This window comes from Neolamprologus multifasciatus, chromosome 15, assembly GCF_963576455.1.
Source record: "Neolamprologus multifasciatus chromosome 15, fNeoMul1.2, whole genome shotgun sequence".
In the NCBI taxonomy this organism is placed as follows: domain Eukaryota; kingdom Metazoa; phylum Chordata; class Actinopteri; order Cichliformes; family Cichlidae; genus Neolamprologus; species Neolamprologus multifasciatus.
This window is the reverse complement of record NC_140453.1, coordinates 18111244-18170982: the sequence shown is the minus strand read 5'-3', so window position 1 is coordinate 18170982 and position 59739 is coordinate 18111244. Positions and strand designations below refer to the sequence as shown.

The following is a 59739-nucleotide window of genomic DNA, read 5'->3' as shown; positions in this document are numbered from 1 at the left end:
TCGCTCGCGGACATGCGGGTGCTGAACTCTGCACCTGCGTCACGCAGCGTTCCACTCTACGGGTCACAGTGAGCCCGCGGGCTCCCTCTCTTCCCTTTCTCTTGCCTTATTTTCTTCCTTCCACTGTCTCTTTTTCTCATTAGCTTTCTTTCTGTGGCCCTCTCTGCTTTTCGCTGCGCGTCTCGCGCTCACTCGTCATTAGCACACCGGCGGTAGATCCTCACCGCAGAAGAGAAGCGAGCCCGCGAGGCACGATTCTGTTCCCCATGTGCGCGTGTGAGAGAGAAGCCTTTCTCTGAAAAAAAGGGCCTCACTGGCTGGAAAATACAGCCAATTATCTCCCTGGAATAAGACAGTATCCATCATGGTGCGTGCATGTGCGTGCGCGCGGGCGTGTTTTCAGACCTTGTTGCAATATATGGACATTTTAAACCTCGCAAGGCTATTACTTATAGAATAATAAAACAGCAATAACAGCATGAATAATAATAATAAGAATGTTACTGTAAGGGTATATAATATTCATGACCACAAAACAATCAATAATCAGCAGTTTCTGGGAGTATATGTAGTTCATTAAAGAAATAAAACCTGCCCTCCTCAATTAGCATTACAACTCCAGATGGTGTAACCAAACAGCAAACAATTAACTTGCAGTTATGCACTCACAGGCCGATTTAATGCCTGGTTAATTAGGATTAAAGTGGCTCCATCCCTCTTTTTGAATTTATATGCTGACTTTTTTATTTGTAGTTGCAAAAGTTGTGCCTTTAAATATCCGTAAGTCCAGCAGTTTTCTCGTTTTATTCCTGGCAGAAAGATAAAGATACTAAGAGAAATACATGTAGTGTCATACCCCTTTGCAATTTAAATCCGTAATATTTAAATGGGAGAAAATATAGTTTACCAGAAATGTGGTCAGGGGACCTTTAGGGCCTAACACACCTTAACCTTAACTGCTTATCTTGGCCCTAGAGTAAGGGCTTTTCTGTTCTGGAATCTACTTGAAGCTCTTAAATCACCTCACAACTGCAACAATAATGCTGGTCTTTTAGCGTTTTGCTCTTGTAAAAAGTTGTGTTTATTTCTCCTCTGAAGATGGGGAAAGCTGTGAATTGATTTGTCTCTAATTTTTGAGGGAATTGCATTGTAAAGTTCCTTTGTCTCCTTTGTTGGCCCAGATTTCTATATTTTCAGTTTAATCCTATAGTAAAAAAAAAAGAAGTTAAAAACAGATGTTAGCAGAGTCGTGTGCCATTCAACTGTTTTTAAGGAATGTATTCAATATGATTGACACGCGTATCTCTTGTTATAGATAAGGTCCGAAACTTCCCATAGCTAAATCAGTACCCATTGATAATCTCTAAGGTAGTGAGTTTTGTTGTGTTATCCTTTTAGAGTGAACAAAACACTAAACACAAAATTGAAAGGGAAGAAGACGGAGAAACTTGATGCTAATGTATCTCTAAAATTTGGAATACAATTTGTCAGTGTAGCCAGTCATTTATTTGAGTGGTTCGGTGTTTTCATTGGCCCCCATTTAGCAGATATCAGTCTTTTTTTCTTCCTACACCCAAAGATGCCTGACCTGTGAATCTGACTTATTACTCAGTGAACAACAGTGTTAAAATCCTGGCATCAATCCACTTCCGATCATTGCGAAAGTTGAATTTTCTTCCGGAAAGCTGCTCTTCTTCAATATTTCATGACACAAATGAATACAAGTTGAACCCCAGCCTTTACTGAGACTCTGCTTTGGAATTTTCCTGGAGAAAAGGCGCAGGCTGCACACCTCGCATAATAAAACACATGGTTTATTATCAATATGATAGAAATGAAATCACTGGACAATTAGAAGCATGTCTACCCATCATCAGCACCATGACAACAGCTCTATAAGAACAGAAAAACACTGGATGAGTCCTGTCCCCCAAACGGCTCACAAAGGTCAAATCACAGATTAATAGGCCTACTCCAAAATAGCTGGCGCACCTATTTACACAACCATCCATTTAAATTAATATAAATAAATATTTACACACATAAATTAACACCTCCCCTCCTCTCCCTCCTCTTGTGTTAAATAACCAGACAACCCTGTTTCACATATAGATTGCTCATCACCCAATCTCACAATGCTTTTTCTGTGTGAAGACAAACACACACACACACACACACACACACAGACAGGCACACACTCACTCAGGCACACAGACACAATGTTGTTTGTTGGCTGCTCACAGCATCTCAGTCTCACAGGATGCAGGCAGGGGGAGCGAAATGAATGTAACACAGTAACCACCATGTCCTCAGGGGAATGAAAAGAACGTAACACAGATGAAAAATCCCTCTGTGCTCTCTGACACTGGCCCACGGGTGTCTTTCTCTGCCTTTTTCTCTCTGCCGTGCCTTCCCCTTCCTCCTCCACCTCAGCCCCGTGTGTGGCAGGTCAGTCGCAGGGGTGTAAAGCTAGAAGTAACGGTGTAACGCCTCTGTCTGTGTGTCTGCCTCCTTCTCAGCTCTCGATCATCACTCCCCTCCTTCTCCTGCTTCATTTCCGCTGCTTCTCCTCTTTGTCGCCGGTCTTGCCAGCATCCCCGTGCCGGTTGTTGGGAGGGTTGTTGAGAAACATCTTGTCGAGTCCTTTGAGAGCCTCGGTGAGGTAGTTCTGCAGGGCGGTGAGTGCAGCGCAGATGGCGGGCGAACCAAAACCATGCGTGATTAAGGAGAAGTGGGAGAGGCAGCTCTGGATGCCAGGCTCCAGGATGGGGGTGGGCCTTGAGTTGCCCAGGGGAGTCCTGTCCTGGGCCAGCAGGTCTGTGAACTCCTTACACAGCTGTCTGCAGGAGAGAAGACACAACAAGACGTCAGGAGGGAGCTCTGCATCATCTTAGGCTTTCCCCAAAAGGGTTTTTGGAAAGCTGATATATGACAAATAACTGCCAGTTTGCTGTCATTAAAACAAAACACTGATGATTTATTCAGGATTTCCTCAAGAATGTTATTAATGACAAAGCTGACACAAAATGCAGAGCAGACAACATCATATTAAAAATCTCTAAAAGCCAATATTCGAAAATTACCACACAGGCACAATAAAGAACATCCCTCAGAGCCCAAGACTTCCTTGGGGCCCCAAAACATTAGCTGCACATAATTAGATTTGAATTTTGATCATTGAAATTCTTTGTAGGCATTTTTAACACTAGAACTTTATAAAGTAAATAACACTTTACCTGATCCTACAGTACTTAAGACTTTCTGAGTCCCATTCCAGATGTAAATTGTGCAGGCATGCCTAATTGCAAAATGTAACTAAATGTCCCCCAAGAGCAGACTGAGAGCTTCCTCAGTGACAGTGAGGGAATTTTGTTGCATTGATTGCAGACTTTCCTCCAGCTCTTCTGGAAACCGCAGTGAATACAATCAGTTCATATGCTGGAACCACATGTTGCTATTTCACAGTTCAGTGTTTGCAAAAAGAAACAAATTGACTCAAATCTCCATGCTGGTTTGACTTTCACATTTTTGGAAAATCATGCCCTGTAGCAGTGGTTCTCAAACTGTGGGTCATAAAACCACTGCAGGTGGGGCGAGGAGGACCGGGGTGGTGGGGGTGGGGGTGGTGGTATAAAACTAATTTCATTGTTGAGTTTGCTGACACAATTGTGCAGTGTTTTATCAAACTAAAATTCAAGTTGGATCATTTTTTTATTTTTAAAAGTGTGGGGTGTAGAATGTGATTCCCCCCCCCCCCCCCCCCCAGCTTTTGAAAGGCTCACATCAAAAAAAAGTGGGACAACCACTTCCCTGTTGAAACACAGCTCAAAGACAGTAATGTTGGAGGCATGAATGCTAAACTGCAATGTTAGTTTTAGACTTCCCTAAAATGAAAGCAATACCACTCAAACTAAAACTGCTTGCAGAATAGAGCGCTGTGCACCGAGTAGGCTGCATTAAGTTTTCAGCAGTTTAGTAGACGGCTGAAATAATGCAAAGCAAACTGTATAGATGCGAACTTGGAAAAGACCCCCAAAATTATTCAGAACAGTTCCAAAAGCCAGACTAATGAAATTCTTTAGCAGCTCCTAAAGGTGACACAGCTCTACCCACCTTTCCAGAAAGGAAAGAATACATAAAACAGCTCATTTTATAATTTGAAAAATTGAAGCTTATTTTAAAATGTAACGCATTGGAAGAGGAAGATGATTGTGTGTGTGTGTGTGTGTGTGTGTGTGTGTGTGTGTGTGTGTATTTTTAAAATTCCATTCAGTGTTATTTATTTAGAACAAATTGATAGTAGCCATCATTAGTGTTGTGTAATCATATCCCTCTAAATTGAAATTTACAGGTTTTTTTTTTTTTTTGTCACTAAATGTTTAGACTCGGAGAACATTTTTCAAAAGCTAAATTCACATATTTCCATAGTATGAGGATGAAGGCTAAGGTTACTTATCATCACTCAGAATGACCTAAACGTCACAGAGTAATGTTAGAGAAAAACCCACCACTCTGACGACTCCCTTTTGATTGTGTTCAATGAATAAACTTAACAGAACAAAAATTAACCGTATTATGACTTAAGGGAAAAAAAATCATGCTTATACCTTTATTTTTTAAACTCTTTTGAATTAAATTCCCAGTGCTCCCCCCTTGAACCCTTACATATTTTCTTTCAGTTTTGCCTTGTTTAACTCTCATGAACACAGCATGAACATAAAAGCAGTCTGTGATTATCACCTGCACACAGGGAGAGCATGAGTTCAGTTCTAGCATGGGTGTTTGTGTTTTTATGTATATTATAAGCATTTTACCATTCCCATTTCCCTATTTTTGTAGAGAAGATAAACATTTTCTTCCTAACTACTTTTGACACTTGAAACGTGTATTGAATTTACATACAATTCAGTACAATTGAATTGTATGTAAATTCAATCATTCTCAAAGATCAGTCATTCTGATCTATGAGGATGTGAAATACAGTGATATAGCAGAACCCAGAGAAACTAGGGTAATTTCAAATATTACATATTTCTATAATGGAGAAAATGCATACCCCTTCAGTGAAAATAATGCAAAAATCATCCGATTAAGAGTTTTCTAAATGAATAACTAATATTTAGATATAAGAATGTGTGGTTAGTAACACGGATCTTAATTTTTCATTGGATTTCAAATGCAACTGTAAAAGAAAATAACCTATTCACCTAGTTCTCCTTGTTAAATCATCCCCTGGTTTTAGGCCCACATTTTAAATTCAAGAGACCTCCTTCTCCCTCTTCCTCCCCCCTTTCACAGATTCATACTTGCACAGCCCGTGCGCACACACCCTGTAAGCGGCCTAAGGGCAGAGCTCCAGCAAATGAGTGACAGGCTGTGCAGGCTGAGCCCAGCTGGGGTTAGGGGAGTAGAGAGGAGAAGCCGCCACCCCGGGCTACACTCAAGGCTCTCGCTGTTGTTTTCTGACGACTTGAAACACTCCACTGCTAAATAATGAATTTCTAACAGGCAGCACTGATGCACAGTATTGGAACAGGTTTCAATCTGAGCATCAGACATCCACCACCAAACACATTGTACATACTGAGCACCACACAAACACACACACACATAGACGGACAGATGGTTTATGCAGGCCAGCAGACAACAACACTTATGCAAGCTAAAAATATAAGCTTCCTGAGTGGAGGACTTGGAAGAACTCTAATTCCACTAAGTCCACTTTTATAAATTAATTTCAAATCTTCAACACTTATTTAGAAAAAAAACCTATCTTGCCCATGTGCACTCAGAAGAGCCTTAATTAAATTCCAGGATCTCCTAATTATTGATAAAAAATATATCAGTACAAGTAACTTTACAAAAGTGCAAATAAAACAGATTATCTCTAAGACCAGAAACTGAGGTCAGATATAGAAACATCAGGGTTTGTGTTTATAGGCTGTGTTAATAGTGCCCCACCTCACCTCAAGATTATTCTGTGAAAAAGCTGCTTGTAAGGAAGCTAATGTGTGCACAATTTGTCCTGATAAAAAGGGTAAAACCGATGTCTTGTTAATTTTGTTTTAGATTCTTGGCTTTATTTTAGCTCATTTCTCAAATACTTGACCTGACTTTAACTGCCCTGTTTTTTTTGCATTGCAGTTTTTTTTTCCAGTCAGCCATTTAAATACAAGTTAGATATAGTTCAGTGGGTTTCATTAAAAAAATATCACAATTTCCTCTCCAAATGCCACTAAGGCAGAGTGGACTATAGGATAAGGCACAGAGTATAGCAGGGGTTCACACCCTCTGGCTTTCTTAAAATGGACCATAAAGACCTCGGGAAATGAGACTGGCCTTAATTTCATAATAATTTAATTCTCCCTAAATGTACCTATTTGTAGAAAGTGATTACCCTGTGCTATTCAGAATTCATGTGTAAATGTTATGCAATTTTAATGGACAACAAAACACACGGACAACAGAAATGCTACCAAAAGGCAGTAATAATGTGTAAACCTTGTCTAATGGGAAAAATCTGAAACATTTAAATTGCAACAAGAAGTCTGAATTAGAAGCATCTGAGACATATTGGACTTTTAAAAAACCCAAACATTTAACTTCATTTCTCTTGTTGCTCTTTTGTTGTTTGTTGGATTTTTACTCCTTGTTTCTTTGCTGACTTTAAGTATTGCAAGGTGGTTTAGGGCCCAGTCTTTCTGACACCTTACTTTCAACAATGTCCTGCTGTGTCTGAATGTGTCCTAATACCTAAAAATGTCATTTGAATTATAATTCAGCATTATGTTCTCGCACTTCAATCCCATCATCATCCTCCATCCACTTCTATATGATGCAGTGCAGACAGTCTATAGCCTGTATGAGAGAAAACACCCATAAATGCTATGAGAGAACAGAATCTAATCAAACGCTCCATCAAACTCACTTTGTCGCCAGCAGCATGTTTTTCCGCGTGTGCAGCTCGTTGGGGTCCGCGTGCTGGCGGTTGAGGTACTCGCTCACGGCTTTGGTGGGAAACTCCGTCTCGCAGATGTAACCGAAATCCCGAGCCAGGTGGACCGCTTCACCTGTGGGGGAAGGTATTAGATGTGTTATATATTGCAACTGTAAATATAAGTATAAATACAAACGAACAAGATCTTTCGGTTCACGAGATACTGGCTTCAAAAAAAGTATGAGTATTGTCAGGTGTCATTTAATTATTCTTATTATAATTTTTTTTTAACTCATTAACGTCACTGACAAAAAGCCGTATCGTTTTAGGCAGAACCCTTCCACAGTTGTCCTCTCAGCTGACTCAAAAACACTTAAAGTGTTTTAAGTTTTGTTTTTTTTTTGTTTTTATCGTGTAGATTAAACATTAGTACCTTTTACTTGCTAATTAATATTTACAATGATCCACTTTATTTTGGGTTATACTGTACAGGCACGAATAAAACAGTCGTGCAGTTTATACATTTAAAAGTAAGTCGTCATCACTCAAAAGAAATACTTTCTTTAAAAAGTAAATTCCCGTTACCTGTTTTTAGTAAGACACAGGCACTCGGTCTATATGTTGGTGTAGCCAAAGGGATGGCCCAACCTCCAGTCTTTAATCCGTTAATTTAGCAGCCTCAAACACATCTATCGGCAATGAATATTTCCCTGGCTACATTTTAACAGACATTTTATGAATAAAAGAATTCATATATTTTTTTCTCGAGTTTTCACATGATATGAACTTAAAAAAAGTTGATTTTTCTTATCTATTTTTTGATAAATGACACTATATTGAGTTGTGCTCATAGCCAGAAATCCAGTTACAGGGAGTTGTGGCGGTGTAAGGGGGAAGCAGAAGGGGAATCCTGAAACTCTTGAAAGCAATAATAAAAAATAAAATTTAAATAAAGATTTGGCTTTTATCACCAAAAAATTAGTCGGTCACCTTCCACGAGAGATGTTAGTAGTGTGACATTGGCAGCTTTGCGTCTCCCAGCAGGTAGATTCAGTCCAATCTTCTCCAGCTTTTCTCTCAGGCATTTCCCACCGTTTTTAGACTTTGCTCTGCAGAAAAAAGGAGGAAAGCATATGAACTGTATTTAAAGTAAAAGTTATGGCGCACACATGTTTGCGAAATGTCATAAATCGCTCCAAATTAACAAACAATGTATTAATGTGTGCTCTGGACAACATTTATTTAGCTTGATCTCGTCTCCCAGTTAATGTTAAAAAAATCTATATGGCATAGCTTTTCATGCTTCTCGTAGTCTCATTAATAACTGCTCCTGCAAATTAAATGCACACAAATATTTTCCTCATAGTTTCTAGAGGTTATTCCTGAACTCCACGTAGTGCGTCAACATGCTTTAAGGCTACATCCGTACCTTCTCAACACGCCCCCCAACAAGGAGGCGTTGAGGCACTCGGGCGGGGACAGTCTCCTCTGCACTTCACCTACGGTCACTTTATACTTTGAAGTGGAGCTGAGCAGCGACAGGCGGCCTGGTACCGAGCAGAACACCTCGTTTATGTTCACGGTCACTCCTCCGATCAGCCCGTCCTTACCGAGCATCAGGGAGCCCACGTTCTTGGGTGGCATGGGGACTGAAAGAGGAAGGTTAGAGTGGATTTCTTACATAACATGTTTTCACATTCAGGGGGCACAAGTTTGAAATCTTTACATCACTCCTCTGTGCCAAACTTTGCTCAGTGAGACCACGCGCGCTCAGGGGGCGGCCCTGGCCTAATGAAGCGCCCACGTGCCGGGCATTTGCTGTTATTTAATGTCGCGCGACATTCTCATTACAGCGTTATCGATTGTTGATTGGCTCACGTTCTCAAATCGCATTAACCACCTCCCTGTCTTTTCTCCACGGCCGGTTTAACACCCACCAGCAGCACTGGATGCTTCTTCATCCCGAGCGCTAATGCTCTTGTTAATGTCGTGAAGTAAAGGGGAAACCGCCAGCCAGCCTGCCTCGTGGATGCGCGCATATAAGGGCCAGTGCGAGGGGGTTTTGATGGCTCCACGGGGGATAATGCCGCAGATTAGCTCTAAACGAGCTCACGAGATCTCCGTGAGCGATGCCATTTATTACATCAGCGGCTTAAATGCCCCGCGGGGAGCTCAGTCACTCAACATCCCGTAACTAAATCACCGCACATCATCAGAGCGGCAGCGTGGCAGCCTGTCAGCGACACACTGCCTGATAGTCAATATACCAGGGTCGTTACCTCTGCTTCAGACCCCTCATCCCGGCCCCCAAAATACGAGAAACTCCATGAATAGACTCGGCGAGAACGCCTTTTCCAGTTAAGGTCACAACCATACTGATCATGACATTTCCCGAGGGACTGGGCCGGAGGTTACACACACATATCCATACAATAAATCATTATAATTCATAAGAACCTATCCAAACATCCCAGGAGTGAAGAAACCCAAATAAATTGTCTTGAGAATAGAGCGCGCGTATTTCCTCTTTCCACCTGTGATATTCTTCAATTATTACTATACATTATTTTTTTTAAGTAAGGCCACATTGCTTAGAGAACAGAGATGTGTGTCTTTGTATTAAAGAGAGAATGTGTGTTTCTACCTTTCTTTATCACTGATTGATCCAGGATGCTCGTCCCGTTGGTGTCATCAGCGGTCTGTTTAAAAAAGAGAGGGGATAAATGCAAAACATTCAACCCTGCTGTACACAAAGTTAACCAGTGATTTACCTGACAAGCCTCAATCACACAGTCCAGCAAAAAAGAAAAGAAAAAGAAAAAAAGAAAAAAGATTCATGTTAGGTTTCAAAAGGAGGGGGCGGTTGAGCTATTTGTTTTCAGACATCGGTCCAATCTAGCTCATAATGCAGTGCTTTCATTCATCACGACGTGGTTAGAAGCAGCTATTCCCACACATTCAAACCCCCATCATTCATCAGTGTCATTCATCATCTTGCCAAATAAATTGTTAAATAGACCGGGTGTTGTCACGAATGCGTCACAGCCAAATACAAAGAAACAAATATACAAAAACAAATTTATATGGGGTTAATAAATGCAAAACACAAACACGGAAAGCCCGAAATGAGATTCTGTTGTGGAGGTTAAATGGCAAACAATTCGTGATGGCTGTGCCCTGAGGGGGGAAACGAGTAGAAAATGAAAATCCTACACAGCTTTACAATAAACCTATTTCACTAAGTCTTTAGTATCTCGCTCTGTGAATTTATAGCGTTTTAGCAGCAAAGCAAGACTCTAAGAAAGAAAATAAACAGCAAGTGATAATAATAATAATAATAATAATAATAATAATAATAATAATAATAATAGATATTGCGTTAAAAACGAAAGTAAAAAATATTCTTTACTTTGTTATAATTGAATGTCATTTAATCTGCGTAATTTGTTATCTTCATTGAAAACTATGTCTAACGTGTTAAACTACGTTAAAATGAAATTTTAAATAAAACGCGAGGAACATTTAATTTACTGCCTAAAGCCAGATTTATGATGCTTTATTTGCAAACATATGTTTCTCTTTTGATTTAAAAAAAAAGGCTTTCCTGGGTATCTCAAGTCTTTCTTTTCTTCTTCTTTTTTAAGCTTTGAGCCATTTCCGTTTGGCTACAGCTGCTGTGAGCATCCAGCCCTGAGGGAGCTGCCCCAAGTTCACTGACCTTAACTCTAAAGGCACGAGAGTCATGCGTAGACAATGAACAAGATAACTGTCAACATATATCCTTTTTTTTCTTCCAGTGAAAATTAGTTTCCATTTTATTTATTGCTTATTTTTGGTTGTTGTAAATGTGTCTGTTTTAGTTCAATTGAAGTGTTTTGTTGTCAGGGGAAATTGGAAAATTCACCGTTATAATGTACGTTGTTTATATCTAAAAACTATGAACTATTCAATAAATTGTGAATAAAAGTAGGGCGAATTTTCTCCTCGATGGTTCAAGTCTGAGGATTTGCCATTGTCTGTTATATGTTATATGTGCATTCAATCTCTGCAAATCTCAGCTGTGCCTTTAACTTACCTGAATATCCTCCATACCGTGCAGCCCGTGTAGCAGTCCGTCTCCCATACCAGGCTCCAGTCCGGGGTGAGCTGAGTGAAGAAGCACATCAGGCCGTCTTACACCTCCGTAGTCCCGCCGTGGGTCCAACCCGGATAGCTGGGGCAGCGAGGCCCGAGGCTGCGCCAGCAGAGCGGAGCTCTCCATCCGGTCCCCCGTGGGGTCTTGCCGCTGACGGGCTCCCCATGCTCCCTGTTGGCTCTGGTGCAGGGAGTTCAGGGAGTATGGGTCGCTGACGTGGGAGTACGGATCCTGGCTCTGGTAGTGAGCGAGCGGCTGGTACGGCGGAGGAAAGTACGGCGGCTGGAAGTCCGAGGAAGGCGCGTGAGACAGCGGTGGCGCGCTGGAGTAGGGTCCCGCATGCGACACTGAACCCAGCTGGGACAGCCGCGAGCTGTGGCTCGAGACGCCGTCATGCCGGTCCTTGAACAGGATGCAGAAAAGAACAGGAAAAATTGAACCAGTTGTAGAACTGCAAGTACAATTTAAAGAAACGAAGGCCCAAGATCATTTTGCAAATTGCCTCTGGTGATGTAGCCAAAGAAGCTTAACTGGCACTGAAACTCCTGAACAAAAACACATAAGAGCCTGGAGGAAAAAAATGTCACAGCCTAAATTAAACTGTCTCACAACTAAAAACCTGCCAGCCATATCTATGGGATTCACCGTTTGCGCAAACGAATTCTGAAATACTCAGAAGAAAACTCACCGCGGTGGAGTAAGGATGAACTAACATCTGTAAACCTTCTGCCGGTGTATCACAAGCGGGCTCACGGTAGAATAGCGGTGTAGGACGGAGCGTGTAGGGCCGATACAGCCAAAATCATTCCAGGTAAGAATGAAGAGTATCTGCAGGCACGGCCCGATCTACAACTCCATACAGAACCTTCCTCCGCCCGGAGCTGCCGCTGTTCTGAGCGTGAGCACCGAGCTCCCTCCCCTACCCCCGGTATACGGTGTAATTGTTATTCATGACTGAGACTTACAGGAATATTAATGTGCGCGAGGCAGGGGACTGGCGACACATGGAGCGTGAAGCCTTTCGCGCAACCGTGAGTGACGTTGAAATTCCGTGGAGAGCCGAAACGACGCGCGAACAGCAGGAGATTGAAAGAGGACTCTCTCTCGCAGGAGAAAACGAACAGGGTATCCAGACCCGTGAGGAATCCTCTGTCATATAAAATACCGCTCTGGGGCCCCTTTATGTGTAAAAGCTGACGCAATAAAGCGCACTTTCTTGCCAGTGGAGACACTTTTGCGCAAATAATTTCTGTGCAAACAGACTTTTTACGTTAAAGAAACCAATAGAAGACAATATGGCAATAAAAACAGGCCTTGTTGGGTCGACTATGAGACGATTAACACCCGGTTGTCAAGTTACGTTAGTCAACGCCAAACAAAGCGGAAATGGCACTAAAGCAAAAAAAAAAAAGAGAGAAGAGAAAAGAACTTTGAGCTGACGCATAAACCCACAGTAACCGCAAAAGAGCGCATTAGCCACTTTCAGATTTTACTCTGACTTTTCACCCCAACTTCACCCCACCACACTCACACTCTTGAAATTTCAAGGCAGCTCAAGTCATATTGCAGCTGCCAACCGAAAGCAAACGCACACCCGAGACAAGGCAAGACGTGTGAGGGGCTCGTGTGAACTCAGAGGCAGCGATTAAACTTTGCATTGTAGACCGTTCAGCCTCTCCTCTTTGCCCTCTTGGGTGACTTGTTTAACAACATTATAGCCTCCCCTCCCTCGCGCCGTGGGAGAAAAAACATGTGTGGCACGAGACAAGGGCTTCCCACCGGGCTCAGCCGAGGGGCCTCGCGAGCTATACCCTTTCTTCGTCTGCTTTGTGCTCGAGCCCATTCAGCGCGAGCCGGGGCAGCGTTTGCGCCCCCGCGCGCGTCGTATTTCTCACTTTTTTCTTCCTCCTTTCCCCTCACCGTTTTTTTAAAATGATTGTTCTGGGATCAAAGCCAAGTCATTTACATACTCCATAGGCTACACATCATCACCCTGCTCTGACACAGCGGTTCTCCACCTTATTTGTCTTTCGCTGTAATTTAAAAATGTCAAAATGAGCTTTTCATTAGTTACTGGGTCACGTTGAGGTCCTGGGAATGAACTTATAGTCCTTGCACCTTATTCTTTTTTTATTATGTTAAAAAAGATATTTAGATTGCTTTAAATATTAATTTACCCCAAAGCCCAAAGTAAAAATCTGACTGATTACAACCCTCATGTAGGCAGTGTCACATATTTTATGTACCAAAACTGAACACTGCACCACAGCGACAAGCACAGCTTAAAATAATGTGAGCACTTGAAAACATTTCAGCACAAATTAATCCGTTTTATGCCTGAATAAATCTGTCATGTGCCAAATGGTTCTCCAATTCATATTCACAGTCACCGCAACGTAAATACGAGGCCTTAAAGCCTCGTGGAAAACACTTCACTCAACAGCATCCAACAAATGAACTCCAAAAGCATGTCTAATAACTTCATTTAGTCTATTTCCCCCGAGTCACAAATAGCTGGACGGTAACGTTACCTCATAAATATCTTCATACTTGACATTCTCAACTAGTTTCCACAGCATGGTCGCTTCTCCGGTGTCGGTAAACCGAATGCAGCCAAGTGAAGAAGGGATGCCTCAACTCTCTCTCTCTCTCTCCCTCTCTCCCTCTCTCGCTCTCTCTCCCTCTCCCTCCCTCCGCCCTCCGTACCTTCAGACAGGCTTTGTGAATGGGGAACCCCTGTATGGACTCCACTGCTGTAACATTATATAATAATAATAATAATAATAATAATGATAATAGGGTGGGTTTAAAGCAGCAGGTAACTTTAATACACGAGTGTGGTGTGTATCTTCGTACACACAGCACTGAACCACATATAGATTGTTTACTTGTTGGACACTTATGCAACTCTTATGCATTGTTAGATATTTTTTGTACCTTGACTTTCATCTCTTTCACTGTAAATGTTTCTAATCATGTGTGATTAAAAAAACCCAACGAAATTAAATAAATAAAAATGATTAATTAGGTCGTTATCTAATGGAACACTAATGGGATACTTAGTAGATTTCTACATACACATGTGACAATGTCATAAAGTTACATTTTTTTCTCAACATTTCTTTTGCATCTATTTCGTAATATTTCTTTACATAAAACATACCCATAAAATCCACATATTTATGTCTTTTACTGTGTGTTTAAAAATAAGATTTACATTATGATACTATACGAAACAAACGAACAAACCCCCCCCCCCCCAAAAAAACCTGCAGTCTTCCTGAGGAGTTTCATGGCTCTAGGAATACATTTTCCAATGTTTTCTTCTGAGCCCCATTGGAGGCATGAACACCATCCTTCCAAAAATATGATGTTTCCTCAGAAAAAAGAAATCCCCAATGAGTTGATGGGTTGATATTTTTTTGTTATTGAATATGTAAGATTTATGTCATTTTCACCAACATAAAACTGGTTGATCAGTGAGCTCTTGTGCCTTGCATTTGGTTTCCTTCACTCATCCATTTCAGCTGTTCCCTCTGTACAGTTGCTTGCATTGGAGTGTTTATACTGTGCTATAGAAAGTTGTCTTTGCAGGTCACAAATAAACAGACCCAGCAACATGACTACAGTATAAGGCTAAAATCTGCACTAAAGCAAGAGGGATTTTTACACATTGTCACAGAAATGGGCTGCCATGTTTTAGTTTTACTAACTGCTTTAAAAAAAATTTAAACTACAAACCACATTTACTACTACATTAATACAGAGCCCTGTTCTGTGAAATGTAACTGCTTCGAATCACCAGTTAACCAATTAACATGCAAGTCTTTGGACTGTGGGAAATCCACTCAGTGACTGGGAGAACATGCAAACTCTGCACCGATATGAACCAGAAACCTTCTTGTTGTTAACGACTAAACCACATCACCCACGGGGCAACAGAGCAGGGTTTAAACAACACCTCAAAAATTTTCAGATGTGGTCATTTAATGCACTGCTATTTAAATTTGGGTATGATGTGACACCATATACTCACAAGTTCCCATACCATTGCCTTTTAGGGAAAAAGATGGGTTCTGACAAACAGTGAGGAAAAAATAAAGGAAAAAAAAATCTTTGGAATAATTACACATCCACGATTATGATAGAAATATACGATTAAGTTCCTGCTTAGCCTGTGTGATGTGTAGTTACAGGTGTGCTTTATATCAACCCAATCTGGGCACATTGCTGCCTGTAACAAGATCAGATGCTGCATAGTGAAAGGGACAGATCAGCTTTAATATAAGGCATGCTCAGTATGGATACAATTTTCCATTAGGTATTTCAAAATTATATTATCATCATGACTGACATTAACTAACACATTATGAATCACATCACCATCCCAACAAATCTGTTTAATGGTGTTTATGTGTCACTATTAAAGATCTCACACTGGGAAACTTGTTGATTCGAGTTGTGAAAGCAGTTTCTTTGTGGCACCAAATGAATATTGGGCATGATGGTAAACTGTGATTATGAGTTATTTTCTCATCCTCTTGCACAGCATCATGTGATGTGATGAAAGCAAAAAGGGTAGGACAGAAAATTATTCACTTTTTCTGTCAAAGCAAACACTTGCAGAGTGTGGACAGCACAAGACGGGTGATTCTGGTTTACCCAGGTTTAAGGCTTATTTGTACACTTTGGTGATATGCTATGAATTCATAATTCCCTTGCTTGATAGATCTGAATTTGATACCATTTGTCTCACTGTATTTTACCCTTCCATTTGTCTCATCTGAACCAGTCCGTGTGAAATCCACCAGCTGAGCGACACACTGTTTTTTGTTAAATTTTTAACAGAATTCCTTATTAAATCCATAGTAAACAAAAATAATATTTGAAGCCAAGTTCAATTATAGCAGTCCCATGCTGTAACCCAAGAGAATTTGCCCAAGTGTGTGTAAATTGCTCCCCCTAGTGCCATTGCACCATACATGCACTTTTTGTAATTCAAAAGACCTTTCATGGAATGCTGGATTTCTTCCTAAGATAAGGTTATGACTGTAAAGGAGAATTATTTTAAAGATGAAAAGATGGGCTGAGTTCATTTGGCTAATATCAACTCAAGGCTTTTATACAGTATTGTCTTGTAATATGCATACACATATCTGTTGATAGCTGTTGTAAAATATGACTTTGGTTTAGCTTCAGTTCTTAAATCCAGTTCAAATGATGAGCTCATGAAGTTGTCTATATATATGTCAGTGTCTCTGACATTGTTGCCACATTTGAGCTGATTTGATTCTTAATGCAATAAATAAATAAATAAAAAATAATATTAAGGAAAAAAATGACACTGAGGATACCAGACATGAATGTTGAAGGAGCGCGGCTGTTCCTGTTTTCTCTGCAAGGCCCTGCTGCCAAAGATCTACCCATCTTTTTTTTCATCTCTCTCTCTCTTTCTCTTTCTCTCTCTCACTCTCTCTCTCTCTCTCTCTCTCACACACACACACACACACAGTTACATGTGTATACAAACACACACATGGCAGGACATATGACTGTCAGCAGTAACAGATGTCCTGACAGTCTGGAAGTCTGGAGGCATGGTTGTGGTTGTTATCCTGCAGGGCTTTGACACACGATGTATCAGCATACATTACACAAATGCCACACTAATACTGCTTTATGTGCTCCCCACTTTTACAGGCAACTAAAAATCAGTGGCGTTTGTTTAATTTTGACTTCCTCTGAGCTTTCATACAGGAGGATGGTTTGTTTGCTTCCACCTGTCTGGCCTGGTTGTTTAGCTGTGCTGCAAGTTTGCACCTCTGTGAAGATGTTTCTTTCAACCTTTGAAATCATTGGAATCATTTTATAGGACACTGCACGCTTTGTGCCATAGTACCAAATCATATGAACACTTGTGTGAATTACATTAGGCTATTGTTGCTTGGGGAAAATTGGCATAATAAATATGATGAATAACTGAGTATGATGCTTAAAAGTACGAGCGATTAAACTTCTCATCATTTAATTGTTTTCTGGCCACAAACAGTGAACGAGGTTAGAGGAATAGTCTACAGAGACGTTAATAATTGTCCCTTTATAGTTAAAAAGGAATAATGCAGAAATTAATTTATGCAATGAAGATAAAATAAATAATGAACCTATGCTAATGGACCATTATAGGAGTTGTATGTTATGTCTTTAAGATGACTACACTTGGAAAAAAGTTATAGATTTTATAATTAGTGTTAACTAGGATTACCATAATATTAACTTAGAAATGTTGTGTACTTATAGCTGTATTATGCAGTGCTATTTTCTTGGAGATACAGTACTGTGCAAAAGTCTTGGGTCACCTTCATGTCTTATATTTTGTTAGTAACATGGGAACTACGTGCAGCAATTTATTGAAACATGTGCAAACATACAATAAGGCAAAACAGAGTTGGTATGGACCACCTTCATTCTTCAACTCAGCCTGAACTCTCTTAGGTAAGCTTTCTTGTGATTTTTTTTAAAGGAGTCTTTAGAAATAGTCCTTAAATAGTCTCCCAAGCTTCTTAAAGGACTTATTTGGATGTTGGCTGCCTTTTGTTCTGCTCTCTGTCGACGTGATCCCACACTGCTTCATTAATGTTGCTGTCTGGAGTCCAGGGAGGTCAGTCCATGACTGATGCTGCTTCACTCTGTGTATTTCTATCCAGGTATACTTTTATTGCATTGGCAGTGTGATTGGGATTACTGTCATGTTGATGGTATTGCATGGTGCATTAAAATCTGATGGTACTTTTATGTGTTCCATCAGATTTTGTCAAGATCTCCAACACCACAGCACAGAACCATGACAGAACCTACGCTGTATGTTACAGATGGCTGTAGGCACTCACACACTCACACATTGATGGTGATTTGAACTAAATAGTTCAAATATGGGTTCATCACTCCATAAGAGTTGCTGCCACTGATTTTTATTCCAATTTTTGGCATACTTGGACATACTTTTCTTCCTGTCATCCTTCCTTATGGCTTCTTGGCAGTCACTGATCCACTGAGAGTATTTAATGAGGCTTTGGTGAACAATTATCAACTAAAGGGCTAAATGCATCTAAAAATGTTGCTGTTTTTTCCCCTTCTTTTTGTCCTCCACTTGTCCTGTTTTCTCAGATTTTTTAAGGACACAATGAACACCATGCTGAGGTATATTTTCAGGGTTTTGCTAATAGCTCTTTATGGGAATCAACTTGTTGGTGCACAAATACCGTTTTATGCCAGTCAAACTATGTTGTCTTTGGCATTTTCCATAGATTCATTGAAATGCATTGGAACACACTTTTTTGTAACAACCTTCTAGTAACAAAGTGCAATACAATTTAAAACTGGTTATCTGCTAAGTTGTTTGTTATGTATAGACACAAAGTACTCATCCCTTGGTTGTTGTGATGTGGTGCTATATAAATAAAATTGAATTGAATTGAGTTGGGTACCTTTTTATGCTTGAATTCAAAGGTCAAGAAATAACAAAAATATTCCCTTGAAAATGGTCAACAAGGACTGGACTGAAAATGAGTGAAAAAGCAGCCAATGTCCAAAGAAAACTTTAAAAGATCTTCAGAAAACCCAGAGAACTACTTTTAAAGACCCCTTTAAAAATGTATGCATCTTTTGTGTAAATTATTTTGAAACAGGAGGTGGCTCAAGCCTTTTGTAGTATTGTAGAATATTATAGAGAATTTCTTTGTAAAACTAATTCAACGCTGAAGGTGTCATCACAAGGGTTAAGAAAAAAAAATCAGATTTGGAGTTGCAATTCATCCAGTGGCCAATAGGTCGCACTAGAACACCACAGAAAGCAAGTGATGGGCCACTATGAAGCAACACGAATAGCTGGATTCCGATTTGATTGATAAACCATCTGAACAAAGATTGAAAGTGTGGACTCAGGTAAAGGTTCTGAAGAAGAAAGCATATTTTTAATGACCAATTATCATCAGATTTACACTTTTTAAAAATACACTTTCAACTGAACAACCAGACACAACAGCTCTCAAGGTTTCCTCCAAAGTAACATAAGAAAACAATATTATTCAGTCGGTAGGTTCGCTTCTGTTTTGGGATACTCACTGGCAACATGGTTTAGTCCAGAAAAATGTCAAACAAATCATAACAATGTTCAGACATGAGTAATAATTTAAGTAATAATTAAGCAGGAATTGTTGCATTTTTAAGGAGACAGGAAACATAAAAAATTGCATCTTTCATCAAAAGACACAAGTTTGCCTTCCCTCAAACATATCCACCAATCCTTTATGCCTCCCAGGATCTGGCAAATGGAAGTAGATCGTCATTTCATGGAAAACAGGGTGCTCTGTCTGGTGTCTTGTAGTCCTAAACGAATTGCAGTAGCTCATGAGGTGTGTGTACTGTGCACCTGACAGGCAGTGATGGGGACAGTAAGCAGGACGGTAGCAGAGCAGAAAAGGCCTGGGACTGAACAGGATCAGGACAGAGGAGGAAGAGGTTTTAGCAGCGAATCTGGGGAAGAAGAGGAGGTGGAGGAGGAGGTTTATAGCTTCAGAGACTGGAGAAATGGGGCTTAGAAGTTAGCAGAGTTTGGTATTCGTGACTGTGGGGCTCACTCAGCAGGAGTTATAGTCCCACTGAGACCTCAGACAGTCTAATTCATGCCCATATAAATGGCTGTATTCATTGCATGCTTTTCTGGTTGGGAGATGTACACTTTTAGTGTGTTCTGCATATTAAACATTACTGCATGTAAAAGATCAGAATTGCAGTGAGATTAACAGTAAAAAAAAAAAAAAAGATATATAATATAAATATAGATATATAAATCACAAAATAAACAACACGCCACACTGAAGGCTGAAGAACAGAGTAGTAGAACAGACACTATACTCTAATTCCTTATTCCTTATGATAACTGAGTGTTGCATTGTAACACGATCAATAGCCTGTGTGAATTATGCATCAGCTGCCCCATCACATTATGCATTGCTGTTGTCAGGCTTGTGATTCATTCTAGTCCGTTTTTCAATTTACAGAAACTCCGGCAGAGGCAACGTATCAATTTCATTTTCCAGCTAATTTTGATCAAGCCGTTCATTATTCTGATGTTGGGTCAGCGAGGACGTCTTTCTCAGGGATTACATGTTTATCATGCAGCGCAATAACAAACAAAAGCGAGATTAGGTTGTGACGTCCGAGTGTATATTTGCATATGTGTAGCTGTCTGCGTGTGTAGGTGTGTATAGTATATACCTCTGTCCCTCAGATGAGCTGCAGCAAACATCAAAGAACCAGTTCAGAAACCGGCTTTGTTTCATAGACGTTTCCCTCTTACATCTTTGTACACACTGCAACCGAGTACCATGAGTCTGATTTTATATCACACTGATTCTTCCGTATCAGCTGCTTACGTGACTGATGTTCCTGATGTTGCTGAGATTGAAAACAACTGAAGCATGTCACTCCGAAAACAAAACAGTAGGATCTGTGATGTGTCTGTAGCTTATTAAATGTCAGGAAAATGTCTCAAATCAAATTTGAACCCTCATGTACTCATTTAACTCTTAAAGCAGCGGCAAACTCGGGCCCTCTCATCAGATCAACTTTCAAATCAATCTTCTGTTTGGCAGGTGCCATCAGCCACCTCGATAAAAGATTCTTGCAACATAATAATCGTGGCCCAAAGAATCCATAATATTGATTTTTTTTTCTTGCAATATCTACTAAAAGTGCTATCGTGTTATTTGTCTTCTGTCTCCTGTTGACAAATAAATAGCCAGCATATGAGTTAACTTTATATAAGATAGAAGATTATTCACAATATTGTTGTATGTGCAGTTTTATCATTAGTACCAGTGTGTCGTGGCAAACCCATCTCCAGTCTGACATAATGAAGCATTTCAGAACCGATTATAAAAGAGGATTTTAGATCAACGCCATGAAAGCTGCTCTTCTGCTATTTGTGACAGAATCTTTAAAGCAACAATAGAAACACAAAGTGAAAATGTGGCTTCAGCTTTTGTAGTGGATTTACCACCAGTGTGGGTTTCTGTTTATTAAATCTTTAAATATGCTTGTTTTGTCCAATCTAGGTTGCAAAAAACACTCCAGTTTTGATAGAAAATCGTAGGAAAGCTACAGAACTTTGAGGCTGGAAACAAGGAGGCAGTTTTGCATCTTTCATTTAGGATAATCAGAATTTTTGACAGTTGACTGTCTGCCTGCTGACAACAAAGTAATTGACGTTCAGCTCCAACATAAAATGTTGTAAGAATTGCTTGATAGTGATTTGAAAGTTTGCCTTGCTGCTGTCTTTTGAGTTGTCGGAGGACTGGGTTAGTCCTTTGTCACCATTAACCATACCCCCACCTCCACCACGCTGCACACGATCACTGAAACCCAGAAATAGTTTGTGGATTTAACTCAGTTGTGTTACGTCAAGTGGTTCCCTAAAATATCTAGAACTGTGTTTATTATATACGTTTTTGTAATTCCAGCTCAAATATTTTGGTAGCTATTCCACCTCGCTTACCGCTGCTTTTGTATTGTGCGTATATCTTCATTTAGTGGTTTAAAAACGTTCTTGATTTCTAAACAATTTTAGTTAACCTTTAAAGCTCAGGGGTTGTAGACACAAAACACCGACTGCACGCATTTGGATTTGGATGATAACGCCATCTGTCAAATACCAGGCCCAACAATAACAGCAATCCTGGGAATATACTGATATTCTGCTCCCGTGTCACTTCCTTCCTTTACATCTCTCTTAGCCACCATTACTTTCCCACCTGAGGCTTTGCTTGCACTGATTCAGAGTGACAAACCGGTGCAGGCATCACTGTAAATGCATCCTGTCTGATTATGTATTTTTGTGTTATGCTACGAACGTGACCTCCTTTCAAATGAATGGAATATTAAAAAGTAAACAGAACCTGCAGAGCCCGGATGGAGACGCCAGCAGGCAGCTGCTCCTCTCTGTTTTATCATTAGATATATTTATTTTTTTGAAATATAAATAAACAGAAAACCTGACAGAAGTCGCTCAAACAAAGAAAGCACACATGCTCGTCAACACAAAGGAGGCTTTTGAACTTTTTCTGTAGGTAGAGACTTTTCTTGCAACATTAGAGAGGAACCCTGGCTTTCAATAATTTTAACACTATGAACTCGTATGGATAATTCACTCTGGCTGCTTTGATCTAGACTGCCTCGCTTTAGTCTGTACTTGCTCTGTCGCCTCCTTCTGTATGTTTTATATGTGGAGCGTGTGCATCGGTGTGTGCGTGTGTTTGTGCAGGACATATAAAGGTAAATTGTAGAACACGTAGCAACTGTCTTTATTGAACACCAGCATTTTAGAAGGTAGGGATTTAACATATATATTGTTGAAAGCCTACAAGAAAAGTAATTTAAATATTTATATATATCTTTACAAATGTTCATGAGCGAGTCAGAGAGCTCGTGTCGGCTAAACTTGCGATCTGGGGAGTGTACAAAGATAGACATGCACAGGGAAGAGTAATGCTGGCAACTGCAAAGTCACCTTTTACAAAATGGCTGAGTTGGATCCTTCTCTCTCACTTTCACTCTCTTTATCACATTCACACTCACACACAGCGCAGTGAAGCCCACCCCGGGCAGTGGCTTCTATCGGTGTCACATCCAGAAACACTCTCTTTGTCTTTCATCCGCATGGTAAACATACAGGCTATTATGGCACTGATTGTACGGTGTAAAAATGAAAAAAAAAAAAGTCTGCTTGGCATTTTTCAAGTGCTCATACAGGTGAAGGGGGTGTGGCTGTGTGTGTGTGTGGTGTTAAAGACTGTCTGTATGTGTGCATCAGGGTTTGGGTCAAAGCTGCATTCAGTTTTCTGTTGTTGAGGATGTCTGGGAGATTCAATTATTTTATTTCAGTCAGATGGAAATTGCACAAAAAGCAAAACTGTAACTCATGTGTTTGATATCTCTTATTGTTTAAATAAAAACACATTAAATGATTCTTCAGAGGGAAAAAAAAACAGCTCCAGGTTTTGTACTTTTGCAGAGTATCCACACCTGAATTAACTGGATTTAGATTACATCCCCACAAACCCTGAGTGTGAGTGTGTGTGTGTAAAATATGTATCCCCCCCCCCAACCTGTCCTGGGAAACTGTGTTGTTTACCTCCTGTTTTGAGAATTAATAAATAAAGAAATAAAGTACTAGATGAGTCACAGCCATCTCCATGGCAAGGCTCCTCTTTGTCACGACACGCACACACGCACGCACGCTCATTTACACTGGATGTGTTGCTTTTGCTCACACATCAGGATGTCTTGCTTGGGACAGTTCAGTTAGTGTTACATTTCAACATAAGATAAATAAATAACAATAAATAGGAATTGTCCCAAAGAAGATACAGCAATGCATGGGAAATAACAGATCCCCTTTCAGAGTGCACACGTTCACACACACACTCACGCACGCACACTTCTAAATGCAGCGCTCCAAGGCACGGGGACCGGGTGGGTGGGGGCTACTCAGTCTTTTCTGTTTTCCCGTCTTTGCTCTGGGGCTCGGCTGTTTTCCGGAGCTGCGTCTTTTCCGAGCTGTTGTTGATCTGTTGGTCGCCGGCTCCGCTCGTTTTCCCACTTGAGGTTTTGTCCAGGTAGTTGAGCATCTCGCTCAGCACTGTCTGGAAGGTGCTGAGAGCTGCGCAGACCGCCGGCGTGCCAAACCCGTGAGTGATCAGACTGCATGGGAAGAGAGGGAAATGATTATTAGAGCGATGACAAACCAAAGAAGTGAAGGTTAAACGAATCAGTGGAGCTGTTGGGGAGTTTGTATGACACTAACAGCTGAAGTGACTCAGATTTTCTCACACCTGCGGTGAAACCTTCCTCCTGCATTATGGAGCTTCAAATCCTCTGAATGAAGTTTCTTTAGTCTGTCAGAAAAGCCTCTCTGCGATGCTCTGCGATGATCTGTTTCCACAGCAGTTTACTGGGAAACACAGAGTTTCTGCTCCTGTTTTAGCAAAGGCCTGAACGCTGTCCAGCTTAAACTATGAAATACAAATTAGAGCTTTGCCGATTAGGAAATTTCACATAAGACTGTTGTTGTTGTTCTTGTCTAAGGTGATTCTAATCTTGGCTGTTGAACTGCTGGTGATGTCTTAATCAAATTCACTTTAGGCTTTTATCACTTTTGAAAGAGACTCTTCTACAAAAAAAATGTTTGAAAAAAAAACCCATTAGTGGCGTTAGACACACTGGCTAAAAGTCATATCATATCCCCATATCTGTATTTGATATTTGTAGTGTAGTGATAGTCCTAGCCAACAGTGTTTTTGTAGTTTATTTGAGATAAACTCTCTTTTCAAAGTCAGTCATCAGAATCTGAACATTCGTGACATCACAAATTTAAAAGCGCTACAAAATTGCAGGATTGTGATAAAAGGTAAAATGTGCATTGAAATGCTTTTTAAGAATCAGTTTTTAAGTCTGATTTCATCTGTCCTGTCAGATCATCATGCCGGTTTGTCCAGAGCTAAATAGCGGCTCGTCCTTGAGCTCAGAGCCTTAAGTTGGCAGAAGGATGTTGTTGTTCAATCTGTCACTTTATTTCTACCACTGAGCTCACATCCTGGTTCTCTGCCCAGCAGTCTACAGTACAGCTCCCTTCAGAGGTCTGATAAGATGTTGTATATTCTGCAAATGATGACGCCATAGATGTGACATTTCTGCTAACAAGGCGTTGTTTCCTCCTCCTCTGTCAATTGTGCCAAATATCAAACTGCACAGCTGCATCCTTCTAAAATGGCAGAGAGGTCAGTGGGAAAACACAGAGCGAGGCTCTGCAAGAAAACTGTCTTCGCTCAGTAGATTTAGTGCCGAGAGTGACTCAAGATTGGCAACATCCTTAAGAAAAAAAAAGGAAACGCTCCGTTATTTTCTTATGCGTGTCACACGTGTTACCTGAAGTGTGTGAGGTGTCTCTGGATGTCCAGGTCCAAGATTGGTGTTGGTCTGGATGAGCCCAGAGGAGAGCGATCTTGGCTCAATAAGTCCTGGAACTCCTTACAGATTTGCCTGACGGACAGAAGGAGGGACTGAGGGTTTACCATCTGTCTCCAACAAAACCATCACAATCTCAGAGGGTTTTTTTCCCTCCCTTTTCTGCACCCACCCTCATCATTTTGGATCCATCCACATGCAGATTTAAGTTACTTCCACTGGTTCATTGTTTTTCCTAACATGATACCAAAGATTCTGCACCACGCAGCATTTTCTGGTCTTGTCTTTTTGCATTTCAGTTAGCATTATAACAACTCTTGGGCTGATTTCATTGGAAGAAAATCAACTTATCTGGAAAAGAGTGGGAGTTTTATTTCCCCTTCAGCATATTCAGAATACAGTTTTATACTGTAAGAAGGAACTACAAATAAAGCTCTTACAATTATATAAATATAAGCGCTAACCCCTTAAATGTGGTAACACAATATTTTCCACATACAGTAGGTGTTCCATGCAGGAAACTGCTGTAAGGTGAAGGAGTTTACAACAGTTTGAGCACGAAGTCACACCAAAACTTACCTACTGTTATTATATTTGCTTGTTAATCATTTTTCTGAAAGATTTTCTTAAATCAAAGGATTGTAATGGCTGGTAATGGCTGTAAATAGGAATATAAGTGTTTAAGTAAAATTTAAGGACACATCATTAAGAAGAATATCTCTCCCTGACATTTGACAGGGAGAGATCTGTCCATGCCTTAAAGAACAGACAAACATTAACTGAAACCTGATCACTCAGAAACATTCACATTTCCAGAATTTCAAAATAAAACCTATTCTGTGTGACCACGCAGTAGCAAAAGTTTTTTGTTTCTTGCCATCTTCTTTTAGTGTGTGTCTGTACGTTGCATGTGTTTCACTCACTTTGTAGCCAGGACCATCTTCTTGCGCGCGCTGGTCTCTTTCGGCTCACTGTGCTGCCTCGCCAAATGTTCACCCACTGCCTTACTGGGAAACTCTGTCTCACAGGTGTAGCCAAAGTCCCTCGCCAGGTGGAGCGCCTCACCTGAAAGAAAACAAAAGAGGGAAAAAAGACTGATGAGACAACAATTAAACTGTATTATGAAATTAATGTGGTGCAATATAAATTGAAAATGACAAAAAAGAAAAATGTGCAGGAAAGTTGCTTACCTTCCACCAGGGAGGTGAGCAGCGTTACATTGGCGGCTTTCCTCCGTCCTGCTGGTAGGTTGAGCCCTAAACGGTCTAATTTCTCACGAAGACACCGGCCTCCATTCTTAGACTTTGCTCTGGAAACATATAGTAAAGAACTATGCATCACATATCCTACAAAGTCAAGCAACTGAATTATACAAGACCCCAAAAGACTGAATATATGGAGCACGGCAGCAGGAGAAGAAGAAGGCACAAAGCTTCCTCAGTCTTTTATGTTATTTTTTTAAAGCATATGTGCTTCCTTCCTCTGCCATAAAACTTTAAACCTGCAGTTCCACTCGAGACAACTTTCTGCACATTTCTGTTGTTCTTTGTGAAGTGATTATTATTAAATGACAAAACATGATTAAACACATTCCAGATACTCATCTGTTAGAGATTTGCAGTTTATATTCTTCACACGAGGATCAACAGTAGCTATTTGCACGTTTATCTTATTTTATTTTACTTTGTTGATTCCTCATCTTGTAGGACCAGCCATATTCTCTGTGCTTGCTCGTTCCTCTTTCCCCCTTCCCGTTCTCTCCACCTCATCAATAATACAGCGCTGGCAACTCTTGCTTTCCTCTGGTTCCTCTGATCCTGGCATGCTTTGGCCTGGTCTCGCCTCCCTCTGGCTCCCTGGGCATGGCGGCGCGTGCAGCCCCGGCCCTCATTCGCCTACAATAGTCTTTTGTGGGCGCTGCTATATATCCTCTGTTTCATCTGAGGGCTACAAAGATTCAGCCAGCGCTCTCCAATGCTCACCAGCCAGATTTACACTTAAAAAAAATAAATATTTTTTCACTTTCAAAGTCCCCATCCATCACACTCACCTCCTTTCTCCAATATCATTACATGTTGCTAGAATTTAACAGTGTGTGGATGCACCAAAAGAGACATTAGGATTTTTCAGATGTTTTTACACCACAAGTATGTCAAAATGTTTGGGGTTTTTTTTTTAGAAATTGCTCTAATCTGCCACATGAAGCCGTTAACAACCCTGCTACTGATTAAACACATTTGAAATTTGGGTTTCTCGCTCTCCGGAGATGATACTGATTAACCTGTAAAGTGATACTTCAGAACTAGATATCAGAATCTGATTAATGCCTGAAACTCATCAAGGCACTGGCGGTCACAGTGGATTTAGGATTTATTTGTGAGAGGATATTTTAGGCTTAGACTCTTAATGAGTTTGAAGTTCTTTAGAGCTGTAAGCAGCTCTGTCATAGCAGCATATAGATCCATAATGTTGCAGTAAGATGAGACAGAAACTTCAGCCGCACTAAGCGAACTCTCAAAACAGTTGATAAGTCTGATTTGTCTTCAAACTGATACATCAATATACTGTCTTTAATCAGTGTAGTTATATTTAGAGACGCTGTGATGAAGCTTAGGCATATTGTCAGACTAATATCCTGTATGTGCATCATACTGACCTACGCAGTATGCCGCCCAGTAAGGAAGCATTGAGGCACTCTGGCGGGGACAGTCTTCTTTTCACCTCAGCAATGGTGACTTTATACTTTGAGGTGGAACTGAGCAGCGACAGCCGACCCGGTACTGAGCAGAACAAATCTGTAGGATTCACCACACATGTTCCCCCTGCACACAGAGACAGGAAGCTTGTTACAACAAGGTGCAAGAAAAAGCAGCATCACTGTAAAAGTTTGAAAGGACTAGTTTGCCATTCATAGTTTGCTATTCAGTGTTGTAAGAAGGTTGTACAAAATGTTCTAATGAAGGCAACAGCTTTGTATAATACACATTCAATGCTTTATTCTGTCAAAACAGAAAAAATAAGCAAAATGCCCCCCCCCCCCCAAAAAAAAAAAAAACTGATCCAAGATCTGAATGCTACACCAATGTCTTTCACTGAACTGCTAGATTTTATAGTCGTGTTAATAGTACATTACTGCTTAATAAAGTATCAATACAAGATTTGCTCTTTAAGTTCTGCAACAAAGATGTTAGTTTTTACAGTAATAATGCATCAAGTCATATTTCATCAAAAAGCAACAAGATACTTAAAAAAATGCATTTACTAAAAACGAAGTTGGACCTTGGAAAAAAAAAATCTTGTTTCAGAAAACATATGAACATTTTGGTGACAGAAAAGAGTGCACAAAAGTATAAACCAGCAAGCATTCGCTGAGTATTTGGATCAGCGTTGCTCAAATGACAGATTGAAATGTCTGCTTAGTTGGAAATCATGCAAATGTGTGTTTTTCTGTGGAAAAGTTTCACTGGATAAAGCTTTCGCTGAATGCTACCTCAGGGAGAACTGCACAGAATATTTTGCACCTTTGTTCATAGAGGGTGGCTTCAGCTGTGTACACACTTTGCATGAGGTCTCCTTGGTTCTGATTTCAAAGAATCCCACATTTCAAGATGTGATACAAAGAATAAAAACCAACTGGGTGAACTGTGCACACATCAAACAGGAACTCTATTGTCCAATTATTGGTTAATAATAACAGTTTGCATCAGGGTGAATGATTTGGAAGGTCTTTCATATGATGATAAAACCATTTTGTTTGAGACAGTTTTTTTTTCATGTCAGACATTAAATACATTACAGATTAAGCCTATTTTTTCCATACAGTTTTAAAAAAATTATTCCCATAAATTAGCTGAATTTGCTTAGTCGTTATATTAAGAAGGTGTATCATCCAAGAAAATTGTCCATCTTCTACAGCTTCCCTATATGTTTAAATGTAAATGCAATATATGTGTAAATATTATTAAATCAAAAATGAATCCCTATAATAATCGAGCATCTTTATTCTCCACAATCAATATGTGTCTTTCAGCCCTCCTCACTAGTTAAATATTAAATGCTTTTATTACTGTGTACATATATTTATATGCCTGCTTCAGCCCAATGGTTCTCTCTATGTAACAATAATATGGTGTTTCTGTAAGAGGGGGGAAACAAAACCTTCTTTAAATCATCCACCACCAGCTACCATGTTGATTTCATTGTGTACTTGAGGCTCCTGAAAGTGTGAATAAATGATTTTGGTTGTGTAGTGAAGGCCCTTTCACATTATTAAATTGCGTCTGAATCAGTGTTACCGGATCCTCCTGGAATTTATCGACTGTTCTGAGTGGGCCTATCGTTATTAAACTTTCACTTGAAATAAAGTCCCAAGCAGCCGAAACGCAAGGTTTCTGTCTGATGTACTGTAGGCTATATTCTATTATTCATCTGCCTCATTATCAAATCTAACAGCAGGGTGTGTCGCGTTGTTATTAAGGCGTGCTGGATATGATGAAATGGAGAAAAAAGGATGCCATTTAGGCCGAAGAGAACAATGCTGCAGGCGAAGATTGGCTGCACACGCCAATCTCTCTCTCTCTCTTTTTTTTAGGGCACAATTTGGCCACCAACTAAGCCTCATATATGACCAGCTGTAACCCATATTTCTGCTTTCAGAATCTATTATTCACAATCTGCTGAAATGTGCTAGATTCGCATCATTTTCTGGCCACAGGAAGGGTTGAGGTTAGACATGCAGCCTCAAAAACATGTCATCCGGTCTGAGCACCATGGACAGCGGCTCGCACCTTTCATTCCAGCACCTGGACAGCGACTCATGCCCACAGCACAACTGTAACATCATAATGGTGTGGAAACAAAAGCCTGTTGTACTCCAGCGGGCACCACTTTGTACAAGACTGTATGGGACCTGTGTTTCACTCAGGCTGTCAAAAAATGGACTGTTGCAGGTCGAGGGAATCGATTGATACTTTTGGTTAAGCCTGAGCCCCGGTGTGTGCGTGCGCGTGTGTTTATATGCGCGTGCGCGCGTGCGCGCGGTCCGGCTTGCCCGTGTCTCTATAAGTGACACAAACCGGGCAAACCTGTCTGTCAGACTCACGCGCTCTGACAGGGGCGCGCGTCTCGTAAAGCCGCGGGTTCACATCATATTAATTCCCCTAAAAATGTTTTGATTCAAAGTAGTTTGTATTTTATGTTGCCAAGGGCAATCGAAAAGAGCTATTGCCGGTAGTGCAGTCAGTGGAGCGCGCGGGCCCAGAGGCGATAACGGTATTTAAGCAACGGAGAGTAGCCTCGGGCTGCGGCGCGAGCGGCGGGCGGGATCACACGCGGAATCAAGCGCCTTTTACGAGTTTGCCACGAAAATTAAAGAAAAAGAGACAAGGGCCAAATGCCATTCTCCTCATATTTTAACAACAATGTTTATAGCTCCCCCCCAAAAAAGCCCGCCAATGTCTTGACAGAAGAGAGGGTTGTGCGTGCACGGGATGTGGTAGCGGGGGCGCGCGTCTGACAGATCGGCTTGATCTGTGAAGCTGCTGTTAGAACTGAACTGGAAAAGGGATAGCAGGGTGATTAAAAACACAGACGACTCCTCCTAAGTAGGATCCGCATTTCTTGAGTGATTTTCTTTTGAAAAAGGTTATGTGAATATTCATGCCGCCAAAGCCGCAGTCAGAAAGAACAACATTAATATGATCTCGGCTGAATCCGGGGCCCCGCTCGGCATTAGCATATCAAAGCGTCCGCCCGAGGCAAGAGAAGCTATCGATACGGGAGCGGGAGGTAAAGCAAAGATTATTGGTTGTGATGGTTGCAGCGGCTGAGCTCAGGGCCAAATACGGCGCACCATTAACCGAAAGTGATAGCGAAGGGATTCCCGCGTCAATCCGAGAGAAAAGCCCCAACACCTAGGCAGAGCTGATGAAAAATTAAACCCGAGACACAGCCTTTCCTCTCAGTGTGGAAAATTGCACACAGTCCCCCCTGAAAAAAAATTAAAGAAAAATAAAATTAAAAGAATTATTTTCATGGAGCAAAAGATCCACAGCGTGTTTAAACCCACTCGTGAGGAAATTGGCTGGCCTGCTTTGGGTGGATGCAGACCGGGGAACACATCCACAGCTTCCCCTTGGAAAAGCTAACCTTAGCCGCCACATCTTTGGTTGCTGTGCCAGATTAAACACACAGGCGCTAACACATAAAAACAGCAGCTGCATTACAGACACACAAACCTGACTGCTCTTCTTTGTATCCCACAAAAACATTTACTTGTAAATTAAAAAAAAAAAAAAAAAAAAGTCCACAAATGCAGCTGCGAAATTATTAAATACTCGGTTACTTTCTGGCCATTTCAAAATTATTTTTAAATTACTATAAACGTACACATTTGTAAACATTAAGAGGATACAGAATTGTGTTGTTAAATTAAACCCAAATCTTACTCATTTGTAACAATATTTCTCTATTGTAATAATATTGATTATTTAAATCTGCTTTCATATAGACTGCGCCATTTTTCTTTTAAAAAAAATCGACACTGAATTTATGATAACTCAGCCATGAATATTAAATTAATAGCATATAATATTATTATTACATGAAAACAAACGCAAGCCGTCAGTCTTATAAAATATTACCCACACGTCTGACTTCAAAATAAAAGCTTCTGGCGTAACTTTAGTGTGAGAGGGCATGTGTCAAATGCGCGTTTAAGTACAAGGCCTATAAGTAACTGTATCAGTACACTAGAAATATAAGTCATCACATTAATTCGTGGCATTTTAATCATGTCGGCAACACTCAAAGCCAAGGTTTGGTATGACTGGTGTTTTAAAAAACGTGGGTGTTGAGTGACATGCTGGAAGTGGGGAGCACTGCCTCTGCGCCTGTACAGCGCTGCTGTTTAATAAATAGGTGACAAATCGGGGCCGTTCCTGCTGCAGCGTGTTGACAGCAGACAAGAGAGGAGTGTTCCGCCTGTTTGTCTGTCTGCTCGCTGTCTTGTCGTGTCGAGCCCGTGAGTGTTCACGGCCTCTGGTACAGCAGCAGCAGCAACAATAACAACAACCGCAGCAGAAAATAAACGGGGACCTTACCTCTCCGGATGACGCCCCCTTGGCCGTTCAGCACGAGCCCACACTGCGCTTCCACGGAGCCCTGCGGAGACACGCACTCATTAGGACGAGCGGGGAGGTGAAATCACTTTAACCAGATTCTTTTTGTACACCGCTGGAGCTTCCCAGCTGCCAGGCTTCAGATGCAGCAACAATTAGTGCGATTTGTTTCTTTTTTCTCTGTATGCGGTGAAGTCATTCTTTAGGACATCCAAGGCGTGAATCCCCATTTTCCCCTTCTTTTTACTTGCAACCACACACTAAAAGCCAAACTCATGCAGTCACAGGAGTATATCAGAATAAATAAAACTGTGACAACAAACACTGGGCATATGTTGCTCGGTTTTATGTATATTCAAGATCCATATACAATGCAAACAAAGAATACAAATCTAAGTGAAATGTCAGGTTTGAAAGTAACACCATAAAGCTTCCCTGTGCCCGTGCAGACATAGATCAGTGCCTCAATCCTATAATGCATAAAAATGATGCATTCTTGTAGTTTTAAATGACTCGCCCCTTTTAAATAAATTTTGAAGGCTTCCAGGTGTCTTTAATTCTTCCATATTAGGGCCCTGCAGATTTATCCTCTGACCTCTTTGGAATGCCGCGACCCACAGGTTGAAAACCACCACATCTATACAATTAAAACTCATTCAAAGCACCGCAAAGTTCACAGCAGAAAGAGCTTGGGAGGGGAAAAAAGCACCTTACTGAGTCCAAACACTGGCCCCTGTTGCACGCCCTTTGAGCAGTTTTCTAGTGTTGGAAGCCTTTTTGTTAGAAAGTGTACACCACTTAGCAGGCTTTGAGTAAAATTGAGGGCACAGCGAAATAAAGCATGCAGCTCACGGCTCACCCAGAAACGAGCTTAATTTGAAAGGCTTCAGGCTATAACCGAGGACAGCACAACTCACGCAGACTCAAAAATGAGCAAAAGGTGTGCAGAATTTACTGCAGCCACCACCAACCTGTTGGGGCATCAGTGTCTGTGTACACATAAGCAACCAGGCTTCAACATATATGTAGGCCTACGTGCACGAAAACCTGTTACCTCCGCCATTTTTTAAGATGCAGATCAGACTCGCGTGCTATCAACAATGTCATCAAGAAAGGAGAACACGCGCTTTTTTATTCAGAAAATGCTTAATCCCCCCCTGCGTGAGCCTCTAGGCCTGGCCCACGCAGAAGCCCCCGATTAAAATTAACTGAGAAAGGGAGCTTGTTGTTGCTCCTTCTTAACCAGCTCCTGCTCTGTTTCTTTTCTTCTATTCCGAAGCTAAAGTGATTATAAAATCAATATACAAAACGCAGAGGTCTTGCATGAATTAGCTTAGTGACGGTAGAAAGGTGTGGCAGCTGCTTTTGTTGAGCATGAAAATCTCTTTAACCCGCTCAAAGATGCGACCGGGCTGCACGAGACCATAGGCGCATCTGTTCCGTCCATACATCCGCCTCGTGTAAGCTCAGGTTCACGAGCCGTTTCTTTCTTAGCGTAAAAAAAATGGTCAAACCTGTTAAGCCTTTAAAAAAAATCTCGAAATAAATCTAATATTTGCATTAACGAGCGTGCATAAAATGAAATAAAATAAATAAAATAAAATATGAAAAATGTTACGCAAAAATATGTTGCAATTATCAGTAAATTAAAATGTATTTAATTATATGTAGAAGTCTTTATTTAAAAATATTTTTTTTAAAAAACAGGTTGTACTATAAATGTATATCTATAAGCTCCTCAATGTATTTGAAGACTTAGAATAATCCCTGGGTTATATTGCCACACCCCATATTATTTATTAACAAATATACATTTATACATCTATAAATATATTAAAAATATATAACATAATATATTTTTATTCCTTAAAATTACATGCTTTATAAATATTGTAGCACTAAAAAAAGCACAACGTTGCGTTCACTGTATGCCTAAATATACCTCGTAATGAAAATGCGTCGATAAAAGCTCGAGTAGAGGTGGTAAATAGTTAACGCGACTGAAATTATGTGCCACTGTGTTAAATTGTGTTTAACTAGAGCCGCGTTTGAAGCAGCTCAGATGTCGCTGCATAAGTAACAAAGTTGATTGACGTTAAGTCGGTAATTGGATAAACTACGGTGCTTTATGGTGCTCGAGCAGGCCATTGTGCCCTGAATCCCGATCCGTTAATCCGCCCTTTACCGGAGAATAGAGCAACCAGCGGCTTTTCTTTGCCTCAACAGACAGCCGGACACACACACACACACACACACTCGACCTCTCTCTCTCTCTTTCTCACACACACACACACACACACACACACACACACACACACACACAAGCTCAAGAACCGTGCGAATCCATTTTCATCTCGACCATTTCTTTACATCGAAAAGAATTATGTAAAATATGGGTCACGTGTGTTTGTGGAAAAATAAAGGGCGGATTTCACAATGGGATTGTATAGACTGCCAGTCAATTAACCTTTAGAAACAGGCTTGCTTTTCAGAGGCATTGTGCCGTGTGGACTTGACATTTACTTAGCCTGTTATAGTCACGTTTGCTTTGGCACCAAAATTATCTCAAGATGATATCCATTATGACTTACAAAAAAAAAAAAAAAAAGAAAGTAGGACAGAGTCGTTGGATGGAGATAACTACAGACCAGTGCAGCTTTGTGAGTGTCATAGATAGCAGACAGATGAGGCAGACAGGCAGACAGACAGACATCTGGCGCTGTCTTTCTGTTCAATATTTTGGGATTGCTGTGCTACAAAAGGGGGGTAAAGTTTTTCAATAGTAGGCCAGTGGGGCAGAGATACTGGGGCACTGGGTCTTGTGACAGCTAAGAGGGGCTGTTGCCCTTCTGTATCCTATTGTCGGCTATCCTATATGGAGCAGACTTAATAAACCGGAGAAGAGAAGCCGAAGGAAGGGGGCACAGTAACGTGTTCGAGCCGTGTGGAGAAGAGAGTGTAGAAAGAGAGGTGTGGAGGCCACCGGTACCTGCAGGTCGTCCGCCGCAGGCGGAGGGAGGCCCAGGCCGGCGGCGGGCAGCAGCCTCTGGTCCGGGTGGTGCATACCGACGCCGTAGGCCTGTGAGCCGTGTGACGTCATCAGCGACAGGTCATGGCGCCGGTAAGCGTCGAGGCAGCCCAGCTCGCGCCGCTGCTGCTCGTCCAGGCACGAGGACTTGAGGGCCGAGCGCGCGTTGTGCAGATTGATGAAGTCGGCGGGCTCTCCGTGGTGGATCTGCTGGTAGTACTGGCCCGAGTGCAGCGAGTTCAGGCCGTAGGCCTCCGGGGCCACGGCCGGGTGGGAATGCTGGAACTCGTAGTGGAAGGACTGGTGGTGGAGGGGCGTGTACTGGTGGTTGGCCGAGAAATAGGGTGAGGCGAACTCCGTCCCCGCCGGTGCCGGGTAGGTGAGCGGGGAGGAAGAGGAGTAGGCGACCGAGGAGTTGGCCACGGACTCTAGACAGCCGAGCTGCATGAGCCGGTAGCTGTTTGATCCGTCGTGACGTATCTACAAGATAATAAAGAGACGGGGAAATATATGAGCCGTGTCATTTAGCATCAGCCGGTGTCTCCTCTCTCTGCCTCCCAAACACACTCAAAAACACAACTCACACACTCAAAGCGCTTTCCCCCCCCACTTTAAACCACCTGAAGGAGATGTCATTTCCACACGCCCGGGAGGGGAACGAACGCGCGGCAACAGGAGCCATCGGTATTTTTTTCTTCCTCCCTTTGGCATGCCTGTCACTCTCCTCGCAGCGTTTTAAAAGGCGTGCTGTTATATATTATTATTATTACCGAGCTGCTGGCAAATTTACTGTCCCAGCTCTCTCGCTCATTGTGGATAGGAGGTAAGCAGAGTGAGACACAGCGGAGTGTTCCGCCCTAAAATGTCCTAATCACACCGTTACCGGCTCACACACACGAGCCCCCTTTGCTTCCACACACTAGTAATAAAAAAAGCCTCGTTTTTACCGGGAGCTGCACCGATTCATTTCTCCTTCCATGCATACTTTTATCTCTTTAATATCCTTGCGATAAATTATATTCCACTTAGAGACTCCCTGCGAGCAGACGCTATCTCGAAATGCTTCTCTAACTCCCTTCAAACCAAACAGTACTTATTCCACCACACACCTGCTGTAATTTCACAAATTAAAATCTGTAAAGTAAATAAATGAGCCTTACCTCTGCGTCGTGGACAAGTCCGGGGAAGGTCGCTGACATTGTGCTTTCTCCAAAGTAACCCGTATTTTTTTCCTCTCCTTTCTGGCCGGATCGGATAATAATAAAAATGCCTTAAAATCCCCAAAAAGCGAGAGAAATGGAAAAGTCCCCCCTCGCGTGCTCTCGGTAACGGTAGAAAGCTGGCGGAACGCGAGCGTCTCCCCTCTGCACGGACGGGGCTGGCTCACGGATTTTGTACTTGCAGGGTATTTCTCGGCTGATGTCGTAGGTCCCTTGGTAATATAGAAGTTTTGAAAATTAAGCATCAGCACTGAGGAATGGGAGGACAATAGACGGAGCGGAGCATCCCAGGAGACACGGAATAAATATTGTATCTTCGCCTTAATAAGGAACCAAGTGCTTCTTTCAACATTTTCTACGCTTTTTGTGGACATTTTCCTTTTTGACCCGTTTGTGTTTTCACGAGGTCTTCTGCTCGGTTTCGTCGAGTTATTATTATTATTTTTAATATATATATTTTTTTATCCACATCGGCTAAGTCATTTTACAAACAAAAATGTGTGGATTTTTCAACAGAAATGTAAGTTTGCTTTGACATATTTTAAAGCTAATTTTGATTTAAGAACGGAATGGACGTAGAAAAAAATATATGAGATTTTCTTCTGTTCTTGCAGCAAACGTGTAATGAATTTAGCGAGCTTTAACAGGGGGGGTTAATTATGAAACGGCAGGTTTTCGGCGCTTTCTGCATGCATCAAATGTTTTTAGATGAATTACCATCGTTTGCTGCTCTCATGCTGTTTTTATGGCACAATTTAAATGCGGGTTTCAGTGCAAATTTATTTCATGCACACAGAGAGAAATAAGCTCTCACAGACTTTATGAATGTATACACCAATTTAAAATATTTTCCACTATTGCTAATTATCGCTTTAGTTATTTACTTTCACGTGCTTAAGGACTGGATTAAATCGAAGGAGGAGGTCTAGTTATTATTATTATGATTATCATTATTTACATTTATTCATTTTTTTGTTTTGTTTTTGCTTTTGCATGAAAAACTGTATTTGAAGGGTCTCATTCCCATTCCATATCTTTTCTTTTCTTTCTTTAGGGGGAGGGGGGGTCTGCTTTGTGATAACAAACCAACGTTTTTCTTATCTGATATTAGCACTGTATAAATGTTAGGTGTGTGCATGTACATTATTATTATTATTATTATTATTATTATTATTATTATTATTATTATTATTATTATTATTATTATTATTATTATGTGTTTTTCGGTCAGTCGGTCAGCCTCGTGAGCCCTCTCTCTCTCTCCCCCCCCCCCCCCTCTCTCTCTTTCTGCCTTTCTCCTCGTGCTGTAACTCACCTGAGCAGGCGCCCTCGGGGTGGTCCTGCCCAGCTGCACGGAGCCGTGATGGTGTTGTAAAGTAAGATGGCAGAAGATGTTTTTTTTTGTTTTTTTTGAAACAATTATATGAAAAGCTTATTGGGGGGCGGGGGGGGGGGGTCGACGCTGTAATCAGGTGAAAGCTCTTCTTTGCCTTCTCTAATTTTAAAGCAGGTTGCACCTTTTATAGGATAACAAAGCATAAAACAGTAACAGGTGTACAGAGCCGCATGAATCAAAATCCAAGCTATAATGACTTTAAATATACAGAAAGACGCAATCTATAGCTGTCTTGCCCTTAGGCCAACCGGGAAGTAATAGACGTATAAGACTTTAAAAAAAAGGAGAGAAAGAGAGAGGGAGAGAGAGCAGAAGCCAAAGCTTGTGGCCACTGCCTGAAGAGGAGCAAAGAAGGAAATAAAGGAGAGAGGAGGGGAAAACTAAAGAAGGAGAGGAGAATTATTCTGTCTGTCAGATTTCCTGCCATTCAAAACAAACCAGCCAACACACAGGAAGAGGGGGGCTGCAACCCACAGCAGACATAAGCCCTAATCAGTCTTGTTTTGGATGGGGTTTTTTTTTTCTACTCAGCTGTAACTGTAACCAAAGCGACTCCCTGATATTATTAAAGTGCAGACAGTGACCGTGCAGACGCTGGGACGCCGAGATTGACTCTGCAGTTTAATTAAGCAACTATTTTCCCTCCCATCTGTTACTACATGCGTCTCCTTCTCTGTCGTAATCGGTAACAACAGCAGCAGCAACAACAACAACACCAATAATAATAATAATAATAATAATAATTATCATTATTATTATTATTATTATTATTATTATTATTATTATTATTATTATTATTATAATAATAATAATATTATTATTATTATTTTACATTAGTTCTTACAGATTTTTCTTCAAATTGTGTATTTTCTCATATTGAAAATAGTCATCATATATGGTCACATGGCTAAAAAAAGAGGAAAGAAAAGTAAGAAAGGAAAACCTACACACTGACAGAAAAACTAAAATATTCTACAAGAGCTTCCCTTTTTCCTTGATCAAGACTATTTAGCTTATACTCTTGTAGTCAAGTCTGAAAAAGTCCTCATAAGAAACACAAACGGCCCGGGCGGAGACACGGGCGGTGCAGGGGCTGCCTTAAATAGCTCCTTTAAAAAGTTCTCAAGGCCTTTTATATTTTAATTAACCGATAGCGATTGTTTTGCCTCGAGGCTCGACGTGAAACCTCTGCACGACGAGATCGGTGAAGGCCGGTTGTCGCACGCCAGGTATTAAAAAACGAAAGAGACGGAGAGAGAAAGGGGTGGGGGGGCCGAGGGTGGGAGAGGAGGAGGAGGGGGAGGAGGGTGATGAATGGGAAGGCCACCGGGCAAAAAGAGATGGAGGGAGCAAGAGAGAGCCGTGGTGTCAATTAAAGTACCTTAAACGATGCTAAATTTGATCATATGATCAGGATTTTCTGACGTTATCTTGTTACGGCCAGAACACAGCAACAAAAACTGACCCGAATTCAGTGACAAAAGGCCCCCACGAGGGTACACACTTTTGATTTCTTTCTTTTTTTTTTTTTTTTTTAAAGAAAGTGTGGAGGGGCAAGCTTGATCAAACTATGGGAAGCAAATCGTGCTGACACATAGACCTTTAATAGAATGGCAACTTAGCCTGTTTCCTCTTACATCGTTAGAAAAACTTGGATGACAAGACATAAATTTACCTGAAGGTGTAGGTCTGTGAATTTCAGTCAGCTGGCCTGATTTGTTTTAGAAATGGCTTTAAGGCCAAACACATTCTTTATATGGGAATCAGCTGAAGCGCTTGGCCCTAAATCTCCACACTCCATTGACCAGTATCCTAACAGATGACTGAGCCCATGGATCTGGTTTATTTTTTATTCCTGTCATGGTGAACGCTGTTGCCTGAACAGATATATGTGTATGCAGGTTGTGCAGCCACCGTCGTCTCCAACCCGAGGCACCAGTTGCACGGTAGACGGTCCTAATAGGACTTAATGCCGACGACTGGCCCCACTTTACCGGGGGCTGGGAGCGCCCCACCAGATGCGCACTGATCTCCGGACAGGAGCCAGTCCATCTGCCGCCTGACGAGGCAGGGAAAGGCCCGAAACCCCGCACAGTACAGCCCAGAGGCGAGAATTTAGATCAGCCCCAAGGTTCCTGGATGGACCGCTGAGAGCAGAGGGCCATGTTGCCATATAAAACAGCATGGAGAGGCAGAAGATTAGGATTGAGCTCACAGGGCAACTGTGGAAATTTACATTTTTCTAAAAGCAAAAGTCTCATGGCTATTTTTATGTCACTAACTGTTCGGGTGCAGTTTTAGATTTAAAACTAAACAAAAAATCTAATCAAACAGCTAAATTTATCATATTGTATATAACCTAAAATATAAATGTCATTATCTGCTCGTCCTTCTTTGATTTAGTATCAGATCTGATCGGTTTAAATGGGTTAATAGTAGGCCAACACTTATTCATAATAGATCACTATATAGCCTGCAGTCATTTAGTCCATTGCTGTCAGTGTAAGCAGTAATCCCTTTATAGGCTTTAACACTACTTTAAGTATATTGTGTCAGATTCTAACACTTGCAGCAAGCGATGATACATTTCATGGGGATCCATGACCACTTTTTACAAGCCACGCGTGACAAAAAAGAAGTAGTATTTAAACATCTAATGACGGGACACTCGCAAACTCGTGAAAACAGTCTGCTCTTGATTGAAAGACGGACTTTCAAAATTCACAATGCTGTCTGCTTGCAGTCTATGCGCACATGTGCTGGCCTTGTTTGTGAGTCTGTTTGGTTTTTAATCAGCACCGGTTTGACACCGGCTTCATCTGGCTGTGAGCGTCCGTTAACTCGGTCCCTTTAGCTGTGTACATATGTGTGTGTGTGCGCGCCTGCTTGCACCTTTCCAGCTTAAGATAACCACTAATATAATGAACGCAACAATAACAAACGGCCCAGAAGATGTTTGTCCTCCGTCAACAGCAAAAGCAATTAAGAAAATTGTGTCTGACCTACATAAAGGATGCGCCTCGGAAGGAAGCACAGGTTAATATGCTAATATGGATCTGCTAATTGTGGGGATTTACTTGTCGGTTTGCGGAGGGGAGGGGCCGGGGCGTCACTGCCTTGTTTAAGCTTTTGAGATCTGCAGCAAATTAATTTCTCCCCATGCAGTGCGTGAGGTGAGCAGAGCAGAGGAGGCGAGGCGCAGGTGGTCGCTGTTAAAAGGACAGTCCAGGAGAAACAGACCAGTATATAGTCTTGTCCAGCCTGGACGAAATTTACTCTAGATTGCATGTATCTGTCTTAACAGCGATTTAAACAAATGTAATAGATAATAAAATACATCCACACCCTGTCAAGTGCATATATCATAATTATTATCGCCCCAGGGTGACACCCTCAAACTTACCCCACCCACTCACACACATAGAGCCGCAGGACATTTGGGCTACTTTAAGGACACTACAGTTCTTCGGAAAATCCTAAACGCAGGAATTACGTGAGTTCTTCTGCCTACCTATCATATAGCGACGTAAGCACGGTTTGTGTTGCCAGTTTGCGTGTTTAATTATTGTACTTTGTGACCGTAATTACTCCTGAAGTCAAATTAGAAGTTCAATTCAGGTCAGACACGTGTCAGCTGCTGCGAAAAACTAAAGAAAAGGACAATCTGCTGCCAACGGACAGTCACTCACCAACATATTGGATAAATATAATCCTCAGACTTCTCTATTGCAATAATAATTATAAGGGATCACGGGCCGTTTTGTCTGCTGTGGCTAAAATCGAAAAGTGTCGATTTTTCCTTTGATTTGTGGATTCTTTTATGACTTTTTGTTTTTTCAAAGTTACACACACACACACACACACACACACACACACACACACACACACACACACAAGCAACTTAACTAGCAAGCGGTTAATGTTGGGCTGTTAAAGCGTCGGTTAAAGGGTTCTTTTTTCCGGCCATCAATTAATGGTCTTACACGGTGAATGATTAACTGTATTTTTAATAAACGATCACAGCTATCACCCGTGTATAACCGAAGCTGTAAAATTGATCTCTCAAACTTAACTTCACCAGCTGTTGGATTAGTAAGCTTGGTGTATATGTGTATGTGTGTGTGTGTGTGTGTGTTTCTCTGTGTGTTTCAGTGCGCGTCGATCGATGTTCATTAACTTCTCTTTTCAAGAGTTTTCTGAAGTGCTCCTGAAGATCACACGAAAGCTAAAAGTCTTTTCCCATCCGTTTTTTTTTTTTGTAATTCACGGATGGGAGGAAGGAGCAAAATGTACTTTCAGATTTTCATCATCTGTTCTTCCCCCGTTTCTCTGTTTTTTCTTTTCTTTTAAGATCCTGCAGCGCTTGAGATGCAACAGGCAAAGAAAAAAAAATCAGACTTTTATGACTTTAAATTAGTAAATGAATCAATTTGTTTTGATAGATGATGCATCTCAATTGTGTCTGCTGGGTTTCAGATTTACTCACGCCAGTGTTAAAAAGTAGAATAATGGTAATAAGCATGCGCGGTTATTACTTTAGATATGGCTCGAGGCTCCAACAGAAGCTTTCTTCTGCATGGTGAGTTCAATGCCAAGAGTCAAGTGGGTCTTTGACCTTTTAACTTTATTTTCACTGCAATCATTTTCAGTTGATGTCAAACTGAGCAACCATCAGCTGCTACAGCTTGTTTCATTTGGCAGTGGATGCAGCTTCTTGCTTGTTGTGGATCCAAAGTGTTGTTTCAAAAATGATTTGAGGAAAATCTCAGCTGCCAGATGAGATACAAATGCCACATAAATGCACCAAACACAAATCATTGGTCTGCCTTTTTATTCCTATAGCTTGCATGCAGATGTAGGTTTTCAGCCCTTTTGATTATGGTATTTATGTTGAACTTTCTGCAGTTGTTTCCCTTTATACTGCCAACTGAATTCATATTATATCAAGAAATTCCTTTTGTTGTTCTCTAAGGCATAAATGACTGACCTTTCTGTCCATTCAGCACTTAAAACAATGGGATGTTTACACCTGGTTAAATGTACTGGTTGTGAATAGATTTAATAAATCCTCATTTCTTTATTGTGTTTGGTGATTTTTAAGCCTCAAGAACAAAAATCACTAAAATTAACACGTTTTCCTGTTACTGCAATTACCCTAACCCCTTTTATCCTTTTTACGTTTTAAAATATATATCTATACTGCCTTGCCTTTTTCCTTTCCCAGCTTCTGTTCTAGTATTGTTCAATCTTTAGTTATTTCCAATACTTTATTTCTCAGTCCCCATAACCTTTAAACTCAATGTGCTTTTCCGACTCACAAGAACTGACTGTAAGCCAAGATCCTGTTCCTGTTGGTAGATCTTACCAGAAACCGTGATGAAAACAACACAACATTGGTGCTTTTGGGCAGCTAGGCAACAAAATATTCACTAAGAGTGAATCAGCTCACCAGAATGTATTTACAGCCAGTCTGTGGCATGCATTTTAACAATAATCCCAGGCGTGATGTCAAAGCACGCGTTTTCACAAAGTGTTTTTGTTTTTGTTATTGTGCAACAAGAAGCATGGACGTGTTTCCCTTTTGGCTGTTCATGTCCCAGCCAGCAGAGTGCGCTGCTTTGGCAGTGCAGCCTGAGGGGAGATTAACCTGCAGGACTCTGAGAAAAGAGAGGGCACACACACTCGCTCACTCTTACACACTTATTCATACCCTCACTCATTTTCAAAGCTACTATAAGTGTACACATGCAAGGAGGGGGGGGCGATGCAGGTTCAATTACTTTGATCGTGTAATTCCTGTGTAATCTCTGTAATCTTTTTAAAGCAGAGCTGTTTGAATATATGCTGTGTGTGCGTGCGTGTTTGTGTGAGAGACGACATGCTCGATGTACATTGAATTAACAGGATAAAGTGGAGGCCGAGGCTACTTCTAAAAGAAAATCTTTAAGAATCAAATGATCTGGCCACTCACTCTTTCAGTTTTTCCAATCCAGTGCAGTTTGACAGACAAATACAGACAAATATATTTAGTTTTATTCTGGATGTGAATCTGTGAGAAATGAGCAACAGGGCAGCTATTTCATGAGCAGATACATGAAATCGGAAGAGGTCCGCTCAAGGTATTTAAAAGTTCACGGTCAACTGGAGGACAGTGTTTACTGTAAAGTACTGTAAAGGCTTTTGGGCAACATACTTTGATCGTTGATGTGTTGTATTGTTTATTATTTGACTCATGTTTCACAGCTGGTCACTGTTCCTTGTAATTACTGCAAATTAAAACCAATATATTCTGTATAGGATACACCCAAATGAAGTATAATTAAAAGAACTTCTGCTCTTATTTCATGTGTTGTCTTTCTCTTTGTTATGGGGGAATTTGCATACATCGGGAGCTCAAGCAAGCCCGAACCTGTTGATTCAGGTCATCGTTTAATTGTTTGAGTAAAGGTAATGCTATAGGTAAACCTCTAAGATCTGAACCCTTTTCCAGACCAAAAAGTGGCAGCTACAATTTATTTAGGTGTAAACAAGGTATAGATTGTATAGATTTTTGTGTATGTGACATTTGTTGTTGTTGAGAGATTTGGTCCTGTATGAGACTTGGTAGCACTGGTAAACCTATCAGATTTGATTAAAAAAAACACTACTTGAAATCTGACTCCTTTGCCTCCTTTGAAGTGTAGAGTAAAAGCAAGAGGAACACAAGGGCAAAGGGAAAGGAGCTCTTGATTTATTTGGTCACTTTTTACAACTTGTGATTGTAACAATGGGATACAAGACTCCAGAAAAGTTGGACTGCAGATAATTCAGAGGTTTTTTTTGTTCATGTTTATTTCAACAAACTCTATCACAGGAGAAAGAAACAAAAAGGTGGTCAGGCACGCAAGAAAATGGGCAGAGAAAAGCAATAAAGGATGCAATCGAATCTTCACAAGCTAACACATGAACAAAAATAATATTAGAAAAGAATGACATTAAATAAATATATTTGGGAACTGAGAAGTTTTAAGTTGACATTTTGATAATTAGATAAAAATTAGGTTAGTTAAAGATGACAAACTACAACTGGTAGTGGGCAGCAGTCTTTACAGTCACAGGATGGATAATTATTGTAAGCATTAACATTCTCAGTTATCTACTGCTCCACTGTAAGAAATAGTCCTGAACATACTTCTCTTTTAAAGCACAGATGAACATTTTTATAGTTCAGCCTTGATTCAGATTAAAAACATGTAATTTATACCAGTTTTCACCAAAATCTGTGCATATACATTGTTTTCAGAGGGACATTTTGTTTGTTTGTTTGTTTGTTTGTTTGTTAAGCCACTTAAGACTGGCCTATGAAGCAATCAAGCATAGAAGACACCAAACTCAAATGATGAACTGGTGTTTTCTGCACATAACCGACAACTTAGCAAATAATTCATTTTAAATTGTATCATTACAAGCAGCCTGTCACAAAACATGGACTTTTCTTCCATTTCTTTAGTTGAATATTTTAAAAATGCCAAATGCAACACATGCACTGTATCCTTAAAAAATGATCAAACTAGACAACTTGCAGACCTGAAAACTATCTACAGCAGATTAGCAGTATCTGAAAGTCATGTCCTTAAGAAATACGGGGAAAAATCAAGAAAAGACCCCACGCAGGACCTGAGAAATGCAGCTGGCGAAAGCCTTATTGGAAATGGTGAAATATTTGTTTTAATTCATCATCAATATGTACAGAGAAGGTTACAACAATAAGTGTATACAGCTCTGATTTGTGGCTGCATTTCAGTCAGTGGTGTCTGGGATCTTGTCAACACCGATGGAATTATAAATGCAGAAAAATAGATTGAAAGTGTCTGATTGGAACTGCCTTCTTTTTCAGCCTAAGAATGATCCCAAACATGCTGCTAATGCACTAAATAAACACCTGGATAGAAAAACACACAATAGAGCGATCTCAGTCATGGATTGTCTTCCCCAGAGCCCAGACCTCAACGTTATTGAAGCAATGTGGGATCATCCTGACAAAGAACATGACACAAGACAGTCAACATCCAATGAAGAACTTTGAATACCCTCCAAGAAGCCTGCAGAACCTTTCCTGAAGAATACTTAAATTACCAGAAAGTTGACTAAGAGAGTTCAGGCTAAAGGTAGTTGTACCAAATATACTTTCAACCTTGTTAGAATTGTACAAACATTCATTTTGCTTTATATACTGTAATTACATGTATGTTTCCACATATTTCAATAAATCACCGTATCCACAGTGCTGTGAAAAAGCAATTTAGATACTTACTGATTTCTTATTCTTTGCACATTTACATTTTTAAGATTATCCAACACATGTTTAATAGATAACAATGATAATCTGAGTAAATAGAAAGTTCACGTTTAAAATGATTTCATTTATTAAAGGAAAAAAGCAATCCAAACCTACCTGGACCTTTGTGAAAAAGTAATTGCACCTGAACCTACTAACTGGTTGCACCACCTTGGGCACCACAGAATCTTCTTTTTTATTAGCCATTCAGAGGTGGACTTGCTGGTGTGTTTTGGGTCATTGCCCTGTTGCATGACCTTGAGCTTCATGGTACAAACTGATGGATGGAAATTCTCCTTCAAGAGTTTTTGCTATAGAGCAGAAATCATGCTTCCATCCATTATGGCAAGTCATCTTGGTCCTAAAACAGAAAATCAGCCCCAGATAATGACACTACCATATTATGCAAAGCTATGTTAGTTTTAAACCACATGTAACAGCATTCAAACCTTCCAAAAAGTTCAACTTTTGTCTCATCGGTCCATAAAATATTTATGGACAGTCTTGGGGATTGCTAAGAAGTTTTTCATCCAAGTCTTAGTGTGGTTTTTTGTCATCAGTCGTTTCACTTTGGAACTCTCCAAAGAGACTTTTTGCCCACTTTCTTTCTTATTGTTGAATCATGAACCCCGACCTTAACTGAGGCAAATGGGGCCTGCACTTCTTTAAATATTATTCTGGGGTCTTTTATTGACCTCCTGGAAGAGTCATCAGTGCAGTCTGGGTAGGCTGGCAACTCCTGGGAAGGTTTAACACTGTTCTAAGTTTACTCCATTTATAAATAATAACTCTCACTGTGGTTCACTGGAATCCCAAAGCCTGGTTTGCTAACCCATTCAATACGGACAATTATTGTAGGGTTACAACAAAAGCACTTTGAGGCAACTGTTGTTGTGATTTGGTGCTGTGTAAATACAATTGAATTGATACATTTCAGTGACTCTGGTGTTTCTTTATATCATGGCATGATCTGCTTTTGAGATCTCTCAGCCTACTTCACTTTGTCAAACAGGTGCTATTTGAGTGATTTCTTGATTCAACAGGTGTAATAGTAATCAGGCCTGGCTGTAGTTGGTGAAATTGAACTCCGCTTTCCAAAAATGTATGAAAATCACACTGAGATTACCTTAAACACATCATTCATGCTCAAAACAAATAACACCCTCAAATGTGGCCAAATTAAATTTAGATGCAATTGCCCTTTCACATAGGGCCAGGAAGGTTTGGAAAGCTTTTTTCCCCTAATAAATGAAACCATCACTTAAAAACTATATTTCTTGCATCCTAGTCTAATATAAGAATTTATTTGATTATGTGAAACATGTACACTTAACCGATGTGCAAAAAATACTTTTTCATAGCAGGTATTTACCATTTTCCAAACAAAATACAGTATGCTAGCTTTGTCCAGTAGCAATAATATCCATAAGTAAGTGGGGGTTTTTTTGTCCAGTGCAAAGTGAGTTGCATGTAGGCTCTCATCTCCAGTTATTCTTGTTGCTATTATTATTACCCTTTTTTTTTATCCAGGTGAAAAGTCTCATTGAGATTTGAGATTTATAACTCTTGGTGTGTTAAGCGTTTCCAACTTTCCCTCATGGTGACCAAATCTGGAAAAAAACACATTTTTCACTCTTTCATTGCAATCACATTCTACACATCCTAGTGTAAAAAACAAACACACTTTACACTAAATAGTACAGCAACAAGATTAGTCAATTTTGTGACAAAAATAAACACAATTTAGAGTTTTATGTCTAATAAGAACCTCCTTTCTTGCAACATGACCGACCGCCCTTAGTGATATTGATTCCTTCCCCCCAGTGTCAAATTCAGCTGCTTCTCAGTGTTGTATTTTTTGGCCTGTAATGTTTTTGTTTATCCTTAAATGTAACAGAGGCCGATTTGGAACAAAAAAAAAAAATGGAATAGACAAAACCGTACCAGAAGTAAGCAGAGAGGACTGAGAGAGATGGTGGAAAACTTGAAAGCAGAGGTGGTCAATTATAAGACTCTGCCGGCTTTGAGCCTTTGGTCAGCCATAAGCTTTTACGCTGTTTTCTTAAGTCATCGGCTGCCAGGGAAATCCTGTTTACTGTGTAACAACCAGCGTGGATGTCAACCGCAGCATATACAAATGCACCTGAGATCACAGACAAACACCCATATTACACACTCACATGCCGCAATACACAAGAAACACGCCACAACAACTCTGATAGGAGCCTATAAGGGGGAACGAATGCGTGTGCATTTTACTTGACTGCTTCTGTATAATTATCAGGGAAGTCTCCTGATGTGGAACCTTTGCTGTTCTCACAATGAACCCATTTACTGCTGCAAACCATCAAACACCTGCCACACACACACACACGCAGAGGCTGATGGTTTACATATACCAGCACACGTACACATACACAAAGAGCTGTAGAAACTTATATATACACACACACACAAACCATTTCAAACGAATGCAGGGAAATAAACAGAGACGAGAGCACACAACCCCTTCACCCCTCTGGGAATTTTACTATTCCGCACTTCTCTGTTTCTCTCATCCCTCTCTCTCTTTCTCTCACACACCACCTCTCTCCCTCTCTATTTCTCTCTCTCTCTCTCTTCGTCTCTTCCTCTGCTCCTTTGTCTCCCTGATTATGCAGTCGATCCCAGGGTGCTCTACTCACTGAGATCATCCACCTGTCAATCTGGAGCACACACACTTTTGCACACACCATTCCACCAGTGATATTGATACAGAGGAAATATTAATGACTTCACTCACCTGCAATACACTGTTGTATCTTGCACTTCCAACACCGGGCCATGCAATTCATCAAGACGTAGTTCTGGAAACTTCCACTCAAAAAAAAGGAAGACTCAGAGAGAGAGAGAGATGTGGTGAAATAACACTGAATGCTTTGTCCCCGAACACACACACACACACACACACACACACACACACACACACACACACACACACAAGCGTACCTACTCATGTCAAAAAGTGTCACATCAAGTGGTAAAAAATGCAAGATGGCGTGTAATTTTAGCATATCTTTAACACATGTCATACTGATTTTGAGCACTTTGACAAATATATATATTTTTATTCGATTTTAGGATGGTGAAATCTCAAATGTGCTGTATGCCTGTGCTCAGGAGGAGGAATTACAGTAAAGTCTACACATGCAATGAAATACAAAGGTGAAGTGTAGCTGAATGGGGATATGGTTAAACATAATGTATAAATATGCGATGGAAATGTGTTTTTAGTCACTGCAATGGATGATCCTATGCATATTTAAACACATTGTTTATTGTAGCATGTCTACACTTAACATGTTGCTTCCTGCCCCACATATAAATTCCTGTGCACTGTCAGTACAAGAGGTATCAGTAATACACTGAGTCCTTACTGAATAAAATGTGTAATAAATGGTGATGGTAGAACAATATGTTTTTTGTTTCATCCATATTTAAACAATGTTTAAAATTAGATATTTTTAAAATACTGGGTTTAGTAGATTAATGGTGTAACTATGCAACTGTCAGCAAATCCCATTATGGCTCTTATGTGTGTTTGTTCCTACTAAAGGTGCTTAATGTTTAACACTTTTTATGGATAAATCTTTTATTTTAAGGGGACCTGTGATGGTTTTCTTTGTTTTGTTTTATACACATTCTGTTACAATGGTGGATGCGCATACACAGTATGGCTAAAATGTCAAATATGTAGGTCAGGTCATATGTAGGCTCTGAACCCTCAGTTCACACAGTTTTTTTCTGTTCTTGGGTCTTTATGATGTCAGCAAAAGCAGCCATATTTAAAATACTCATTGTAGACACACAACTCTGGCTGTTAGAACAGAAACTATACTAAACCGCTCTTTGAATATTTTATTTCCAAAGGGCAGTCAGTGAGAAGAAAGTTGTCTTTAAAGCTGCATGGACTCAAAAAAAAGAGGAGCTGAAAAGGTTTGTTTTAGGTAGATGGGCACACCTAGACCCTAAGATGGCTAAGAGTGGTCTTAAATTGTGAATAATGTAAATCTACTTAAGCAAAATCCAAGAAGAAGGAAGAAGATCTGGAAATGAGTGTAATATGTCTCCTTTAAGGCCCACCACTGTGTCTTAGTACAGATCCTTGTATTTCAGTGCAGCAGACTGTGTATATTGTGTATACTTTGGCCAAGTGTGCAAATTTCAACAGGGCAGTTAAAGCAAGTTGTGGCCTTGTTAGAAATGATGACTTCAAAAATGTATGCTAGCTGTAACAATTTGCAAACATTACAACTTGTCAAGCTTCTGACGACTCATCCATAATAAATCCTTTATTCAAGATAAAAAAACAACAACCCCAAAACGCATTAACACCAGCTAGCAACAATATTCAATTCAAGTTAGTTTTATTTATATTGCACCAAATCACAATGACAGTTGCCTCAAGGCAGTTTTTATTGTAAGGTAAATATGCTACTATAATAGAGAGAAAACCCCAACAATCATATGGCCCACTAGCAGCAAGCAGTTAGTGACAGTTGGAAGGAAAAACTTCCTTTTAACAGAAAGAAACCTTCGGCACAAACAGGCTCACAGAAGAACAGCCATCTACCACAGTGTGTTGGGGGGAGGGGCTAAAAAAAAAGAATAAATAAAATGTATAAGTCCTGCAATAACAGCTGTGGGGAAAACTATGAAGTATTTGTTGTAATGTCGTAAGTCTTTACTAAATAAACTCTGTTTAACCTTGAGAACAAAACGTTAAATCTGTTGGAGGATAGAGTGAAAAAACTAAGGGGGAACATGTGACTAAGTCTAAAATATCTTCTATTTTCATGTATGATGATAATTTACCACACATTCTTCAGTTTCAGCCACAACATGATTCTGTATTAAGTACACTTTCTGCTGTGGCCCTAAAACAACCAGTATTTCAGCAAATATTGCTCAAACAGGAGTAAATTCTCCACTTTCAAAGTTTTGGGCCAACAGCAGAAACACATGACATTAAAAAAAGAAGCTCTGTGAACTGGGAACATGGAACCTACAGATCTGAAGGATATCACGTCCTTCAGATCTGTAGATATTTATTTTTATATGCTTTATTTTGCTCAAGAGGTAACCTCATGCCCTCCAGAATTAAAAAAATATATATTGTAGGTCCTCAAACTGGCTCCAAAGGTAAGTCAGTCCCAACAGGCTTCTAGCTAAAATGCCCAACTTTAAAGCAGAAAGAAATGCGTTTAAGGCCCTGAACCAAATATATATATATATATATATATATATATATATATATATATATATATATATATATATATATATATATATATATATATCTTGGTCTCTGTGGCCAATTTCTCACTGAATGGCAACTGAACAGATGATTAACTTTTTAAACCCATCCATTTAAGTTTTATTAAGCCTTAAAATGAGCCATTAGGTGTTTGGTTGTTGTGAATGACAGGTGAATACCAACTAGGCTAGCTATCTGTTAGGTTTCACCTCAGCTAATCTGAGTTACCAATTCAGTCTATAGATACCATCAGCCAGAAAGGCTTGCTGTTATACACTCATAATTATCCATTCCACTCCCCTTCTCATTCAAATATGGTCACTTCTGTCTCCAGAAACATGGCTAAGATGCCACGCTGCTAGTCCATAACTTAAGAGGTAAAGTCACAGTCCATCATTTGGATACAGTCTCTGGTTTTAACATGACCTCAAACGCCAGCATCAACATATATAGATCACCAGAGTACCGATGATCTCCAGTGAATGTTGGAGAAATGAAGCTGTTGGCAGCTTCATAACACAGTCTGTGGTGGGAAGCAGTGAAGGCTTATTCTTCACCCTCACGCTAGGCTGTTTTCTTCATTAAAGGCAAAGGGCTGCACTGACTGCCTAAAAAAGGCAAATCATGTTTGCGTATACATGATAAAACAGGTATGCATCCTTCCTCATCCTCTCCACGTACAGTCTGTCTCTAATTTAGAGCAACACAGTACACCATGAGACAGACAGACAGATGCACAGACAGACAGATAGCTCATTTCATTTCTCAGTCTCACTCCATCACTCTCTCTGAGATCCCAGGCCTTAGCCTCCTGTGTTCTGATGGTAGAGGTTACCATGGCAACGGAGTGGTCTTGTGGCCCTGGATGTACACACACACACTCATTCACACACAGGCAGACATTCGCTCTTTCTCCCGCCGTCCCTTCATGCATACATATTTGGAGCTACAGGTGCCCCCAAAGTATCACCCTTCCTGATTTTGATTGACACGCTCGAGGGGCGGTGGATCACAATTAGTGATGCGGCTAATTTCCCACAATGCCCTGCAGCCACAGGGCACCCACTGCGCCCGCAGTCAGGCCATCAATATTCATGAGCCATCTGATGAATATGTAAATAGTAAAAGCGACAGTGTCCAGGTGAACAACCAGAGCTCACCAGTCGGAGATGCGTGCACTTGATGTCCAGGGGTGGCAGACTGGCATCTCATGGCATCAAACGGAACTCGTCATGATTATGAATGCAATTAATGTGTACAATCATAAAGACTGAGATCTAAATGAAGACTGATCTTTACATCACAATTTACACCACTTCCTTGCCTTGACCTTAAAGATTTAAACTATCTGGCAAACCTCATATCAGCATTCTCCATATTTAAATCTCCTATTTAGATTAGTTAATCTAATCCCATTAGCAGGTGAAAAACAGACATCAAACCATGGATTATAAATAAAAGTTTGACTTCCTACAGGCTTATAAAACTACATTTAAACTTAATCACAGACTGATGAATCATACAATTATGATTACAATAACAATTATAAGAACAAACAAACAATGTGCTTTAAACTCTTAATATTTCTGTTGCATTAATTTAAACTACTTTTTTCTTAATCTGGATTCTTAATCTGCACTTCTCTCGGAGTAGTCTTAACTTTGCTATGTGTGCTGCTGTGTAATGGGATCCTGTTTTTTTTTTTTTTTTTTTTTTTTTTACCTTTGACTAAGACAACCAATGCATAAAGTAAAAGCTTGAAAACATGCATGTCTTTTAACAAATCTACCTTCAAAACACTGCTATCCTTTATTTACAGATTTTGAACTTTGTTTCAACACATTAAAGTTTAGATGGCCACCTGTCAGTCAGTAAGAGGCTTGGCCTGTTTAAAGATAGATCAGCACTGGTTTAGATTCCACCGTTTGGGTGTCTGATTGATGAAAAGCTATATTACACTGCAGCACAATAAGAAATCCCAACATCCACTGTTAAAGAGTCTTACAGTATTTAGAAGCATGAAGAACAAGGAGTCCTCCATCAGACACTATGGCCCTAAGAAAGCCCTGATCTCAAACTCACCGAGTCCATGTGGGATTATATTAAGAGACAGAAGACACTTTGCATTTGTTTGAAGTTAAACGATAAGTAAAAAGGTATTTGTGCCATTATTTTGTTAAGAATTCTCATTTAAATATTAAAACATTTGAACACTAAAGCGTTTCCCTTGGTAAGCAACCTAAAAATCTCCCCCAAAAACCTCTGTGAGGCATTAGCGACACTTTAAACATGCCTTTCAAATACTGGGCCTTCAGTTTGACTGTTAGCAAATTGGACCTTACTAAGAAGACTATTTGCAACCAGGATTATAAAAATAATTTTGGATCAAATAAATTGTTATCCATGGCACAGTAACTAAATTTGATGGTCTGTGTTGTAGGGTTTCCACTCTTAGACAATAAACTATGAAACTAACAGAGATTTTAAGTCCCAAGGGTTTGTTTACAGAGTGAAGAAATCAAACTGACTCTAATGAACTGCAGTGCCAAAGATGACAGCTGTGGGCGTAATATTTATACAGCATTAACTTCAGCCTCTTGTTGGTTTTAACCCTCCTTACATTAATGGAGGATGCGTTAATAGATATTTATGAGTGGATGTCTAAACCTGCAATATCGCGCCTTGCTATTACACTATGATATAAAAGTGTTTTTAGTGTTTTGAATAGTTCAAACACATAATCACACACACACAGAGCAACACTGGGAGATGCTCATGCTGCAGATGTGGGAGAAAAACCAAAGCGGGCAGATCAGAGCGATGATATAATGAATCCTGAGTTCTGAGGAAAAAGCCTTCCTTCCGTCCTTCCTTTACCTCCTCTCATCTCCATACTATCTCTTACCACCACTGTGCTCTCTTCCATCCGCTCTGTGCAGCTTCACACAGCGGCTGGTGAGGCTGGCACAAACAGACCCGGTTCAAGGTTTGAATAGACAAGCCGGCAGCGGGTGGTGCTCAGGACCCACAGCACAAACTTGGAGATGGGGCTCACGTTGAGGCAGCGCTCCAGTGCAGAGTTCAGCTAAACCAGAAGGTTTATTGCTACGTGAGTGAGTGCGTGTGTGTGTGTGTGTGTGTGTGTGTGTGCGCGCGTGTGTGTGCGTGTGTGTGTGTGTGTAGGTGTTATTGAGAAGCATGGCTTTCCCTTGAGAGATCCTCCATTAATTGTGAAGTGAAGGAGCCTGAGGGCGACACCAGGGACCTCCATTAAACACAGACAGGCAACTGACAACCTCTCTCTTTCTCCCTCTCTCTCCCCACTTTCTTTTTCTCTCACCCCTCATCCCCTCCCTCATTTATCCTCTAAAATTCAAATTCACATTCAAATTTAAACAAGGTTCATTGCCATGAAAGGAGCAACCTAATGTCGGCAAAGCAATAACAACACACAAAAGAAAATAGTTTTGTTGATTCTGGGAAGTTGCAAACAAGGAATGCATCACCTAAATGTAGCTTGCATGCATAAAATATTTGATTTTTGCAAATTTCAAGCAGCAATTACCCTTGTTAAACAGCTTTTGTTGTGGAGGAATCTTTCTCTGTTTTTGTCTGATTCAATCAGTTGAGGTCGACTCGGGTTTTTCATTTCCTCTGCCATGCACGCCTCAGACACTTATAATTCCAAATGACCCAATTATACTTTTAAAACATCTCACCATTCTTTAACTGACTTTTTATTTCTCATATTTGACTCATTCCAGACTCCAACACTGCAGTCAGAGGAGACAAACTTCGTCTCCTCAGAACTGAGTTGAAACTTGCTAATGGGGTTGGTTCTGTCCTTGGAGCCTCCCCTTACTATGGGTGCCTTTTGTAGCTGGGCTGCAAGTCCCTTATGAACTTATTTCCAGGGCAGGGTAATTATGGAAGGTACAGTGCCTCAGGACGAGGACCTGATTCCCAACAGGATCTGTCTGGACTCCTGAATAAGCCCATCCCGAGATCTTCTCCAAACTGGCACTCAGTGGCTATCTCTCCTTTATCTATCATCATCACTACTCTGTCTAAGTATGTGTTTGTGTGCGGTTTAAATCGTCACCAATTACCCATCACTATTTTCATTTTTGTCCTCTTTTAGCTCTTTTTTTGCTTTGTGTGTCAGTTCCCATGTATGTGTATTTTGTGTGTGTGTGTGTGTGCGTGTGTGAGCAGTAAGGGTCACAGTCCACTAGAGGGAGCAGCAGTAGTGTGGAAAACACTCACACATGTCAGGCCTCACTCACTCACTCCTTGACTTTGTCCATTTCACCCACAGCCGCATGCATAGTGTACAGTATATGTGCATACAGCTGTAGGAAAACAACACTGAACTTAATGGAGTCCACCTTAACTCTGATTATCAATTAATTTTTCAAGTGAAATACTGATGTGCATTTATGTGCACAAACACACATATGCACAGACAGACATACACACACACACATACAAATACGCTATAGCAGATGTTAAGGATTAGTGTGTGTGTATGGGTGTGTGCGTGGATAGCCTCAGGCACTGTTCAACAATGCATTATTCCTGAGTGCACCAGTTAAGAGGGGCACTCCGTCTCCATGGTAACCACCCCGGCTCTCATGTAAACATGGGGGTAGTTGAATGCCAGCCCCAATAAAGTGGAAGATTTGCCCCCCAGATAACAGACAACAAAAAATAAAAATAACACGTGGAAGTGTAAAAAATCTCACAGTGTCTTTTTGAGAAGTGTGAGAATCCTTCATGTGGCAGTTTGGGTAAAATGCAGGTCAAGTGGGTGTTTTTGTTGTGGTTGTTGTTGTTGTTTTGAGACATTTCTGTATTGATCCCATCACAAGTAAATATGTCTCCTCATTTTCATTCTAACACAAAGCTCTCTGGACACAGATGCCTCAAAATAAATGTGAGGACAATTTCAGATACAATTTCAGGCCAAATAAACTTCTTCTGAAAGATAAACAGAAAAAATATTCCCTCTCTTTTCAATTTGAACTTGGTTAATTGGGGAGTTTGCAAATATCATCCCGTCAGTCCTAATCTTTAATCTCAGATGCAAAAACCCCAACAAAGCCACTTACTTCCTGGTTAACATCTGAGGGAAACCCTGCTTTGTTATACTATATAGAAGCTTGCCAACTTTCGGCAGCCTGTGGAGAGAATGATGGATTTCTGGAGAGATTAGTATAATTACTGAGGTCCCAGTGGGGCTAAATATAGGTCGACCAGAAGCAGAAAATTTAAGCTAAAAGAGCAGTAGGTCCTGGTGGCAGGAACAACATTAGTACCCACCTTGCAAATGTGCAAATGTGAATAATATGTTGCTTTTCAGTAGTTCTCTTCGTTAGCCACCACTGCTCAACACTAACCGTATTTGTCCCATATTGTTGCTGGGGAAAGCTGTTAGTACACTTAGCATATTGCAGTGGTTTACTGCTCTTTGAAAAAAGCAAATAAGAAATTTTCTCTTCTGGAGAAATAAGATGAAAACTAGCATATGCTACTTTGCAGTCTATTCCTATTTGATTACTATGAATGGGCAGGTACCTATAGAAAGGTTTTCTACACAGTGATAACACACACACACACACACACGCACACACACACACATATATGTATGTATGTATATATATATATATATATATATATATATATACATATATATATATATATATATATATATATATATATATATATATATATATATATATATATATGCCTTGGAACATACATCATCTTTATGATTGTATCACATCCGAGCCGGGTAGTAATTAACTACTGAACTCTGTGAAAGGTAATTGCTTTATTAATTAACATAATCAAAATCCTAAAAATAATAAAAAACAAATAGATAGGACTAATTTGTCCAGCATTCATCATATTGTAACACAATGGCATTGCACAGAAATACCTTGCATTTACTTTGATTATCAGTTGATGTTCAGTGATGACTTGTCCCACATTAAACACAGTACGACAGGAATTCATAACAGGTTATGATGAGATTATTTCAAATAAAAAAACTTGGTCAGTGGTTACCAAGGAAACAAACAGAAGAATGTAGAATGAAACCAACCAAACCCAGGAAGTCATGTCCACCACCTCATCCAGGCAGACCCATTATTGTTGGAAAGCCACACAAGCAGAAAAGTAGGGTTGACGGGGCTTATAATGCTCATGAGTGTGTTTATAAGTGTATGTGGATCTTAAACTCTGTCTCCATTGGAATGGGTTCTAGTGTGTACATGTGTATTTCCATGTGTGTGTGCGTATGTATGTGTGTATCTGACAGCTCAGATGAGGACTGGCTGCAGGCAGCTGCTTTGCTCGAGGCCACATTCATTTCCGTCGCGCTGCATTAGTCCCCAACCAACCTGTCACCCCTAGCAAGAGAGTGATAGCACGCAGCACACACACATACGCCTAAACACATCTACACACATTCATCAGCAGTTTCCCATGTGTTTGTAGGTGCAGAGTGGTACATAACACACTGACACATGCAAAGCAAATGCATTGCAAAGCTTTTGGCTATTTTATTTTGCACTCAATGTACACAGTAGTATAGTCTTCTCTCTGCACACAGATCTGTTTATCACTTAGGAGACAAGTGTTAATCAGAGCAACTATAGTGGAAATGCTGTATGTGTGTATTTATATGTGTGTGCAGTCCGTCAGTGCTGATATGCTAGTGAGGGGGACTAACCGGAGTTGAGTGGAGTCTTTTGTAGCGCAGGCGAGGCCCTCAGGCACAGCCCCAGACCTAGACCCCCCCCACCACCACTGTTCACCCACATCTCACACACACACACACCACATGCATATGCCCACGGCCGTCGTGCTGTAGATCTGATGTGACAACTACAGTGGGGCAGACTTTCCCACCAACACCCTGCATTTTGACGGGATGTGACCGCGAATACTTGTGCGTTATGAGAGTGAGTGTGTGTGTCAGTGTGTCTGTGTGTGTGTCTGCACAGAAACACTGGGGTGGGGTTAGTTGAGGGGTGTCATAATGAGGCTTGGTTTGGTGGGACAGATGTTGGGATTCGGAGGGCATCGGCTGAGACATGGAAGTGATGGTTCATTAGAAAGAGAATCTCTCCCTCTCTCTTTCAGCCTGTCTGCTTCATTGTGTTTTTCTATCTCTATCACTGCCTTTCTCTCTCTCTCTCTCTTTCTCTGGTATGATTTCCTGTGCCCGAAGCCACTGACAGAGGCAATTCTTCCCCACTCTGCAATGGTGCATCTCTGATTAATTTTTAATGACTTCACTACAGCAGCCATACACACATGGAGGCCAACACTGGCTGGAGATGTAGGCTAGTGATGACATGAATCGACCAAGAAGTTTGCGCTTTGGTTCAGCTGGGCTAATAGCCTGTAATGGATGTGATACACTGGAGCAATCAGACAGGATGGAGAGTTACAGCCTGGTGAACTACCCTCAGTTGAGTGGAGGGTTGTTTGGCAACAGTGCTCTCTGAGTTGCCTCAATATAAATGCTGCATTCACAAATAGACATTCGTAAATGTCTAATCTCTAAAAGACTGTTAAGCCTCAATTTATTGCCCATTTCTTGTGTTACAAACCAAAATGTTACAGTTTAGCACAGCAAAAGACTGCAAACACGACACACTGACTCAAATAAGAAAGGAGTGCAGTGTTGTTGATATGTTCAAGTACTGCTCCCCATGCTGTGTAAGAAAGCAAATTATTTGTTATCTTTTGTGAACGCAGCATTATAAAGCCAAGGTCATTTCATTCATGAAGTGTCTGGGATGCAGTTTAAAGGTAGCACATATTCAACAAAAATCCAAACTGGCAATATATAGAGTTTGACAAAGATGGATGTTTAAAACAGACTGTATATAGAAGATCACCATTGTGTTGTCACCCATTACTTTGTTAACTATGAAGTCTGAAACCTCCAGTTTAGGTTACATGGATTCAGCATTTTGATTGCTAGACGAAAGGATGAAATATTACGATGTCAGGTAATATTAACAAGCCCACTTAGCAAGCTGTACCCAGGAACTGTACATAACATATAGGAGCAATAACAAATAAATAGAATTAAAATGCAAACAAAACAGGCCGTTAAAATTTCAACCAAATTAGAGCAAATAACTCTTGGTACTCTCTTGTGGTACTCTCTGTAGCACACAACCAGCTATATTGCTACCCATATAGTTCAGTTAAAATACTCCAAAAAGGCATCAGGTACAGTCAAATAAAAGAAT

The 59739-nt window shown here is 40.5% G+C and overlaps 2 protein-coding genes across 4 annotated transcripts in view; both read right to left on the bottom strand.

Moving 5' to 3' along the window:
- The window catches only part of tfap2b (transcription factor AP-2 beta), a 17215-nt gene extending 3443 nt beyond the window's left edge, over positions 1-13772 (bottom strand). The window contains exons 1-7 of one of the 3 annotated variants that reach the window (XM_085133176.1): positions 13604-13772; positions 11013-11474; positions 9538-9636; positions 8367-8569; positions 7928-8046; positions 6929-7070; positions 1-2840 (exon numbers count right to left, since the gene is read on the bottom strand). The exon at positions 1-2840 is cut by the window's left edge and continues 3443 nt beyond it. In XM_085133176.1, the coding sequence (XP_084989302.1) occupies positions 2552-2840; positions 6929-7070; positions 7928-8046; positions 8367-8569; positions 9538-9636; positions 11013-11474; positions 13604-13651 (1362 nt within the window). In that variant the 5' untranslated portion in view covers positions 13652-13772 and the 3' untranslated portion in view covers positions 1-2551. Of the gene's footprint in view, positions 2841-6928; positions 7071-7927; positions 8047-8366; positions 8587-9537; positions 9637-11012; positions 11475-11760 lie in introns of all 3 variants that reach the window. The other 2 variants (XM_085133175.1, XM_085133174.1) reach the window with 2 other exon arrangements.
- A 9052-nt stretch (positions 13773-22824) lies between these two features.
- Positions 22825-37693, bottom strand: tfap2d (transcription factor AP-2 delta (activating enhancer binding protein 2 delta)). Its single transcript, XM_085133173.1, has 8 exons — positions 36401-37693; positions 35202-35720; positions 32195-32255; positions 27751-27916; positions 26285-26403; positions 26018-26159; positions 25056-25169; positions 22825-23831 (listed from the first exon to the last, which is right to left on the bottom strand). Exons 1-8 carry the CDS (start codon positions 36437-36439, stop codon positions 23615-23617), a joined length of 1377 nt encoding a protein of 458 aa, XP_084989299.1. The 5' UTR covers positions 36440-37693; the 3' UTR covers positions 22825-23614.
- Between the last annotated feature and the right edge of the window lie 22046 nt (positions 37694-59739).

What these genes read in the sequence shown, in the direction of transcription:
- tfap2d (XM_085133173.1), bottom strand. Translation starts at nt 36,439, where the DNA reads ATGTCAGCGACCTTCCCCGGACTTGTCCACGACGCAGAG. An exon ending in GACTTGTCCACGACGCAGAG is followed by an intron (nt 35,721 to 36,400) that starts GTAAGGCTCATT and finishes ATTATCTTGTAG; the next exon opens with ATACGTCACGACGGATCAAA. An exon ending in AAGATGGTCCTGGCTACAAA is followed by an intron (nt 25,170 to 26,017) that starts GTGAGTGAAACA and finishes TCTGTCCGTCAG; the next exon opens with GCAAATCTGTAAGGAGTTCC.